The following is a 72089-nucleotide window of genomic DNA, read 5'->3' as shown; positions in this document are numbered from 1 at the left end:
ATCCATACAGCCACTAAGTTTGGGTGGTTTTTGTAACTGTAGCTTAGCCTACCTAAGCCTAGTCAACAGGCCCCCTTCTCGAGGAAGGCTTTTCTGCTTTCTGCCAGTGAGACATTTCTCTAGGTCTCTGAAGACTGGAGAGTGAATTTTCTGCTTCAGTATCTAAAGAACAAATAAACTCTTTTGCTTATGCTGGTATCCTTCGGGATTCTTTCCAAATGTGGATTAATAAACCCTATTTCATGATTCAGAAAGGGTTTATCTTGCATCTACTACAGATATAGCTGGGTATAAGGTACAGAAGATTGGGGGAAGCTAATGTAAAAAAGAGTCAGAAAAAATTTTTTTCTTGATCTTTCGTTGAGAGCAGAGAAGGGCATCCTTCAGGACTCTCTGTCTTCGTTTCCTTCTTAAAGCTTTCAGTTGTTATTAAAGAAAGAGTCTTAAAAGTTTGCCAGTAAAAGAAAAATCGGATGAAATGCCTTGACTACATAAATCATCACCCCCCAAAAATTATCCAAGATTTTAAATTTTCACAAAATGCTGTAAGAACTGTGCTACTTAGTTAAATAATACTAAGTAGAGGTTTTTTTAAAAAAAAAAAAATGTATCTAAAAGAGCTGACTGGGCAGCAAGAGGGAGGCTTCCATCACTGTCCAGATTTGGGGGTTTCCCCTGGATCCATGCTTCGTCCCACCACCATGTTCTCTCTGGGAGGCACAGCTGCTCCCTCCCCCTGAGGGGTGGGCATTTGGATGAGGGATTTTCCACAGTTCTGGATCAGACTACATCTTGGGTCCCAGAGAGGTCCCCTTCCTGTAGGTTTGTGGACAGGGAACCTGCTCCCTGTGGTCAGCATAATCTTCCCCTGGACAGCAATGAAGAGGTATTGGGCACTGACTCGGTTTCCCCAATGCTCTATAGTGCTGGAAAATGATAGCTCTAGCAGAGATTCTAGGTTTACTCTAGGAGTGCCTCCTCTTTCCCTCCTGTCCACTCCAGCCCTTGAAATTTTCCAGCTAGTTTGGAGACAAAAACAAATTCATTCTACAAAGAATGTAACTGACTCTGTTTTACACCTAAACCAGTGACTATTGAACTTAAATACCATTATTATTCTCTGAGTCTACAGTTACTCCCTTCTCCCAAAGCTTATGCACAGCCACCTGCACTGGGCAGAGGTTTCCAGAGCACAGGCGAAGTGCAAGGAGCACAGGGGCAGAAAAGCACATTAGGAAGAACCAGTGAAGTGCTGTTCCTCCACACAAACACTATCAAACTTCATAGCTGCCCCCCCAGTATATGATTATTTCCTCTTAAAAATACATAAATATACAAAAGTATAAAATGTGCATATGCCATATCAATTACCTTTCTATCCTTTACCTTGAAAGAAAGAAGGGCTTCCTGTTTTATTCAATGTCTTGGTCAGGGAACATTTAATGTGAGAAACGAAAGCCCACTTAGACCATCCTAAGCCAAGAGCTAGAGCGTGAGAGTAGGAGATCCCATTGAAAGACACAGTGGCATCCCAAATAGCCCCGGGATACCAGGGCAGTATGTGCATTCAGGCCTCATGAAAGGGCAGGTCGGGAGTTGGAAAGGTTTTTCGTCCCTTCCCATCCCCTCTTTTCCCTCCCATCTCCGGCCCCTGCATGGCGTAGTATCCACGCACATTTTCGTGCACATGAGTGTGTATGTCTCAGGTCACATACCTCTGGCCTCCTATGCCCCTGAATAATTCACTTCTCTCTCTTTGCATTCCAGCTTTCTTTGATTTTTCCAAACCATGAGGGGAAAAGCCTCTCCAGCTTGGGACCTACATCATCCCCTAGCTTTAGCACCAGCTACCAATGCCTCAGTCTCTATGTTGCTCAGATTCCAGAAAGGGGGGGGAGGGGATCAAAATATCCCTGCCCATCGTCTGGGTCAGCTTCTCTTGGTCAGATGTCTGTCCTTGCTCCACACACTGAAGGGAGGGAGGGATGAGGCCTGGCTACAGGGGCTGGGTGTAGAGGATGAGTGTGTGCGTGTGTGTGGGGGGGGTTCTCAGAGAAGAAAATGTGAGCTTGGCAGGCACCCCCAAACCAAACATCATGGTTGGTAAAAAATGTGATTGTGATTTCTATACATTAATATTCACATATAGGGGTCTTTTGGTCTAGTCACTTGCCTTATAATGATGACTGACTGAATTGTCTTCACAATTTCTAACCCATTTTATTGTTTTCTAAAATCAGAGAGAAAATGACATTGAGATTTTCTATACAACTTAACTTTTTTTTTTTTTTTTGTATCTCATTCACCGAATAATGTACTTCCTTAAAGGAATAAAAAGGCACTCTAGATGACTTCCACTAAGTAGGCAAGACAGTTTTCTTTCTAGATATGTTCATTCTATTCCAACATGACAAAATGTTTCCATTCTTTCCCCGGTCTTCCCTCGCCCATGTCATAGCACTTCTATGGCCAAACCCACACGTGGGAACAGTGTGAACCAATTGGCCTGAGCTGAGATTGTTCTGATCAAGTTTACAGACATATTTCTCTGCAAGATGCTGACATCAAGCCTCCTTATCTCCCTCCTGCCTGCCTCCAGCTATTCTGTGAATCACATTAAAGTTCTTTATCTCATGAAACACATGCAAGATCAATAGCCACCCCTTTCCCTTGTGTTTAATGTCTTTGCCACATAAAGCTAGAGGGACTCACGACCCATGGGCATATTGTCCCTCCTTATTGCCCAGACACTCAATAGCAACTCACAAGGACTTGGCCATTGAATTCAAGGTGACAGCTCTCTCAGCCTCACTGGAGTGATATTTTGCTCATGGTGTAGTCCTGTAGCACATCGACAGAGCAACCTATTTTTGAAGGATTCTTAGAGATATTTCTTTCTAGTCGTAGTTTCAGAATTAGTTGTTCTTCTTTCAAAGAACTTTTGTTGTTGCTGTTGTTTGTTTGTTTGTTTGTTTGTTTTAATGGGCAGTACCATCACTCACTGTGGTTTAACCACTGAAAAGCCTAAAGCAACTTCTATGGCTCACTTGTTGCTGTGGAGTGTACCAACATTTATAAAGCAAATGTATTTCACAGGGCCTAGTTTCCAAAGCCCCGTAGTTTCAGATTTAACCTAACTTTAAAAAATTACATATAGAAATGTTAACCTTGCAAAAGACAGGAAACTTTCCCCAGGCTAAAGTCTCTGATATAGATATAGAATTGTAACACAGCAAAATTGCTGTTAACCTACTGATTAATATGTTAAGAAAGTTGCTTTATTGTTATGTAAAAATACTAAGGAAACTGCTGTAGGAAAACACAGTATTTGCTAAGAACAAGCTTTTGCTGGTGGATCAACTTAACCTTTTGCAGATTGCATTATGGAATGTCATTTTGTTATTTCACTGATGTTACCAGCTTCTATTGTTAAACTATACTTAGTCATAACTCCACCTATGTTCTTTTTCTGTGGCTTTCTGGCCTGGAGAATAAATACTGAGACAGAACCCCAGTTCAGTGTTAATTTCCCAAAGGAGGAATGCCTCACTCTTAAGAGTTCTGGGAAGTTAACCCTTTGGGGTGTCTCACTGCTCAGAAGAAATGTGCTTTGAGTAATCCTTTGCGTCTCCATCACCCAAGGGAGAGAGGTGACAAATCCGTGTAATTTTTTCCAACAATTACAGAAATGATATTGCCACTAAAATACAGATTATTATCTCAGCAAGTGAATTCAAGTTGAACCAGATTGATAAAGTGGGAAAAGGACTAGGTTTAAGCCCAAATTCTTTCCCTCACCAGTTCCGGGATGTTGGGGTACCATCTAACTTTTCCTGACCTTTATTTACTTATCTGAAACTAATTTAAATGTCTCTAGATATTAGTATATTAGTACACTAGTTCAAATTAGTATATGAACTTAATAATCATACTAGCCTTAATTTCCAAGTTTTGATGGCTTTTAATAGCCCCTCCAAATATAGAACCAAGGCATTGCCCCCCACCCCGGCCCTTGCCCACAAGTTCCTCCCATTTCATTCTGGGAGTTTCTAAGTCCTCCTGTGTCCTCAGGACCAGTTTGTCATCCCAGTTTCCACACCGAGGCAGCTCACAGCGGGCCTGCCTCTGGGGCCTCTGTGAGAAGACTGCTTGGTCAAGGCAAAGGAATTCTTCTCTGAAGTTCTGCAGCCCGCAGGCTCTAGAAGGCTCTGAGGCCTGCGTAGAGCAGGAGTGAGGGTGGGAAGAGCTCCTCCCCAGTGCCAACACACTGTCTTCTGTGCCTCTAACCAGCCATGTGTGTCTGGGATGCCACACATTTGCAGCATTCTCTCTTATCACATGTCCCTCTTTTCTCCTCTCTGGGTTCCTAGCTACAAAATGTCCTTCTCTGACCCCAAAGGAGAAGGCATGCTCATCAGCTCTTATCGATGTCTTCTCAATGCATCCCGAGGAGTCCCCGCCCGCATTCTATAGAGTCAGGATTCAATCCACAACTGGATTATGCACCACGGGAACGATGATCCACCTGAAAGCTCTCTACGATCCCTCACAGCTAACACAGCCAGTGATTCAAAGGAATCCAGTGCTTCCTTGAGAGCACTGTACTGCCAGATGGTGCAGCGCATCCCCATCAGGAGCATTTATCTATTTCAGCGGTGAGTAGAGGGTGCCAGGGCCGGCCATGATGGGGTGGTCTCACGTTGTGGGCACTTGTGAGTCTGTTCTGCCGGTGGGTCCACCACACAGACCAGAGAGACAAGAAGTTGGGCAGTCAGCATTTTAAGCCTCGCCGTTCCTTACTCATCTTTAAGCTTTCCTCTTTCTTCTTCTTTTGTATTAGTAGTACTTTCCATTTTTCTTTTTCTTTTTGGCAGCTGGCCAGTATAGGCATTGAACCCTGGACCTTGGCGTTATCAGCAGCATGCTCTAACAGCTGAGATAGCTGGCCAGCACCCCCACCCCCATTTTTCTGTAAGCAGTAAAAGTTTACAACATATTTCTTTAAATGGTTCACTTGGAAATTAGAAGTTTCTGTGTGGCTTACCTTGAGGGCTTTCGAAATCTGTTCCCTGCTCAGAAAGTTCAAAGCTATATCATCAGTACTTTGTGAGCTGCAAATACTCTAGATTCCAAGTCAAATTAATCACTCAGCTGAGGTATCATCCTGATACTGGTTAAAGGTAGGGAGGATTGTGTTGATTTAGCAAGCTCATAGAGCCCGAGGAAGGCATATGCAATGCTGATTTAAATCTGTCCAACTGTGGAGAGGTGCTAGTGTCCTGCTGGAGATCAACTCCACTGCAGCAGCATAGACAATGCAAGCCACATCCCAGGGAGCGGGGCCTTGTGTACTTAGAGTTTATCCAGCAGATCATTGAAGGAAAATGACAAAGTCGGATTTGCATTCCAGAACAACATGCTGGGGCCTGTTGAGGAGGGATAGGGACAGAAACTGGTCAACCAATAATAACATTTTACAGAAAGTCACCTAGGAGATGATGAGAGTCTGACCCAGGCAGTCGAGGGTGCAGAAATGTGGAGTCAGGATTTGGTGACTGATCAAATGTGAGGAGTTAGGAATGTTTTTTGCTGTTGTTGTTTACTGTATTTGGAGTCAAGCTCAGTTCTATATTGAAGTCTTTCTACTCTACTGCAGTAGCTCAAATAAAATCTGTCTTGCTGCTTTTAACACGTGTCCAGTGAAAAAAATGTTCTGTTATACCGCAAACAAGCCACCCAAATGTTACAAGGTGAATGAGGAGTGAGAAGACAGAAGGTAGAACTGGAAACTCAGAGGTGGGGACCAAAGTCCAGTAAGGCTACTCAAGATTCCACGGAAGAGGTCCAAATGCCTGGGTGGTGCCTCAAAGGGCACAGAGAAGAGCCAGGTCTCTGTTTTCAAATCCAGCATTGCTGAGCTTCCTGTCTTTGCACACTGTGCGGTGTGGGTGTGTGCAGATGTAAGGTGCACATGTGCACAAGCACACAAGCAAACCAGGTACCACCTGCGCCACACAATGTGACATGGAAGTGCAGAAGACTGTGTGTGCTTCCCTTTTTCCAGAAAGCCCACCTCCTCATCTCTTTTCTGATGCATACAATTCTTTAGCAGGGAAAATATGTTGTATTACATAATTAGAATTAGAACTTACATGGTCACTCTGGGAGAGGTATGTATCTATGCATTTACATTTTTTACAGTGTCAGTGACTGCTGTTGGAGCCTTGGCTAATGGCTAATTTTCATTGGGGGAAGAGCATGGAAACAAAGAAGAAACCACAATTTTCTTTTCACCTTGAGGGGGTGAAAAGGGCACAGATTTATAAGATTAAGACACCAAATGTTAAACTTTGCCAATAATAGAACTGCTTAATTAAGGTTCTTGTGAGGAAAGGAGACTAATAAATTTAAGCTACAAAATGGAAGTTATTGAAGGAACAAAGGTATTGCACAGAACACAAGGAGTTTTGATCTTCAGGACTCAGAAAAACAGATGCCAGGACCCCAGGTTTGTGGCTGGTCCCAAAGATCTCAGCCACTAAGAGGACTCTGACATCATCATGTGACCTTTGAATCAAAATGCTATATTCCCTAAAGAAATAATCCAGGCTGTTTGGGACAAGATTCCATGCCTGAACCAACCAGCTGTGGCCAGAGTAGGGGTCCTGTGCATGGCTTTGGGGGCTCCCTCTGTGAGAAGGGCAGTGTGATCAGATCAGGGAAAGCCCAGTGCCCCAGGGCTCCCTCCACACCTGACTTACCTGCTGTGTGGCTCTTTGCCCTTCTGCCCATCTCCTCTGGATCCTTGTGATGATCACACAAGGTAGGCTAAGCAGGGACACCTTCCTGTGATGCAGTGATGCCTTCTTCAAGGTGAGGAAGACGAGCCTTACAAAGGTTAATGAACTTACCCCCTGTCACAGATAAATAAAGGGAGCAGGACTCAAACCTACATCTCCTGGGGTCCAAAACCAAGTATGTGGGTGTGGGTGTGGTGGGTGTGGGGGGAGTGACTGAATGGATAGGAATGCATGAATAATACATAAGTGGGTGTCCATATCAGAGCTGCCAGGACCGGAAAAATGTGGCCACTTGGGCCCCCAACCAAGATGTTTACAAGAAGACAGGGAGAAGGGTGGTAGGGGCCAGAATATAGATGGAGGGAGGGGAAGGGAAGATCAAGAGGGAGGCTCCTGGAATCTGCACTGTAAAAGTATCTGTAAGGCATCTGTGGCAGAGGCTATTTATTGTCCCTCTACTCCTATTCTCTCCTTCCTATGCAGTAATAATATTCTTGGTAGAATATTCAATGTAGCTAAGGCTACATTTTCAATTCAACCTCCCCTGCAACTAGCGGCCACATAATTCTGGCCTATGGAATGTGAGCACAAGTGTCATGGGCAAACTTGTGTCATGCTCTCAAAGGGCATGTTCTTTCCCCTGTCCCTTTCCTATACTCTGTTTGTTTTTGCTTTTTTTTTGTCGTTTTTGTGACTGGTAAGGGGATTGCAACCCTTGGCTTGGTGTTGCCCGCACCGCACTCAGCCAGTGAGCACACCGGCCATCCCCATATAGGATCCGAACCCGCGGCGGGAGCGCCGCACTCTCCCGAGTGAGCCACGGGGTCGGCCCTACCATTCCTATACCCTGAAATGTGGAGTTAATGCAGGAGACAACACAACCACATTGACCCATGAGATGCAAGCAACATATGGGGACAGCAGAGCCCCAAATGAAAGGAACCTGGTTTGTGATGATTGAGAAGCCTTCATACCAATCGCTGCCAACTCAGAGTCCAAGGCATGGTTTATAAGTCACATTGAAGAAGTAACAAAATGCCGTGTATCATGCATAGTATCATAGTAATAAGCAGCCTGTAAATACCAAATATTTTTATAATTGATATACAGGTGAAAAATACAAAAGGAAAAGTAGGTCTATTTGACCAGAGAATTTAATTTCTCTGTTCTTAAGATGTTTAAATGACTACATAGCAATAATAAAATTATTAATAAAGTATATTCTATCAATTGAAATGTTTAAATACTTGGAAATTTTAACACCATTTCTCTTCAAGGAATTTTTCTCTCATAGGGAAACTTGTTTCCAGGTATTTCTATTATAAATACAGCTACAGTGCCTGTAATTATATACTTTTGGCACTTGTGTGAGATTTTTCATGGACTAAATTCCTTTAAAGTAAAAATTTTAATCACTGGTCATGAACATTAAATATTTTAATCTTTTTATTGTGGAAAACTTGAAATACATACATGAATACAGAAAGTAGTATAACGAGCCCCTAGGTCCCCATTACACAGCTTCAACTACCAACTTCTGCTCAATTTTGCTTCTATGTGGCCTCGTCCACTTCCAGCCCTCCCTGTCTGAATTATCTTGAGGCAAATTCCAGACATCATATTATTTCATCCTTAAATGGTTGAATATGCATCTTGGGACTCTATTTTTAAAAACATGATCCCAATACCATTATCACATCTAAAAAAATCAATAAAAATTGTTATCAAACATGCAGTGTTTAAGTTTCCCCAATTATCTCATAAGTTTTTTTTGCAGGATCCAAATAAATTTCATACATTGATTGCAATTAGTCGATATGTCTCTTCTAACATATAGGTTACTTGGACTTTTATGGGAAGGATCAATAAGTTTCTGGTTTGTTTAAACCACTGTTACTTGGAATCTCTCTGCCACAACAGTGACATCCTCAGCTCAGAATCACTGCAGCCTCTGGTTCTTGGGGCAAGCTCATGGCTCTCATCCTGGTCCCTGGGCCTGAGCTGATCCAGAGCAATAGCAGCGGCAGAGTTGAGCATTCCATCCTGTCTTTGGCCAAGACATTTCCCAGTCCTTTCCAGGACTTGGCAGAAGGGCCAGATTCCCTCCAGGAGCAGCCCAGCCCTGGTTTACCTACAGTTCAGAATTTCCATCCCATGTTGAGAAGGAGCTGTGCAGAGAGTTCATTTGTAAAACAAAGTTACGAGGACCTAAGAGATGAACTAACTCTAACTCAGGGATCAGCAAATTTTCTGTAACGAGCCAAAAAGGAAATATTTCAGCTTTGCAGGCCATATGGCCTCTATTGCAATGATTCAGCTCTACTGTTGAGTGTGAAAGCAGTCACAGACAACATGTCAACAAATGAGTGTGGTTGTGTTCCAGTAAGTATTTTCAAATACAAATTTTAATTTCATAAAATTTTATGAAACATTATATGATATTACATATTATATCACATAATTATATACTGTTATATTGTAATATAAAATAATATAACATTTTGTGTTATGAAATATTATTCTTCTGATTTGTTTTCAACCATTTAAAAATATGAAAAACCATTTTTAACTTGCAGGCCACACGTGAACAGATAGCATAACAACTGGCCTGTAGGTCGTAGTTTGCCAATGCCTGATTTAGCCCAACTTTCTCATCTCTTTAATAAGAATTAAACTGAGGACCAGAGAGGTGAATTAATTCACCCTAAGTCACACAGCAAGTGATGGCAAAGGCCAAATTAGAACCCAATTCTTCATTCCTTAAAATGCACAAAAGAATAATTTCATATGCAAAAACAGTATACTCAAGAATCATCTGAAGGGCCAAACACAGAACCAGAGCTATACCCCACACCATATGGATACATAATGACAGCAGAGAGCCTGAGTGCAGTGCCCGTTTCCTAGTAACCACAGCCTCTCTGATGAAAGATTGCTCTGACTTGTTATTTATAACTTATTTCCCAATAGGGAGGGTGAGTGATTTGATTATATTTAGTCACAAGAGCAGGGAAATCCTGATCTCCCATTTTGAGATAGACACAAGCCTTATAGCCACAGCTGCCAGGAGATGGGAGAAAGCAAAGAAAGCTGCAAGGGACAGTGTTGTCCCTGTTACTAACAACAAGGGTCACATATAGCAATTACTGACTGGCTGACACAAATAACAGATGGCGTGAGGGGAGACGGGAAGCAAAGGGATGAATTCCTACGTATGCTCTGTGGAGGCAGTCATCACGAAGAGCCTTTCTGCACCTTGTTCATTACTCAGAGCATCTGTTAATTTTCCCTCTCTTTTGACATTGTTAGCATTACTTTGTTTCTGGCTCCTAGAATTATGTTCCAAAGAATGAATTCTGTTCCCCATGAAGGGGCTTTCTTGGTTCTATAGAAAATCAGATGATTTAAAGTCCAGGGAGAAAACACAAAGCATTACAGTGCCACAAACAGCCTATAAATAGAAGAGGGCTCATGGGACTGAGTCAAGAGATTTCAGGTGGGGTTAGGTAGAATGAACAAATTAGTCCAAAATGAGCGATGGTAAACCATAAAGGAGTCACCCAGAGACTATCTAGTGTGGTCCAACCCTGCATTTTACCTCCTCAGGCCGAGAGGGTAAGTGACTTATGTAAGATCACACAGCAGATTCACTGATCCCAGATCTTGTTACTTGCTGCCTCATGACCTTTCAGATGCCTGAGCAGCCTCTAAAACAAAGCAGAAGATACATCAAAGCAGGCAGATGGATAGGTGTGAAATGGCAACATGATGAATCAATGCAGAGCCTTCACTTCCTTCTGTCCATAAATGTAAATAGACAATTATGTGTCATTGTGCAATCATAGGAAAATAAGAATAAGGAACAAAAAGAGACCAGGGGATCACAAGTTCTAATGGTGTCATTTGAGCATGTGTATTCTATCATATCTAACTGAATTTCTTTCTTGAAACTAAATGACACTAAATTCTCTTTTTACATAAACCAGTTTAAACCAAGTTTCTGTTGCTTACAGTCAAGAGTCCCGGTTCAACCAGAAAGACAAAAAAAGACAAAATAAAATAGAAGATAAGCCCTAAAACATGACCCACCCTGTTTCCATGATCCTTTTTAGTTAACAAAGACCTTCCATTCCCCTGAGTTTTATAACAGCTCTAAGAAGTCAGCTGGGCAGGAATTATCCCTATTTTGAAAAGAAAAAGCTAAAAGTCATTGAACACTTACTATGTGCCAATGTTCCAGATGCCTTTTAGGTATTAATGAATCCTCACAGTGACCCAATGAAGTAGTTAATATTATTATCCTCATTTTACAAGAGTAGAAACTGAAGCACAGAGAGATGAAATGATTAGCCCAAGATCTCTGCCAGTAAGTTAAGTGTGGTACACACACTCTAAGGTGACACCGCCGCCACCGCCACCACCACCACCAAGTCACACTTCTATGGAACACTCTCCCCCTGACTGTGGGCAGGTCCTGTGATTTGGCTCTTACAAATGCAATATGGCAAAAATGATGGGATTTCACTTCCATGACTATGTTACTTTACATGGCAAAGGTAAAAGGGTTTTACAAACGTAATTAAAGTTTCTAATCAGTTTGACTTCAAGCAGCAGAGACTCCCTCTTTTCCGCTTGTCCTGAAGAAACGAGTTCTCTAGTCCCAAGGAAATGAGTTCTGCCAACAACTGTGGAGCTTAGAAAAGGACTCCAAGTCTAGATGAGAACTGCAGACCTGGCCAACACCTTGATGCCGCCTTGGGAAACTCTGAGTAGAGGGCCCAGCCAGGCCGTGCTGAACTCCTGACCCATAGAAACTGAGATAACAAAGGGGTGTCATTTCAAGCTGCCAAGTCTGTGGTAATTTGTGACACAGCAGTAGATAGATAACTAACAGAAGAGAAGCACAGTTTCCCACCCAGGCAGCCTGACTCCAGGACCTGTGCTATAAGTGCTGGTCGTCAGGTTCTTTCCAACACCACTTCTGATGCCAGAGGGGAGGGCTTTTTCCACACCAACCAATTCTCCGGGTCCCCGACACCAAGCAGGTGTCCTACAATTCAATTAAATTTTGACACTACCCAGTTAGCATCAGGATCCACAAGTGTAAGGGCTCAGTCCCATGAGACCGCCTTATTTCCAACACCAGTCACAAGTCTCACATCACCTGTACATCTGAACCAACTGGCTATAAATCAGGGGTCCCATGATCCCTTGATGATTTGATAATTTGCTAGAGTGACTCACAGAACTCAGGAAGCCACTTTACTTTTGTTTACCAGTTTATTATAAAGGACGCAAATAACCAGCCAGATGAAGAGATACAAGGGTGAGATCCGAAGGGTCCCAAGCGCAGGACTCCCTGTCGGGTGTACCCCTCTCCCGGCATGTGTTTGCCAACTAGGAAGTTCCCTGAGCCCTGTTTTTTAGGGGGTTCACGACAATGGGATAATTGGTTAAGTCATTGGCCACTGGTGATTAACTCTCTCTCCAGCCCCTGTCCCCTCCCCAGAGGCTGGGGAGTGAGGCTGAAAGTTCCAAACTTCTAACCAAGGCTCAGTCTTTCTGACGACCAGCCCCAACCTGAAGCTGCCTGGGGGCCACCAGGAGTCAGCTCATTACAACAAAAGATGCTCCTTCCATCCTCCTCACTCAGGAAATCCAAAGGGTTTTAGGTACTGGGGACAAAGACCGAATACATGTTTCACCTCACACGCAGGTCTTTAAGTCCTTTCTGGTGATGACTAGGGCCCACACCAGTGACTAAGTGACCAACAAAAGGCGAGGAACTGAGGGACTGAGTTGGGACCAATGCCCGTGTATTCTCATTTCAAGACTTTTGACCTCCAGCTTTGACCCAGGCTTCCACCCCTAAAGTATACAAAGGCATAGAAAACAAAACTTTAAAAAAAGAATTTTAACATAAAAGAGGCAAGAAAACATTGATCAGAGGTTAGGGGTTTTCACATAAGTCATATGCGTTACGACTGTAAGTCAGAGGAGGTGTGTGAAGTGGAGCTCAGGGACTAAGTAACTTCTCCAAGGTCACACAGCCATGGGGGAGGGGTTGGGACGTGACCCTGGCCTGATCTCCATCCACCTCCTCCTGCCCACACCACCAAAGAACAAATGGAGAGGGTACCAGCCATCCTCTAGTTTCCAGCAGGTTGGCACAATGCTTTTAGAAAGAAATATAATCAGGAAATTTCCATCTCCACAGAAAGTAGAACTAAAAGAAAATGAATAATAACTAAAGCATAAAGGATTTAACTTAATCCTAAGGAAGAGCTTTCCAGGGGTAAAGTTAATTAAACACTAACAAGATTCTGTTTAAAAAAAAAAAATCAAAAGCCTCTTAAATTCTGCTTCCAGATTTCTGTTTATGAAGCATCACATGAAAACAGCAAGAAGAAAGGCTGGGGATAATCTTGCAAGCTAGTTAAAATGCTTGCAAGCCCAGGGATTTCAAATTTGACTGTAAGACTGAATTGACTACTTACTGTAAAGATCAGTCATAGCTTTCTGGGCGACTATGACAAATGTCAATAACATTAAATTTTTACATACTAATTTCCAGGTTTAGACTACATACTAGCTTTTCTCATGATATCATTGGTATTATTTTTTGAAATTATCAACGAAGAAAGCAAATGAACTCAGGTGCAGGTTTCTGCCTGCACCTAGTGCATTTCCTTTACAGGCAAGTGATTTTAGACCCTCCCCAATCCCCACTGCCCCAGTACATGTCTGCAGAGGCTCGTCTCCCTCCCCCATGGCTCCTGAATGTACTTGCTCTTTCCTTTTGCTGCTGCAGACCACTGCTGCCTGAGACCCCATATTCAGCCCCAATCCTTTGCTACATCAGGGGCAGTCTTGAGACAGGAGTTTTAGGTGACTCATTTTTAGGGCATGAAAGTGTGGAAGAGGGCAATCCCAGCTTCCACATATTCCTTTACCTCCCCTACCCCATCCTGCCGGACCTAGCCCACGATCCCTGTTGTGGATTGAATTATGTCCCCCCAAAACTCCCTGAAGCTTGAATTGTCTCTCCCAAGTTTATGTATTGGAAACTTAGCTCCCACTGTGACTGTTAAGAGAGTGGGAACTCCCATTACAGTAATTGAAAGGTGGAGACTTGAAGAGGTCATTAGATTGTAGGACCTTGCAGTAGTGAATAGATTAAAGACGGTGGTCAGGGGCGTGTTTCTGAGGGCTTTAAAAGAAGAGGAGAGTCTGTCTTTCTCTCTATCTCTGCTCTCCTTGCTTCCACCATCTTGCAATGTGAGACCCCTGGGTCACTGTCGCCACCACCAGATGGACTTTGGACTTCCTAACCTCAGGAACTGTAAACAATAAATTTCATTGTCTTTATAAATCACCCAGTTCCATATATTTTGTTATAAGCAACAAAAATGGACTAATATGATCCCTCGATTTCAGGTTTTTTTTCTCACTCTACTTTTTACACCCAGGCCTCTTGCTCTGCATCTTTCGACAAAGACCCAAGAGAGTGGTGGTTTCCTCTGGATGTGGCTGAATTGCACTCTTGACTCGTGGTGTAGTTTAGAGACCAGCACTTTCCATCTGCAGAACCCTTGTCAGAATCTAACTGAAGAAGGAGAGAAAGGTGGGTAAGTAAAGACGGCACTTTACTGAAAAGAGTGGGACCATGAATTCCAACCAGGATAAGAGTAATAAGAGGGTCTGGGCAAGGGATGATCACAATGAGGAAACTCGACAATACGTGTTAACTCTTTAAAATGACCTCCCAACACAAAGAAATAAGAGATGTTTGAGGTGATGGATATGTTGATTAACTTGATTTGATCTTTATACAGTGTATACATATATCAAAATAGCACACAGTAAGTACTCCATAAATTATGTGTCAATTAAAAAAAATTTTTTTTAAGTCTTTAAAGTGACCATATTATTTGACTAAGCCATTCTACCTCTGGGATTAAGTCTAAATAAGCAATGGGAAGATAAATAAGGTCCAAACAAATGGAATGATGTACTATGTTCATAGACTAGAAGTCTCATATGGTAAAGATATAAAATTATCGTCATTTCACAGATTAATATACTGAGGCAGAGAGAAATTAAATAACCTGTCCAAGGCCATACAGCCAGTAAGAAGTGAAACTACGATTCAAAACTAAGAAGTTTGAGCCCAGAGTCCATGCTCTTAACCACACCACTGTCCGCCTATCCCTTGTGCTCCCAAAGTCCCTGAGACACTGTTCTCACAGCATTTTCCTCTCTCTGTGTATCTGTTTCTTCCACTAGTAAGAGCAGAAACCACATCTCATCCACCCTGATGTCTCCAAGTTCCTGGCACATAGGGAATACTCAAAATATGTTTATTGAGTATAAATAAACAGAATGGTTTATTGGTAAGTTTCTTTTCTTTTTTTAATATTCTCAATTTATTAATTAGAGAGATTTTTACCAATATGTGGAATAAATTGAGAAACATTAATGAAGAAGTCATGAAAATACAGGCTCATTGCAGAACAGGAAAAACAAAGTGATATATATTTTTTCTCATTTTTTTCTCTCTTTATTTTTTTCTTCCCCCCTCCCTCTCATTGGTAAGTTTTCTAATCATTGGAATTTATGCTTCTACCTTTACAGAATTCTCGGTAAATTAGGACACAGGCATAGCCAAAAATATACAGATTTAATAATGATTCTTAAGAAAAGTAGTTTTTTTCAGCTGCTTCCATTTCCTGGTTTGGGGTTATTAAATAATTTAAATAGCAGAGCCAGAATTTATTTTTAAAACGACTTTCTAAATAGGAAATTCCAGAACATCTCTTATTATTATATTATTTGAGAGCAAGAATCATGTCATTTCTCATTTTTTTCCTACACTGGGGGTGCCTGATAAATATTAAATACTGATACCACCATTAAAACTATAAAACTACAAAGAGAAAAACAGTATGCCTTTAAAAAAAAAAAAAAAGGAGGATTTATGATTAGATAAGGGGAATAAAGGATTAATTTATGCCTCTTGTGTTTATAATAAAAATACTAAATCTGATGGATATTTATGGGACCAATGAATGGTTAAATAATCACTAAAAATTAGTTTAAGAAACTGGTGGTAGAGCACTCCCAAACAAGACTGTGGCTAGCTAAATCTACCTCTGGGTTATTTAGTGTCTTACTATATTTCAAGGTCTTTTCTATATTATAAATAACCGATCCCTTCAGCCCTGTCCACTCTAGTCACAATAAATCCAAATAGCCTCTTTGCCTTGACCTTTTAGCATTCCCAGGATTTTATGTAACTTATGGCCAGAAATGTTTATAGAGAATTGACCTCCTGCTGAAGAGGTCCAGTTTTGATATTCAACCAAATCAGAAGAGGCAAGAAAATTTTGCTAACCAGTATTTGTAACCAGTATTTGTTTTTGATAAACACCATTATATTAGTCAGGGTTCTTCAGAGAAACAGAACCAATAGGAGATACACACACACACACACACACACACACACACACACACACACACACACACACACATACAGTCATACATCTCAATGACAGGGCTATTTTCCAAGAAGTGTGTCATTAGGTCATTTTGTCATTGTGTCAAAGTGTATTCTACAAAGGACAACAAGGAACTCTTCTGTTGTCTACATTGGCCGCTAGTTGCATGAGTGTAGGTCCTCTAATTATGTTACTAAATCTATCTGTGCCTCACTTTCCTCATCTGTTAAATGAGGATTAGAATAATAACGCCCCTACAAAATTATGAAAATTAGTTTAACAGGTAGGGATTGTGCCTGGCACTCAGCAAGCACTCTGTGAGTGTTAACTGTTATTAACTAATATTTCACTATGAGGATGGATGGGAATCATTTAAAAATGTAAGAGTTCTAAAGTGGACAACATCAGATCTAATGTGTGAAATGCTTGGCTTTCTATCTTAAAGGTCTGAGCTAACTTTGGGTCACCCCATATGTAAGCTAAGCACTATTCAACATATTTTGCACTAGGTTTACACCAGCATCACCAAAACACGTGAGTAATGCCTTGTGCTATGACATCATGATGGCTGTGATGTCACTAGGCAACAGGAATTTTTCAGCTCCATTATAACCTTATGGGACCATCTTCAAACATGTGGTTCATTGTTGACTGAAACATTATACAGTGCATGACTGGATGTATAAAAGGTACTTCAAAAAGTTCATGGAAAATGGAATTAAAAGATAATGTGGCTCTTTCCATGAACTTTTTGAAATACCCTCACACATGAATTGGCTCATGTGATTGTGAGGTCTGGTGAGTCCAAAATCTGCAGGGCAGACGAACAGGTTGGAGACCCAGGGAAGAGTTGATGTTGCAATCTTGGGTCCAAAGGCTGTCTGGAGGCAGAATTCCTTCTCACTCGGGGAACCTCAGTGTTTTCTTTTAAGGCCTTCAACTGATTGATGTCCTCCCACATTGTGGCGGATAATCTGCTTAACTCAAAGTCTACTAATTTAAATGTTAGTCATATCTAAAAAAATACCTTCACCGCAACATCTAGACTGGTGTTTAGATGGGTACCATGTAGGTACCATAGCCTAGCCAAATTGACACACAGAGTTGACTATCACAACCACTGATACTCTTTATCATGTCAGTTACTACAGCTACAATTCATTACAAGTCAATAGGAAGAGGTATAACTTTTAGATTTCTCCCTGAAACAAATCAGAACAGTTCTTTGTGCAATATTTCTGTGTACTTAACTCTCCGTCAAACACCTGCTGGCCAGGGTCTTCCTTGGCCTATATAACACCCAATAGTAGTTGATAAAGTTTTTTGATGTCAGCAGGATGGCTTTTACCCCCTTTGGCTATGTATTTCTGTTCCACAAACATTTCCAAGAAGGCCTCACAGCACAAGGAACTATCACTTTCCACCAGCATGGTATCTCTCATGGATTAAATTATCCCAGTTGCTTTGATAAAGATAAGTAATTGCAATCCCTTTGTTTGTGATTCGGATTAAACATTCATGGTGCCTATACAGTGAACAAAAATACACAAAGTATTTCACCTCTAATGAAAGTTTAATCGTGATCTGATAGCAGGGGCTTACAGTGAGCCCAGAGCAGCCATTATGTGGCGTGATCTCCTTGCTTGTCAAAAGTGGGGGTAGCACACTTCATCTGGCCCCTGGTGCCAGCCATCGTGCTTCTGCACAGCCAGACCTCTCTCTGCCACCTTAAGAGGTTCCTTCTTCCAATTTCTCACGCTATCCAAATGCACATGGAGGTCTCAGGCCAGGAACAAAACTTCCAAGAACTGGATTTAGAGGCGATAACTAGGAAAATTTCATTTCTCGACAAATGGAGGGAAATCTTTAGTTATCACAGGTAAGATGTTCTCATTATCTCATTTCTCTAGAAACAGAGGGATTTTAGGTGTTTAAGTAATCAACTTTTATGCTTACCACATGAGAGGTTTCCTTTATAGATTTACATTTAAGCTAACAAAAATAAATAAATAAATATACAAACAAACGGGGAGAGAAAAAAAAGATACAACAATCACAATACTTCCTTGAACTTGTTAAGATAAGTGAACATATATGATGTCGATGGGGGAGTGGGGCAGAGAGAGACAAAGGAAAAGGAGGAATTGCTAAAGGGACATGAAAATCAATTACATCGTATATTGATAAATTAAAACAATTTTTAAAATTATAAGTAAATAAATAAAAGCTATAAATAAATAAATAAATAGTAGTTGTCCTAAAATAAATAAATAAATAAAATGCTTCAGGTATAACTATTTTGGAATGAGACTTCCCTAGCAAGGTTGGAGTTTGAGGAGGTTTGTGTATATGAGGTTTGAATAGAGTGAGTAATTTATTTGATATTTCCTCTTTCATTTGTAGGTTGGGAATCAATAACACAACTCCTCAGGTAATTACTTTTCTCAAAGCCTATGTGTTTTTCTTTAGTTGCTTCTTCAAACAATCACATTAACAGCATAATCTGCATTTATTTTATGCACATAACGTCACTCAGGCACTGGCATTTAATGTGTGAAAACGTGAAACTAGAAAGCCTATTGAAGACTCTTTCTTGTGCTTTCTTTTTTCACAAATTTCTCTTTCTGATTTGAAGAGATACTTTTCATCATTAAGAGGACCATATGGTTATTATTTAGAAAAAAAGTAATATTAGAATGTAGAGTTCCTACACTTGTACAATAGCACTAGATTCTAATAACCAAGTGCTTCAGTATGCCTGAAAAAAAATAGTTTCAGGAGATGACTGAATTCAGGTGTTAAAAAGATATTTTAAAATCTGTTATACAATAGGAGATGAAAGATGTTTGTACCTCATGTAACCTAAAAAGGTTAGAAGGTAATGGACTTTGTATTTCAGGTATTACTTCAATCACTCATCAAACACAGCACAAAATATTAAGGTGATTTTCCTGACACTAGTATATATGATCAAGCAATTGAATTATTAATATTTTAACTGTAATGCTAAAGCATCTTGCTTGAAGTAACCTGTGATCAAAAGCCTTATTTGTGCTAAAACTCTCTTAACCAAAGTCTAAATTAGAATCAGGGAGATAATTTCTATTTTAGTCCTGGAAGTATTAAATGGAGATAGCTACCATTTAGGGGGATAGAACATTCAAAAGATAAAACAATCTTTGAAAGGAAAAAAAAAAAATGTCAAGTTATACTTTACACAAGGTGGGGGAAACCCGCTGGCACAAATGTAAAGATTTTCCATTTGATTTACAAAATGCATCTTATCCCATCAGTAGTCTGTGACTGGATGCTATGTTTCTGAGATAAGAAAGCATCTTTGCCTCTAGGAATGCAGAAAAACTAAGAAGGCAGTTTCCTTCATGTTTCACCTACCAATAGGGCAGATTTGTTTCATGACATTAGGGTAGAAGTTAAGTAAACTGGAAGAAGAGTTGATGCTAACATATTGAAATGCCATAAGAATCAATCAATCAAGAAGAGTACAAACAGATTTTTTTAAAGGTAGGAGATGGATTTTTCCAAATAAGAAAATTATTATGCTGACTTACTTGGTAATGCGAATCTAAAAGAACTAAAAAGAGGCAACCTGACTTCTTTTATTGGCCAGTTAGCAGCATAATGAGAAATACTTTGTACAGTATAGACTAGAAAGATTCGTTCAATATTTATAAAATATTGTCTTCTCAAAACAAGAGATAGTGACATTTACATTCTTCTCTAAACATAATTTCAAGTCAAGGTCTAGATAGCTTTAATTATGTTTCCATAGTTACATTTAACCTCTCCAAGTCACATAAAACTTATGAGAAACCCCTTTGACACAGACCCTGGAATTTTTCCACCCCTTTTATCACTATTTATCACAATTTTTAGACATATTTAAAAGTAAGACAACATTTTCTGAACACTGGTATTTTAAAGAGAGAGAAAGAGAAAATTTACAACAAGGTCATTACTAGCTCTGTTTGCTTTGTTTTGGGGGGGGGGCATTTTACACAGAATCATGAAGGCAACCATGTATCTGCTGATGAAATTAAAGATGAAACAGGAATAACTCAGCCCAAAGGACAAGGACATTTGCCATCAAGTAGCCTTTGTTCTATTCCCAAACCTTCTATCATCTCTTCAAAACTGGGCGGCTTTCCTATCTCCCTCACAATGGCCATGGTAAGTATAGCTTGTCAATTAAACATGAAACGAAACAGAATCTTCCCAAAACAATAAGGCTGGGGAATCTTATCTGCTGTCATGTGAGAGTATTATTGAAGATAAGACTACAGACAATTGTTATTGGTAAAAGGAGAATATAATTAAAATGACTTATTTATGGTACTTTTCAAGGACACTGGTGATGGTACAATCTTTTCTTTACTAACTCTGAGAGTCTCTCTTACCTCACTTCCTCAATTTGACACTTAAATTTGAGGGAGCGAGTGAGTTACATTCAAATAACTCACTATATAAGGTAGGATGGGACAGACCCTGTAAATGGCAGGCCGTGGAGTGCTCAAATGCATAAAACAATGTGGGTGTGTAAGAAAGGACCCTGCGCACGTGTGCAGGTGGGAGGGAAAGAGGCAGTGAACTTTCCAGGCCCAGTCCTGGGGCAAGAAGCTGATCTCAGGAGGGAAATGTTTTCTGGGACTGTCAACTAATACAGAGATTTGAAAAGAACCTGACATTTGAGAATCCAAGTGGATCTGGAAGCTACTGGTTCCAGGGACCGTTTCTTCCATTCAAGACTTGTTCAGGGAGGGGCGAGCTAGCTAAGGCAGAGACCCTGCTATGAGGCAAAACTAGGGACATCCCATTGGGTCAAATAGGCCAAAGCTGGAGGCAATGCTTGGCAAATATCCAAGGGACCAGCTGTCATGCTAAAAAAAGACATGCTTGGAAGCTGGGAATGGTGAGGCAGGGGTCGAACCAGCTGGGATGAGAGATCTCTCCAATTAAACCAACCTTCAATGTAACCCTTTAAATCATAGTGAAACTCAAGGCTTCTCGAGACAATTTCTCCACATTCACCCCACTTGCCCAACCTCCATACTATGTTCTAGGAGCTCCCAGGCCTCAGTGGTTATGTGGCCTACACATGGTAGAGCAGAAGTTAGAGCAACTATCTGCATTTTAATTGAAAAGATAATATTTTTGATGAAAAATCTTTCATAAAAATGTATTCTTGGCTTCTGTAATGACTTTCTTTGGAAAATGTCATTTTAAAATTTATACATATCTGAAAAATAGGCTACCTTTAATGTGAAAAAGAGAAAATTATGGTTCTATATTGGTATTTGCCTGTAAATAAAGAAATAGCTTCGTAAGGCACTGGTGGGGCCAGGAACAGTACAGGGGAGACATGGGTGGGAGGGAGTCTTGTCACAGCATACATTTTTATACTGTCTGGATTTTTAACCATGCAAATGTACTATTTTTTAAAAAATATATACACAAATTTAAAAAATAGAAAAAGCATTCACAGCTGTTTGCAAAGTCCTCTGGTCTTTTCCTACATTGGGAAGGCAGGAGACTCTGGGTCTGAATGCTCCCCTTTATCTATACACAAAGATGTGATGCAGTTGGAGACCTCCCCAGTGACTTTTCCAAGGTAATGCTCTCCATTTGGAAAAGGCTGGGAGACAAAAGATTCAGACCACTGTAGCCTGAAACAGAGTTGATGGAGTGAGTGTTAAGGAAGTCCCAGAAGTAGAGATAATTGATTTTTCTTCTAAAAAATGAATTTGGATTTATTCCCATTATGTGGGCCAGATGATAGTGTGTCCTTTAAATAGCAGTAGCATTAATTAAACACACCCTGGGATTTCAAGATGATGAGCCTTGGGATTCTGAATACGCGTGTTGCAGGGAGGCGGTTTGGAAGCCTGACCAATTCTAATCGCTGTTTCAGCAGTGCAGCTGCCTGGCAAATGATCGGAGCTCTTGAATCCTAATACTCACTTGAGAATGGCCTTTGTTGTCAATATGCTGGTCTCTTTTTCCTTCTCTGTCTGGAGCAGCGGTGCATAGTATCTCCTGACATGGACACACCCTGTCGCTTTGCTGGGAATCTATGCAGACAGTGGGTGTTGTGTGAAGCACCCAGCACACCTTTGCTTGCCTCACCTCTGCTGTTTCTAGCCTTTTGTTGCCCTTTTTTCAATACTACAGTTTCTTCCTTCCCCCAGCCTGAAGACTTACAGTGTGTGTGGTGGAGTAAACTCTGGCCTAGACTGCTGGCCAGGTGAGATTGGGGAGAAAGTGAGCATCGCCTCTGGGCCCTTCCACCTGCCCCGCCCAGTGGCCTTCCTTCCCTCCAGTGTCACTTCACCATCCTCCTCCACACCCAGGACCTGGCCTGGAGTGCATTCCTGTAGCCTCTTCTATCAGCAGCCAGTAAACAAACCCCTGGTGTAGCTGCAATGCCACCCAGCAATATCATAGTGAAAATGTAATTTTGAGAGACCAAAGTACTATGGGGAGACCCAAATGAATGAAGCTCTAATAGAGGGATTACAGATGGTATGTTTTGGGGAGCAGGAGGCACAGCCTGGTGCCTTCAGCATGGAGTCCTGCGCATAGATGGGCCTCAAGAGGTGTTAACTGACTAATTCACTGCCTCTGGACAATCACCTAGAGGTGTCTCAGGTTGGGAGACTGGGTACCAATGTGTGCCCCTCCAGATGCACTCTCCACCCTTCTCTGCCCTTTTCTGCCCTGCTCTCTGCCCAGGAGGCTGACCTGTAAGGACTCCATCAACAGGGTGCCCTCCTCCTCTACTTCCCATTGAGTTTGAAAGGAGACTGGAGGGAGGGCAGGGAAGGAAGTCAGGCTGCCATGGTGGGCTGGGTCCCTCTCCTCTCTCGGCAGCCCTCTCCCCAGGACCCTCTCCTCCCTGGTTCAGGTCACCACTCCTTCCCCTGCCCCTTCAGGCCAAGGGATCATAATGACTTCCCACTGTTGCTTGCCCTGGGACTGAGCATTAGCCATTTGGATGTCCCACATCCAGTCCACATCTTTGTAAATAGACCCTGTATTAAATGTTCCTCAGATTAATTCTCCTGACTTGAGAGTGCCATCTCTTCCTGCTGGGCCCCTGTCTGGTACAAGTTGAAAGGCTTGCATTGGATCCTGGCATTGCCACCTACTGTATATGTGACCTTGGGCATGCCACTTAACTGCTCTGGGTCTCAAGTCCTTTAACTGAAATGTAAGCGTCAAATTAGATTTTTTTTTTATTCACCAAATACTTATCGTGAGCCTGCTACATATCAGGCACTACACCAAATGCTGGGAAACCAGTGGTGACAGTCTCTGTTAGACTCTATGACATGATCTAGGATAGAAAGACCTTCTTCTTAGGACTCACTCATTCTAAAATCTCTTATTCTATGATGGTCCAGTAATTTATAGGGCAAGAAGAGATTTAGGGAAGGAGCTTCCAAGAGGATTATTTTACATGAAGTTAGGAGTAGGGGGAGGGAGAAGACTGGATGGGGACAGGTGGCCACCAGGAAACTCTAAGCCCAGGGTCAAGGTACAAATCAGTCAGGGTAAGAACATTAACCTATCGGGCAAGAATGGCTCAGGTCCCTGTCTTTGAATGTGTGTGTGAAATGTATGCAAGTGTGCATGCATGTGTGTGAGTGACACTCACCATCATAACAGTCAGATGTAATGCAGTGCCAGCAAAGAGAGGAGCTCATTACAAATACTGGACAGTGAGCAAAGCGAGGAGAGGAATACTGTAAATCGTGCTTCGTTGTGTTAAATAGTAATTGTTACAGTCACTTATCAGGACCATTCACCATCTGTGTCTAGTTATCAGGCAGCACAACCGCATATGCATACCATTAAATATGTGTCAGGTTAGTCTTATTATAAATTCCATTTGATATGAAAGTAAATGTTTTTAGGTCAGATGGTTGTCTTTGTCAACACTGGCCGGTGGGGCCTGGCAGGAGAAACCTGCAGCTGTCTGTCTCCAGCCCACCCCAGAGGTGCAGCTGGAGGGAGAAGCTCTCTGAACTAGAGGTGGCAACTGGCCACAGAAACAGGAACTGGGTTTGGCTTGCAAAATTTTTAAAATTTCATTTAAATTTTAAGCCTTCTTAGTCTCGATGGTCTTAATCTTTCACATTTATAAACGTCTTTTCCTCCCTTATTCCCACCAGTCTCTGGTCTTTTTCCATCTGTGTTGGGACTTTCTTCCACGTGGCACAAGATGTTCCCAAATAACACTCTACATTTATTCAACACTTAAAATTCCCAAAGCCCTTTTCTGTACTTCTCTTTAATAATAGCCATGATGTGGACCAAGCAGGGGTAACCCCCTTTCTGGATAAACAAATAAGGTCTTAGACTTGTTCAGCAATTTGCCCAAGTTCATGTGATCAGTAAGGGACAGAGCTGGGGCCTCTCAGCCCTTGAGTCAGGAGTGGTCGCTCTTCTGTGCTGTGCAACTTCGAAGTCAGGGAAACCCTTTTCATTGGTTTTCAGTCCCTCTCCTGGGGATGTTCAGGGTTGATGGCTCTCTTTGGCCATTGTACACATGAGTCTGTGACTTCCAGGGGTGACCTCTGTGCATATGCTGCGTCTCCTTGACATGCTGTTGCCCTGAGACACAGCACAGATAGTTTTTCTTCAGGTGCATTGCTGGGCCCTTGCTCACACTGAAATGCACCTGCCTCTATTTCTCTATAGAGGCAAACTTTTCTTTTGAGAGTGGGAGCAGAGATGGCCAGGAAATAAACTCCAGCCATGAAACCAGACCCTGGGCCAACATGTGGAAGAGCATTCCAGATGCATGCTTTTTCTGCGGCTTTCCTTTGTAAAAGCCATTAGGGCTTGCTCTAGGGGGTGCCCTATGCACAGCTGGGAAGGACTGTGGCTCTAGACCAATTGAGTTTCATGCTCCATTTGTCCAAATTCTTCAACTTGCTCCAAATGCCTGAATGTGATACTCAGAGGCCTCTGGGATCAGGCCCAAGGTGATTTCCCGTTTCAGCTTCTACTTCCTTGTTGCCTCTGTCCCCAGCCCCCGCCCCCCCAGACACACACACACTGTTCCGGTCACAATGAACTACTTACTCCCCTTCCCAGGACACCCTGGGTACTGACGTGTGTATTTTTGCAGATCTCTCTCTGTCCTCCCCACTGTTATAGGCAAAAGTCTGCTGTGCGGTCTGCTCCCAAGTGTGGGATGTGTGCCTCTGCCGGCACTTGGGATACTTTTAGGGATATGGCGTTAAGTAACGTGTCACACATCGTTGAGTTACCTGGTGAGAAAGTTATCCCCTTCTCTACTCTGGCGGGCCAGAGAGAAAGACTCTGGCGGGCCAGAGAGAAAGACTCAGGAGAGGGCAGTATCGTTCGCACTTCTCTAACACTTCTTACCTTCTCTTTTAATTATGAAGAGTGCAGGGCTCAGCCAGAGCTTTCACAGGCAATAGATTTTAGCTGTAATTCATAACATCATTTAATTTTCTTTTTTCTTTTTTATCCTGTACGGCAAGGGATTTTGATTTCCATTAAAGGAAGTGATACAAAGTGTCTTTTTAAAATTAAGTTTTCTAACTTACAAAAACTGGCTCAAGCTAACGAAAAATATTAATTACATAATGATTGGTACACAAAAATGATAGAAATCATAAAGATAGCATATGTGGAATGAGAGTGGGGGAGGTATTAGGAAAATGGGTACAAATCCCAGCTCTATTTTTACTAGCTGGGCGAACTAAGGCAAACAGCTTAATCTCTCTGTGCTTCCAGTTCCCTTACTGGGATAAAAGAAGGATAAAAACAGTACCTACTTCACAGAATTAAATTAATGTAATGAATGTAAAGCACTTAGCTCAGTGCCTGGTGCACAGAAAATGCTTAATAAATGTTAGATGCCATTTACTACCCTAGTCCAAATGCCACCTCTTCCATGAAGCCCTCCTGAGTGCTTCAATCGGAAGTTCTCTGTCCTCTCTGTTTTGTCATGGTACCTTGTACTTGTCTCATGGAACTTCACACATTCTGTTTTGTACAGAGTTGTGGGGTGTTAGACTTTTTACACATTCTAGAAGTGCTAGATAGGTCTTTAATTATAAACGGATTCTTTTCTTTTTTCATGTGTTTGGTTTATAAAGTCTTGTTTCCATTTTTCTAGGAAAGTCTAAAAGACCCTCTCAAATCTCAGTGTGCTGTAGAGTATCCAGGAAAACCTCAGAGATCCTGGGACAAGAGAACTGAGAATTCTTGTTTAATGTCATTTAAATCACTACTGTACTTGGACTAGAAACACAGGGTCCTATCTGTTACTTTTTTCTGGAGTGAGAGAGAAAAACCCAAAGATGGGACAGGCAGGGGTTAGAAAGTCATAGGAGCGAGAGGCACAGGAACAGATCAGTAGCCCATGGTTGACTACAAGATGGGTGGCTGGCAGTGGAAGGGAGACACAGGGACAAAAATTGGGTGGGGACAAGAAGGTGCAGGTGGGCACCCTGCACCTTCAGGATAAATTATCCCAAGTGAACCTGACCTGAACCTTTCGCCCAGGACTTTATACAATTAAAATTGTGGACTAGAGTAGTATGTAAACTTGAATGTGAAAGGGGACCAGGCCTACGTCCATGATTCACCATGAGGAGTACATTTAGGAAGAATTATCTTTGAGTGAATCATTATTTCGCTTCTTTTCAGAAGCTGCGACAGGGCCTCTTTGGAAATACAGTCCATGTCTTCAGCTGTGACTGGAAAAGAGCCTGTTTCAGGTTCCATGATCCTCTTTCTGACCTGGCTTTTGCTTTGGAAGTGGGAAAGGTAACAGAAGTTCATAATTTTTTTTTTTTTTTTTGTGACTGGTAAGGGGATCGTAACCCTTGGCTTGGTGTTGTCTGCACTGCGCTCAGCCCGTGAGCACACCGGCATCCCTATGTAGGATCTGAACCCGCGGAGGGAGTGCTGCTGCGCTCCCAGCGCCGAACTCTCCCAAGTGAGCCACGGGGCCGGCCCAGCAGTTCATAGTTTTAAAAAATCCTCACCCCATGTTCCTTATCCATGTTTCCATACTGTCCACATTCATATGAATGCATGTTTTGATTATAATCATAAGTAGAAACACATTTATAATCTAAAATGTAACCTTAAATGGTAACAGACTGTTTAAAAAGTAGGACATACTGTCTGAGCTGCAGAAAAGCCTCAAACTCCTTTTCTCCCCAGCCCCCCTGGATTCTAGTTTTCCTGCCTCTTCTCTCCAAATTCTAAGCATTCCCAAGGATTTAGAAGGCAAAAGGAGATCTAGGAACCTCTTTTTGGCTTATTTGAAATACCAATATTCATGTTGTCAATCACCAGTCACACCTAAACTTTGAGGGCTAACCCACTAGTTCTTTACCTCCTTGCAATCTAAAAGTCTGCTATGCACCAGGGATGTAGTGAAGGAAGGATGGAAGAGGACTTACAAAACCAGGCGCCAGTCTGCGGGCTCCACAAAGAAACTAGTCATTGCAGAGTCTAGCCTGGCTATGGCACCCAGCCATGGCCTGCAGGGAGGAGTGACACACATATAGTACAGAGTCCCTTCGCTAGCCCCAGGGGATGCAGTATACCAGGAAGGAAAAGGCTGCAGAGAAGAACAGATAAAAACATGCATTTCCAAGAGTTCGCTTTTGTCACATCGACTCGAGTGGGTCCCACTACAATTGTAAAGCCAGCTTCTGGCCTTCGCACCTCACTATTCAACCTCCCTGTTTCAGGGAGGTGCCCGAAGCATTCAGATGGCTGTACAAGGATCCATCATCAAATACTTGTTGTTTATCAGGAAGAGAAAAGACGGTACCTTTTGTAGGTAAGAGGACTGTGAGAAGTACTTGAAAGAGTTACCCATTTCACTGGAACCTATATATGCTAAATAATCACAATTGAAAAATTCAGGTTGCTTTAGGAAGGAAATCCTTCTCTTAAGGCCGAAATGGTTCTGTTTCTCCTGGAGAGGCCGGATTCGCTCACTGGGGAGAGCTCCTCTGGAGTTGTTCTCGCTGTTCAGTTGCAGGAATAGTGTTGACAGGTTTTATGCTCCCCTGCAGACCACCCTGTCAGCTAAAATTAAGCACCTGGTCTCAGATGGGCTTACGTGCCCATATTTGATGGGAAGCCCTAACCTAAAAATTCTAGGGGGGATCAAAAGGGATGATGAAAGACCTGATAAATGTAGGATCAATTCTGTTTAATTTAACCAGGCTGACAAGGTACGATGTTTGGCAGTTGCCTGTTTGGAAAAATCAACTCAAATTTACTTTATTCTTAGAAGTTAGCAAACCCCTATCATGTGCAAAGCCCTATGCTAGGTATGAGAGGAAATATAACTAAGTAAAAGCCATATATCTGCCCTCAGGCAGGATAAGTTATCCCCTCAAGCAGGAACCAAGTGTATAATATATTCCAAGATCATGAATTGCCAAGTTCCCTACACGCAGAGCCCAGGATGGGAATTCTCTATGCACGTGACTTACTGAGGAAGTGCTCTCAGGAGAAACCTATAAGAAAAGGAGAAGGGCAGGACAGGAAAGGAGAAGCAGCTAAGGAAGAATGTGATTTCCAGTGAAGTCAGCCTGATGCCAGGGAGAGCTCTGGATGGAAACTGCCCCACAGAGCTGCCCTGTCTTCAGATACAAGAGCTGGGCTTCTGCACCTCCACGAAGTCAGTCACTGGCTCTGGGCCATCCTTATGGAGAGGGCATAACTCCTAGTCACTTCCAGGCAAGGTAGCTCCAATGCTTTGGAGAAAGTTGAAAACTGGGATCCACTAGCCACAGTGCCAAATGGAACATGTACAATATTTGCTACATAAATATAAAGCATTTAGCACAGTACCTGGCCTGTGCAAATGTGAAATAAATGTGAATGAGTAACTGCTCTGACAGACTTGCTCCATGAAGTCTTCCTAAACCCTCCCCATCATAAGCACTCTCTCCTTCTTCTCCAGTCTCCTAGCTTTTTGTCTGATTCTCATTCTACACTGCAATAGGGTTTTGGAGTACTGGGCTCCTTGCTAACCATTTCTGTATCACCACAGAGCTACATAGATAGCAGAGTGTATTATAAACCTCTGTCATGAGTTTCTGTACAAAGACTGCAATTGTCAGTGTTAAATATTTAGAAGATAAGCAGAGTAGGGGCTGGCTGGTTAGCTTATTGGTTAGACGGTGGTGCTGATAACATCAAGCCCAGAGTTTTGTCCCTGTACTGGCCAGCTGCCGAAAATTTAAAAAAGCAAAGCAGAGAAAGGTCTACCATGCAAAGATTGGCTCCTGCTTCCTGAGAAGGTTTGACAGACTCTGAGAGGACTCAGTGTGTGTGACAGTTAAGAGCAGGGACTCAGGAGCCAGTGGCCTGAGTTCCAGCCCCTGCCCTATTGCTTTAATGATGAACAACCAGGGGCAAATCACTTCCCCTCTCCGTGTCTTACTTTGTTTGCTTCTAAAGTGGGAGTAGTGGTAGTGTCTAGCTTTGGGGTTTTTTGTGGGGATTAACTGAGGTAATTTGTGTGAAAACTTAGCACCGGGGCGCGGTGGGTGCTGGGGGAGCATGAGCTACAGACTGATGAGGGTGAGCTGCACGAGGCCTCAGCTGATGCGTAGGACATGAGGAGGTGGAAAGGACAGATGTGGACACTAAGGGCACAAGTGCATGAGCAAAGGCATCATGGTGGAATGTGTGTACGTTCAGAGGGCTGTCCATCCAGGAAGATGGTTTGCAAAATGGAAACCTGGGAGGTTAAACTGCATGGTGTGTTTGGGGTTATGCTTGAAAAGGGCCTGTTTTATTGGGTTAAAGAGTTTAGCTTGATCCCTGATGGAGTTCAGAGGAAAGGACAATATTGGGACTCAAGAGGGTGGTTGTGCACGGGTGGGAATGGCTAAGATCACCAAGAGAAATTACATCCTGTGGTGAGGATTCCAGTTGCAGTGACAGCAGAGAGGACAGGGCTCTCTAGTGATATTCTCACATTGTAGATTGATGAAGGAACCAAATAGACCCCCTCCCTGCATCCAGGAGACATAAAATTGGAGGTCCCAGCACACGGCTAGGTGACTGTTCATTCCAATGGTTTCCCACCCCTGCCTCCTGCATTGTAGTCTGTGTGAGATAAGCAAAAAGGAGCAGGAGCAAGCCCTGGCCGCTGCACTTGCTGGCATCCTGTGGGCTGCAGGAGACGCTCAGAAGGCCACCGTCTGTCTTGTCACGGAGGATACTTATGTTGCATCGACTCCTGTCTACTCCAGGGACAATTTCACTGAGCAGGTAAGTGCTCTCCTACCCGTCCTGCCAGATAAAAGGCTAATGAAGCCTGAGTGTGTACTAGACGTGTCCTGGGAATGGAGGCAGAACCCCACTGATGCTCTGTATGTGCCTGATGTGGCCAGAGGTGCCTTCTGAAGAGGCAAGTACCCAGGGCTGTAAGTTATCCAACCTGCCAAATCTGAGTCCTGCCGTGAATTTCTCCCTCTGGAATTCACCATGATCAAGAGTATCCCACACCTGAAATCAAAATAAACTGCACTTCCATGTCCACTGTCTTAAAGATAGCTGGATTCTATCCAGCAGAAAAAAAATCTGTGTATGGTTTTACTGCTAAAGGTACCATATTCATTTAAAATTGAGGAATGCAAAAGTGATGCCAGTAGCCACCCAATTTTATCATGTATGTATGTTTTACGTGGCCTTGGGTAAGATAATATGTCAGTTTTTAACAATTTGATTTTGCAATGAAACAAAAAACTCCCTTGAGCTAATAACAGTGAGTTGACATCTGTTAGGTGTAACTTTCATCTTCCTTTTCATTTTTATCTTCTGTTCCTGATTTGTAGCTCCAGCTGTTTGAATTTTTAGAGAAGGAAGCCACTGAGAAATTCATCTACGATCATTTACAATGTGTAAGTGTTTAAGTATTGAGGTACTTCCTCTATGCTGAGCTGATCTTACAGGGATCTTCTTTCTTTTATAAAGCATATTTCTAACGATGCTTGTTAAGAAAACCAGGTCATTGTCAGGGCTAAGAAAGGGCGGAAAAGAGAAAGATAAGCCTGCCTCTCCATCCTCACAACCTAGAAAGACGCCAGATCACACACAGGCCCCTCACACATGCCTCTTTTTCCTCGGCTAATCAAACCCAGAGGATAATACATTAGAGAGCATACACGAGAATTTCTTTTGTGGGAAGAAAAATTGTTAAAGCAGTTTTGCCTCATCTAATGGATTAAAAAAAAAGTAGTAAAAAACAACCAAAAAACTAAGGCCCTCATCTAAGCTGTCAAAATGACCATTCATATTTGTTCAAGTAAATGACTTCTGGCCTTAAAAGGCAGTCCCATTTCACTTCGTCCATCAGCACCTGACACACAATGTCCTCCACTGCAAAGATTCCCCCCACCCCCAGGGTGGGGCAGGGACAGTGGTGGTGGAAAATGGAAGATGCCTTTTAAAGATTCCTCTGCAGAGAAAGAAATGAGAGCTGATTTTCTCATTGGAAACCTGTGATGTGGAAGCAGAGACAATTAGCAGGATAGCCATGAAGCCATACAGCTGCAGAGTGTGTGGAGGAAGGCAATGGGATCAATGACACTGCTCCCGTCCTGTCAAAGCCTTCAGAGGCAGAAAGCTTGGACATGAGTTCTCAGTCACGCACTAGCTGTATGATCTTGGTTAACTAGTTACCGAGGCCTACCTCCCCCACTATCTCACAGGTCTGTTGTTAGCCTGTGTGACGGGCAGAAGAATGCCCCCCGCAAAGATGTCCAAATTCCATCCCCAGAACCCGTGGATATGTTACATTACATGGCAAAGGAGAATGAAGGTTGCTGATCAGCTGACATTAACATAGGGAGATGATCCTGGATTACCCAGGTGGGGCCAGTGTAATCACAAGGGTTCTTAAAGTGGAAGGGGAAGGCAGAAGAGGATGGCAGAGTGACGGGATGTGAGAGTGCCACCTGCCCTTGCTGACCTTGAAGATGGAAGAGGACGGTCATAAGTCAGGGAATGTGGGCAGGGCCTCTAGCAAATGGAAAGGACAAGGAAACAGATTCTCTCCTAGACTCTCTAAAAGGAAAGCTGTCTTGCTGACATCTTGATTTTAGTCCAGTAAAATCCATTTTGAACTTCTGACCTCCAGAACTATATGATAATAAATTTGTGTTATTTAAGCTACTAAATTTATGGTAATTAGTTATAGAAGCAGTATATAATTAATAAAACCTGTATAATAGATTTTAAATACCTGATATAAATGTTAACCTGGAAGCCTGCTTAGAGACTCTTTGTTGTAGGCAGGAGACATTTAGTGGGGTTACACAGACATAGAGGATTCATTTTTCAAATGACCCTTTCAGCGATTATCGGGGTAAATGCTTCCCTCTGTTTTCCATCTCCTCAACTCAAACCTGGGAAAGTCTAATTCCATGGGAAGGAACCCCCACACCTGCAAGAAATTCTTAAATTCTTAGCCAGGGTTGAGATGAGAGGATCAGACATAGGCTATACACAGGCTTTCCTAGTCAAAGACTAAGAGTTGAGCTGGAATAAGTAATAAAGGCCCTGGTGGTGACTTCTGGGATGATGGCAGAAAATAGGTGCCCAGGGCATTCCTGATGCAGGAGAAGATCAAAATGGGCCCACAACTACCAACACCTCATTGTCTGGTCCCAGAACCATCACTCATCTCAGAGTAGATCCCCACAGAGCAGAAGTCCTACAGCTGGCCCATCACTGAGCTGCAGACTCCACAGAGGGAGGTGCCTGCAACCAACACTGCAGATGTGAGAGAAACAGCTGCAGCCAGTGGCACCGCTGCTGCTGCCACAATGTAACTCTGCTGCTGCTGTGAACACTGCAGACACAAGGAAGAGAGTTGCAGCTGCCAGTGCTGCTGCTGCCCCCATGAAGTTACCCCACTACTACCAAGGACATTGCAAATGCCAGCAAGGCAATTGCAGCTGCCAATACCACTGCTGCCAGTGCAAGGTAACCCCACTGCCACTGCAGACACTGTAGCTGTGTGGGCACCACTGCAGACACTATAGCTGTGTGGGCCACCACTGCAAACACTGCAGCCAAGCAGGCAGCTATTGCAACCACCACTGCTGCAGTCACCACCACGACCAATACCACCAGGCAGCCGCCATCATTGTGCAAACAACCTACCATGACTGGAGCCACTCCTGCCATGCAGGCAGCATGCCAAAGCCACCTCCACAACCACTGCTGCTGCAAGGGCAACCTGCTACCACAGCATCAGCCACAGCAGCCACTGCCACTGCAAAGGTGGACAGCTGACCACCCAGCTGCATTGACACAAGGAGGGTCAGCAGAGGAGTCTAGGGAAGGAGAGTAATAGAAGAAGCAATGGTCCTACCAGATGACCAAACGTCAACGTATAGATAGTAGAAACAGGAAAAAACAAGAAAATGCAAGAGAACCAAAGAAATACAATAACTCTCAAGTACCAGACCCAATAGAACAGGAAACCTTTGAAATGACTGAAAAGGAATTCTGAGTAAAAATTTTAAGGAAACTCAATGAGATACAAAAAGGTGAGAGTTAGATGACACAAATGAACTGAGCAAAATTATCCTGGACATGAAGGAAGAAATTTACAAGGAGATAATACTATAAAAAAGAATGTAGCAGAACTCATGGAACTGAAGGAGTCATTCAACAAAATGAAAAATACAACCAAGAGCTTAAGCAGCAGACTACAGCAAGCAGAAGAAAGAATTTCTGATCTTGAAGACAGTCTTTTTAAAATAACTCAAGCAGGCAAAAAAAGGAAAAAGAATTTTAAAAAATGAAGAAAACATAAGAGATAGAGCAGACAACCTTAAGCACACAAACATCTGAATCAGGGGCTTTCCTGAAAGGGAGGAGAAAGGGAAAAGCATTGAAAACATGTTCGATGAAATAATAGTGGAAAACTTCCCAGGTTTAGGGAGAGACACAGACTTCCAGATTTAGGAGGCCCAAAGATCCCCAAACATATTCAATCCAAAAAGGTCTTCTCTGAGGCACACTGTAGTTAAACTGGCAAAACTCAAAGAAAAAGAAAGAATCCTCAAAACAGCAAAAGAAAAGCATCAAGTCAACTATAAGGGAGCCCTTATCAGACTAACAGCAGACTTCTCAACAGAAACTCTACAGGCCAGAAGAAAATGGGATGATATATTCAAAATACTAAAGAAAAAAAAAAAAACAGCCAAGACTACTATACCCAGCAAGGCTATCCTTCAGAAATGAAGGAGAAATAGTGTACTTCCCATACAAACAAAACTTACAAGAGTTCACCACCACATGAACTGCTCTACAAAAACCCTCAAGAAATCCTCAAGGAATTTTCTAGCATCCAAAAAACAATAATCACTACCACAAATACACAAGAAAGAACAAAACCTACCAGAAGAACAAAAATGCAAATGTGAAAGAGAAAGAAACTATATTTTACTACCTCCAAAAACCAACAAATACCAAAGACAAACAATAAAAGGCAAAGAAAGAAACAAAAGATATTTAAAACATCCAAATGAAAATTGATAAAATGCCAGACGTAAGACAATACCTTTTAATAGCAACCCTAAATGTAATCGAATTAAATTCCATACTCAAAAGACAGACTGGCTGATTGGATTAAAAGGCTAGACCCAACTATATGCTGTCTACAAGAGACTTAACTCACCTGTAAAAACACACACAGACTAAGAGTGAAGGGTTGGAAAAAGATATACCACACAAATAGAAATCAAGAACAAGCAGGAGTAGCTATTCTTATATCAGATAAGATAGACTTTAAACCAAAAACTATAAAAAGAGGCAATGAAGGCTACTATATAATGATAAATGGATCTATTCAGCAAGAAGACATAACAATCATAAATATATATGCACCAAATATCAGAGCACTCAGATACATAGAGCAAATGCTATTGGACCTAAGGAAAGGGATAGACCCAAATATGATAATAGTTAGGGACCCAAACATTCCTCTCTCAACACTGGACAGATTATCTAGGCAACAAATCAACAGAGAAACACAGGATTTAAACCACACTTTAGACCAACTGGACTTGGCAGATATCTACAGAACATTTCATCCAACAACCACAGTCTACACATTCTTCTCATCTGCACATGGAACATTCTCCAGGATAAACCATGTGTTAGGTCATAAATCAAGCCTTAACAAATTTTATCTTTTTTAAAAATATATTTATCTTTCTTGTTTTGGCAGCTGGCCAGAACAGGGATCTGAACCCATGACTTTCATGATATAAGGCTGTGCTTGAACCAACTGAGCTAACTGGCAAGCCAAACCTTAACAAACTTTAAAAAATTGAAATCATTTCAAGTATCATCTCAGACCACAATGGATTAAAACTAGAAATCAATAACAAGTGAAACTCTGGAAACTATACAAACACATGGAAATTAAATAACATACTCCTGAATGACATATGGGTCCAAGAAGATATTAAACAGGAAATCAAAATTTTTCTCAAAATGAGTGAAAATAAAAACCTGTGGGATGCTGCAAAAGCAATACTAAGGGGGAAGTTTATTGCAATAAGTGCTTATATCAAAAGAATAGAAGGGTTTCAAATAAACAACCTAATGATACATCTCAAAAAACAGGAAAAACAAGAACAATCCAATCCTGAAATTAGTAGATAGAAAGAAATAAAAATCAGAGCAGAACAAAATGAAATAGAAACCCAAAAAATGATACAAAAGATCATGAAACAAAAAATTGTTTTTTTAAGAAGATAAACAAAATAGACCATTAACAAGGCTAACTAAAAAAAGAAGACATAACAAATAACAAAAATCAGAAATGAAAAAGGACATATTACAATGAATACCACAGGATGCAAAGAATTATTAGAGACTATTATAAACAACTAAATGCCAACAAATATGAAAACCTGGAGGGAGTGGATAAATTTCTGGACACATACTAACTACCAAGACTGAACTACCAAGAAAAAATAGAAAACCTGAACAGACGAATAATAAGCAATGAGATTGAAGCAGTAATCAGCAGTCTCCTAACAAAGAAAAGCCCAGGACCAGATGGCTTTACTGCTGAATTCCACCAGACCTTTAAAGAGGAATCAATACCAATTCTCTTCAGACTATTCCAAAAAATTGAAATAGAGGCCATTCTCTCAATCTCATTCTATGCAGTCAGCATCACCTGATACCAAAACTAGACAAAGATACAATAAAAAAAGAAAACTATGGGCAATATCTTTGATGAACATAGGTGCAAAAATTGTCAATATAACATTAGCAAATAGAATACAGCAACACATCAAAAATATATATATACATCACAATCAAGTGTGATTCATACCAGGGATGCGAGGATGGTTCAACATACACAATTCAATAAATGTGATACACCACATCAACACAATCAAGGACAAAAACCATATGATTATCTCAATAGATGCAGAAAAAGCATTTAACAAAATTCAACATCCCTTCCTGATAAAGACTCTCAAGAAATTAGGTATAGTAGGAAAGTATCTCAACACAATAAAAGCCATATATGACAAACTCACTGCCAATATCATCCTTTAAGAATGGAAACAAGACAAGGATGCCCACTCTTACCACTTCTATTTAACATAGTATTGGGAATACTAGCCAGATCAATCAGGTGAGAGAAGGAAAGAAATAAAGGGGAAAAGGGCATCCAGATTGAAAAAGGCAAATTCAGATTGTCCCTATTTGCAGATGACATGATCCTATATATAGAAAAGCCTAAAGACTCTACAAAAAACTCTTAGACTTGATAAATGATTTCGGAAAAGTTGCAGGATACAAAATCAACACGCAAAAATCAGTAGCATTTTTATACTTCAACAAAAGAAATCAAGAAAGCTAGTCTATTTACAACAGTCACTAAAAATAAATAAATAAATAAAATGCCTAGGAATCAACTTAACTGAAGAGGTGAAAGATCTCTACATGACAACTACAAATCACTGTTGAAAGAAATTAAAGAGAACACAAAAAGATGGAAAGACATTCCATGCTCTTGGATTAGAAGAATCAACATTGTGAAAATGTCCATATTACCCAAAGTGACCTACAGATTCAATGCAATCCCCATCAAAAGACCAATGACATTCTTCACAGAAATAGAAAAAAATCCTAACATTCATATGGAACAACAAAAGACTCCGAATAGCCAAAGCAATCCCAAGCAAAAAAAAACAAAGCTGGATGCATTACACTACCTGACTTCAAATTATACTACAAAGTTATAGTAACCAAAACAGCATGATACTGGCATAAAAACAGACACATGGACCAATGGAATGGAATAGAGAACCCAGAGATCAACCCATAAACTTACAGCCAACCGATCTTCAACAAAGGCACCAAGAACATATGCTGGGGAAAAGACTGCTTCTTCAATAAGTGGTGCTGGGAAAAGTGGACATCCATATATAGAAAAATGAAACTACACCCTACTCTCAACATATACCAAAATCAACTCAAAATGAATTAAAGACTTAAATATAGGTCCTGAAACTATAAAACTTTTAAAAGAAAACAGGGGAAACACTTCAGAAAGTAGGACTGGGAAAAGACTTTATAAATATGACCTGCAAATCACAGGCAACAAAAGGAAGAATAAACAAATGGGATTATATCAAACTAAAAATCTTCTGTACAGCAAAATAAAAAATTAAGAGAGTGAAAAGACAACCTACAGAGTGGGAGAAAATACTTGCAAATCATGAATCTGACAAGGGATTAATATCCAGAATATAGCTGGGAGTTCAAGATGGCGGCGGCTGCGGCGGCTGGCGCGGAGTAGCTGAGGTGGAAAAGGTGGCCACTGGGCCTCAGGCAGCCGGGAAACTTGTGGACCTTTCTCTGGCCATCTCTTAAGGGAGGACTGCTGCTGCTGGCCGGTCGTGGGGGCTCAACGCCACTTTGCCCCCGGCAGGAGAGGCTGCCTCATTTACAGGCAACAGCTTTGAAGTGTGGAGCAGGAAAAGAACTGATTCTTAGCTGCAAAAGCGAGTCTTGAAACAGGGAACACGGCGCCAGGGCTGCTGTGGATGCAGCCAGGATCCTGGAGGCCGGGGCCGCACTGAAGGCGGCCAGCTGCCCTATCCAGGATTCGAGGTTTCAGGCCGGCATTAAAGAAGACTCCTGGGAGCGCCCGAGCGGCGCCGCGACTGAACAGCCCGAGGCGGCAGCGCCGAGAACACGGAAGGCAACAAACCAGAGACAGAGCGAGCGCCCGACCTGGCACAGCACTGTGAGTGATCCCTGGCAAAGCTCTGTTCGGGGGGTGGATGCCCACGCGGCTCCCCGCCTGCACCACCAGGCCACTCATTGCCCTGGTGCTGCCTCCATTTTCCCAGGTGCGGGCAGCTCCGCCCTGCTCGGCCATCACTGAGCCCATTTGCTTGGCCTGGCGCGGGGCTTTCTGGACCCTGCGGGCCGACCTCCTCTCCCACTCCCTCCACGGTTCTCTGGCAGGGCTGGGGGTGTGGGGCGTCCCGACCAGTTTTGGGAGGGCTAGGAAGTACGGGCGGGCCGACTGTCACTCCACCACACCCTGGACTCCGGCCCCGGTAAACTTCCTGTTACTGGGAGGCAGATACCATCTCTGCGACCACCAGTTTGGAAAAAAGCCTAACGAATTTCTGGTTGGGAATAGTGTGGTAGGAGAGTTCCCAGGTCTGCTTGAACCTGCCGGAGAGCAGGCTGCAGGCGGGCACTAGACTCGGTTTATACCGGGGGGATACAAAGGTGAACAAGACCCGAGAAAGATCTACACAGTGCTACAAAGGCACCCAGAGAGACTGGTCGTCTGTGCCTAGCAGAAACCCGGTAGACTTCCTGGGCGAGGCGGTGCTGAGCAGGGTCTTGAAGGCCCAGCTGATAGACGAGGGGTGCAGAAGACACGCCCCAACCCAGCACAGTGTGCACAGAGGGGGGAGACGTGCGGCCAGGGAGGCGGAGACTCGACAGAAACCACACACCCGGTGGGGTCGCCACTGCACGATCTAACAGCCTGGGCCAGAGCACACTGAACGGGGAGAAGTCCTGTACAGAAAGTGAAAGCTCAACAGAGATCACACACCCTGTGGTACGTGATCCACCAGCCCAGCAGAGTACAAGCTGACCAGAAAGGTGGATCCCCGGAGAAGCCCAAGACCCGAGGCAACCACACACACAAGACACTAGAGGCCAACTGAGCAGTCACGGCGGGAGCCATACCAAATTGGCAACCACAGCAACATCCTAGTTAGTCATTAGTCTTAAACCGGTGGACTGTGAAACCCCCTGCCACAATGAATAAACACCAAAAAAAAGACACCAGAAATACAAAAAATCAAGAAAGTACACCACCAAAAGTTAATAAATCTCATACTCTAGATCCTATAGAACAAGAAGCCCTTGAAATAACTGATAAGGAATTTCGAGTGATAATTCTAAGGAAACTGAATGAGATACAAGAAAACTCAGCTAGACATCATGATGAAATGAGGAAAAGTATACAGGATCTGAAAGAGGAAATATACAAGGAAATCAATGTCCTGAAAAAAAATGTAGCAGAACTTGCTGAACTGAAGAAGTTATTCAGCGAAATAAAAAACACAACGGAGAGTTTAACCAGCAGGCTTGTCGAAGTTGAAGAGAGAACCTCTGAACTTGAAGATGGGCTGTTTGAAATAACACAAGCAGACAAAAAGAAAGAAAAAAGAATCAAGGACATGGAAGAAAATCTGAGAGAGATATCAGACAACCTCAAGCGCTCAAATATCCGAGTCATGGGTATTCCAGAAGGGGAGGAAAATGGAGATTCCATTGAAAACATATTCAACAAAATAGTGGCAGAAAACTTCCCAGGTATAGGAAAAATCACAGATCTTCAGATCCAGGAAGCTCAACGATCTCCAAACGTATTCAACCCAAAAAGGCCTTCTCCAAGACATGTCATAGTCAAATTGGCAAAACTCAGAGACAAAGAGAGAATCTTAAAAGCTGCAAGAGAGAAGCGTCAAATCACCTATAAGGGAGCCCCAATCAGGTTAACATCAGACTTTTCATCACAAACCCTAAAAGCTAGAAAGGAATGGGATGATATTTTCAAAATACTAAAAGACAAAGATTGCCAGCCAAGAATACTCTACCCTGCAAGGCTATCCTTCCGAAATGAGGGGCAAATAGTATATTTCTCAGACAAACAAAAACTGCGGGAGTTCACTACCACAAGACCACCCTTACAAGAAATCCTCAAGGGAGTACTGGGTTTGGTTCCTGAAAAATAACTACCACTGCCATAAAAACCTAAGAAAAATCTAAACCCGCTAGTACAATAAAAATGGCATTCATGAAGAGAAAACAAGCTAACAAAAACACTATCTACAACCTAAGGAACCAACAAACAAAGAAACCAAACAGTAAATCAGAAAGCAAGGAACAAAAGACACCTAAGACAACCAAACAACCAATAAAATGCTAAGAATAAATCAACACCTTTCAATAACAACTCTTAATGTTAAAGGCTTAAATTCCCCAATTAAAAGACACAGACTGGCTGACTGGATCAAAAAGCAGGACCCAACTATATGCTGCCTACAAGAGACCCACCTCACCCATAAAGATTCACACAGACTAAGAGTAAAAGGATGGAAAAAGATTTACCATGCAAACAGAAAAGAAAAACGAGCTGGAGTGGCTATTCTTATATCTGACAAAATAGACTTTAAACTAAAAACCATAAAAAGAGACAATGAGGGACACTACTTAATGATAAAAGGACTGATCCATCAAGAAGACATAACAATCATAAATATGTACGCACCCAATGTTGGAGCAGCCAGATTTATAAAACAAACTCTATTAGACCTAAAGAAGGAAATAGACACTAATACCATAATAGCAGGGGACCTGAACACTCCACTGTCAATATTAGACAGATCATCTAGGCAAAGAATCAGTAGAGAAACACAAGATCTAAACAAGACTCTAGACCAATTGGAATTGGCAGATATCTACAGAACATTCCACCCAACAACCTCAGAATATTCATTCTTCTCATCAGCACATGGATCATTCTCCAAGATAGATCACATATTAGGTCACAAATCAAGTCTCAATAAATTCAAAAAAATTGGAATTATCCCATGTATCTTCTCAGACCACAATGGATTAAAACTAGAAATTAATAACAAACAAAACTCTGGAAACTATACAAACACATGGAAATTAAACAGCATTCTACTTAATGACATATGGGTCCAAGAAGAAATCAAGCAGGAAATCAAAAAGTTTATTGAAACTAATGAAAACAATGATACATCATACCAAAACCTGTGGGATACTGCAAAAGCAGTATTGAGGGGAAAATTTATTGCATTAAATGCTCACTTCAGAAGAATGGAAAGATGGCAAGTGAACAACCTAACACTTCACCTTAAAGAACTAGAAAAACAAGAACAATCCAATCCTAAAGTTAGCAGACGGAAAGAAATCATTAAGATCAGAGCAGAACTGAATGAAATTGAAAACCAAAAAACAATTCAAAAGATCAACGAATCAAAAAGTTGGTTTTTTGAAAAGATAAATAAAATTGACAAACCATTAGCATGGCTAACAAAAAAAAGAAGAGAGAAGACTCAAATAACAAAAATTAGAAATGAAAAAGGCGATATTACAACTGATTCATCTGAAATACAAGGAATCATTCGAGACTACTATAAACAACTATACGCCAACAAATTTGAAAATCTGGAGGAAATGGATAAATTTCTGGACACACACAAGCTCCCAAAACTGAACCGTGAAGACGTAGAAAATTTGAACAGACCAATAACAATAAAGGAGATTGAAGCTGTTATCAAAAGGCTCCCAACAAAGAAAAGCCCAGGACCAGATGGATTCACAGCAGAATTTTACCAAACATTCAAAGAGGAATTGACACCGATTCTTTACAAACTATTCCAAAAGATTGAAACGGACGCAAATCTCCCAAACTCATTCTATGAAGCAAACATCATCCTGATACCAAAACCAGGTAAAGATATAACCAAAAAAGAAAACTACAGGCCGATATCCTTGATGAATATAGATGCAAAAATCCTCACTAAAATAATAGCAAACAGAATACAGCAACACATACGAAAAATTATTCATCACGATCAAGTGGGATTCATCCCAGGGATGCAAGGTTGGTTCAACATACGCAAATCAATAAATGTGATACACCATATTAATAAACTCAAACACAAGGACCATATGATCATCTCTATAGGTGCTGAAAAAGCATTTGATAAAGTTCAGCACTCATTCATGACAAAGACCCTCTATAAGTTAGGTATAGAGGGAAAGTATCTCAACATAATTAAAGCCATATATGCCAAACCCACTGCCAATATCATCCTGAATGGGGAAAAGCTGAAAGCTTTTCCTTTAAGAACAGGCACTAGACAAGGATGCCCACTCTCACCACTCCTATTCAACATAGTGTTGGAAGTACTAGCCAGAGCAATCAGAGAAGAGAAGGAAATAAAGGGCATCCAGATTGGAAAAGATGAAGTCAAACTGTCCCTGTTTGCAGATGACATGATCCTATATATCGAACAGCCTAAAACCTCTACAAAAAAACTGTTGGAATTGATAAATGATTTCAGCACAGTAGCAGGATACAAAATCAACACACAAAAATCAGTAGCATTTCTTTTCTCCAATAGTGAACATGCAGAAGGAGAAATCAAGAAAGCCTGCCCATTTACAATAGCCACCAAAAAAATAAAATACTTAGGAATTGAGTTAACCAAGGAGGTGAAAAATCTATATAATGAGAACTACAAACCACTGCTGAGAGAAATTAGAGAGGATACAAGAAGATGGAAAGATATCCCATGCTCTTGGATTGGAAGAATCAACATAGTGAAAATGTCCATACTACCCAAAGTGATATACAAATTCAATGCAATCCCCATCAAAATTCCAAAGACATTTTTCTCAGAAATGGAAAAAACTATTCAGACATTTATATGGAACAATAAAAGACCACGAATAGCCAAAGCAATGCTCAGCAAAAAAAATAAAGCTGGAGGCATAACACTACCTGACTTTAAGCTATACTACAAAGCTATAATAACCAAAACAGTATGGTACTGGCATAAAAACAGACACACTGACCAATGGAATAGAATAGAGAATCCAGAAATCAACCCTCACACTTACTGCCATCTGATCTTTGACAAAGGCACCAAGCCTATTCACTGGGGAAGGGACTGCCTCTTCAGCAAGTGGTGCTGGGATAACTGGATATCGTTATGCAGGAGAATGAAACTAGATCCATACCTCTCACCATATACTAAAATCAACTCAAAATGGATTAAGGATTTAAATATACACCCTGAGACAATAAAACTTCTTAAAGAAAACATAGGGGAAACACTTCAGGAAATAGGACTGGGCACAGACTTCATGAATACGACCCCAAAAGCACGGGCAACCAAAGGAAAAATAAACAAATGGGATTATATCAAACTAAAAAGCTTCTGCACAGCAAAAGAAACAATTAAAAGAGTTAAAAGACAACCAACAGAGTGGGAGAAAATATTTGCAAAATATACATCTGACAAAGGATTAATATCCAGAATATATAAGGAACTCAAACAACTTTACAAGAAGAAAACAAGCAACCCAATTAAAAAATGGGCAAAAGAGCTAAGTAGGCATTTCTCTAAGGAAGATATCCAAATGGCCAACAGACATATGAAAAAATGCTCAACATCACTCAGCATCCGGGAAATGCAAATCAAAACCACATTGAGATACCATCTAACCCCAGTTAGGATGGCTAAAATCCAAAAGACTATGAACGATAAATGCTGGCGAGGCTGCGGAGAAAAAGGAACTCTCATACATTGTTGGTGGGACTGCAAAATGGTGCAGCCTCTATGGAAAATGGTATGGAGGTTCCTTAAACAATTGCAAATAGATCTACCATACGACCCAGCCATCCCACTGTTGGGAATATACCCAGAGGAATGGAAATCATCAAGTCGAAGGTATACCTGTTCCCCAATGTTCATCGCAGCACTCTTTACAATAGCCAAGAGTTGGAACCAGCCCAAATGCCCATCATCAGATGAGTGGATACGGAAAATGTGGTACATCTACACAATGGAATACTACTCAGCTATAAAAACGAATGAAATACTGCCATTTGCAACAACATGGATGGACCTCGAGAGAATTATATTAAGTGAAACAAGTCAGGCACAGAAAGAGAAATACCACATGTTCTCACTTATTGGTGGGAGCTAAAAATTAATATATAAATTCACACACACACATACACACATACACACACAAACGGGGAGGGGGTAAGAAGATATAACAACCACAATTATTTGAAGTTGATACAACAAACAAACAGAAAGGACATGGTTGGGGGGGAGGGGGGGAGGGAGAAGGGAGGGAGGTTTTGGTGATGGGGAGCATTAATCAGCTACAATGTATATCGACAAAATAAAATTAAAAAAAAAAAAAAAAAAAAAATATCCAGAATATAGAAGGAACTCAAGCAACTTAATAGTAAAAAAACTAAGTAACCCAATTAAAAAATGGGCAAGGGAGCTGAATAGGCATTTCTCAAAGAAAGATATACAAATGGCCAACAAACACATGAAAAAAGTGCTCAACATCACTTAGTATTAGGGAAATGCAAATCGAAACCACATTGAGATACCATCTCACTCCAGTAAGACTGGCTATTATCAAAAAGACAGAGAATAACAAGTGCTGGTGAGCATGCGGAGAAAGGAGAACCCTCTTACACCATTGGTGAGATGGTAAATTAGTGCAGCCATTATGGAAAACAGTATGGAGTCCCCTCTAACAACTACAGATAGAACTGCCATATGATCCAGCAATTCTACTGCTGGTGAGATACCCAAAGGAGTGGAAATCATCATGTCAAAGGGATACCTGCACTCCCATGTTTATTGCAGCTCTATTTACAATTGCCAAGAGTCGTAACCAACCTAAATGTCCATCATCAGATGACTAGATAAGGAAAATGTGATATATCTACACAATGGAATATTACTCTGCCATAAAAAGAATGAAATACTGCCATTTGCAGCAACATGAGAAATCATATTAAGTGAAATAAGCCAAGCACAGAAAGAGAGGTACCACATGTCCTCACTCTAAGTGGGAGCTAAAATATAAACAGATAAATTTTTTAAAAAAGAAAGATACAACAATCACAGTAATATATTGAATTTTCAAAAGGAGAGAACAGAACTGAGGTTACCAGAGGTGGGGAAGGAGGAGGTGGAGGGAGGGTAAGGGAGGAATCGGTAAAGGGGCACGAAAAACGATTACACAGTATAATGTTGAACTTTAATATAAAGCATTTATTTTTAAAAACAAAAAGATAATAAAGGCCCTAAGAAGAAGTGGATTCCACAGTACAGATGGGCTTGACACAAAAGCCACAGTGTCAAGCAGACCCAAGGTGACCATTACCTTAGTTGCACTGAAAAGGGGTGGCTCCATCTCCTAAGTGACAGGGAACCTGATGGCATATATATTCCTCTCCAGCTGGGGGGGGGCGGGTACTGCACATTGTGATCAGTGCCCCATCTAGACCTTTACCCAACCCCATTCACTCTCAGAATGTGTCCATCCCATGCCCCATTCCATTTAGGCAAAGATCTCAAGCTAGAGGCCTGAGGGTTACGTGTGGGCAGTAAACCTATTGTTATGGGTTGAATTTTGTCCCCACAAAAAGCTGTCTTGAAGTTCTAACTTCCAGAACCATCAGTGAATATGATCTTATTTGAAATTAGGGGCCTTTGCAGATGTTATTAAGCTAAAATAAGGCCATACTGGATTAGCGTGGGCCCTAGTCCAAGGACTGGTATCTTTATAAGAAGATGGAAAATTTGGATACCAACAGAGACATGCAGGGAGAACACCAAGCATAACAGAGACAGAGATTGGAACGATGCATCTACAAGCCAAGGAGCGTCAAGTGCTGCCAGCAACCACCAGCAGCTGGAAGATGTGAGGAAGGACCCTCTTCTAGGGCTTTAGAGAGAGCATGGCTTTCCCCAACACCTTGATCTTAGACTTCGAGCCTTCAGAACTGTGAGAGAATAAATTCCTGTTGTTTGAAGCCATTCAAATTTCTGCTAATTTGTTACAGCAGCCCTAGGAAGCTAATACACCTAACACATATGATCTGCAGTATTAGCCCACAAAGTGTTGTGTTTTTTTAACATTTGAGTCAGTTAATGTCAAAAACAACCAGGAAATTCCACATAAAACCCTGAATTTTGGGCTTTTAGAAAATCTGGCCACATGGGGCCCATATACTTGCATGTCTTCAATGAGCTGACGCAGGAGCAGCTACCCTCGTTAGATAAGTTGTGACAGGCTGAATGCTGACTACACCCTAATCCCAGAAACCTGCGAATATGTTACCTAACCGGTAGAAAGGAACTTTTCAGATATGATTAAGTTAAAGACGTTGAGAGGGGGAGAATATCCCGAATTATACATATGGACCTAATTAATCATAAGAGTCCTTATAAAGGAACAAGGGAGACAGTGGAATCAAAGAAAGACAGGTGACAGGGCAGCAGAGGGAGAAAAGGTGACATGATGTGGGACCATGAGCCCAGGACGAGGATGGCTTCTAGAAGCTGCAAAAGGCAAGGAAGCAGAACCTTCCCAGAGTCCCCTGGAGGAACACAAGCTTCCGGCACTTGGATTGTAGCCACTGAGACCCACGTTGAGCTTCTAACCTCCAGAACTGTAGGATAATAAATGTGTGTTGTTTTAAGCCCCCTAGTTTGTGATACTTTGTTACAGGCCATAGGAAACCAACACACACTGCTCCTCTTTGCATCAGGCCCCACTTCTTGTTTCTCCTGCACTTTGCAGGACAGTCACTTGGCGGTGGGTCCTGTCTGGCTTCTATTCTGGCCTGTAATTTGTCTTTTGCCTGAGGATCCTGCCCCTGCCCTAGCAAAGTGAACAAATTAATCCATGAAAGGAAAAATACATGCATTTTAGCAGAAACCTTCCTAATCCAATGCATTTAAAGGGGGGGATTTAACACTGGGCATCTGAAAAGCCAGCCGAGGAGCTGCTTTTCAGCAGGTAGAGAATTGACTTAAAGCTAAGATAAGACCAGCTAATGAGAGGCTCTGGATATTGGTTAGGTGGTTTCAAGTTGATCCTAGAGATCACAGGGCATCTTCAGAAAGTCCTAAGGAGAACAGTAACCTGGCCAAGAAAAGACACAGGGGAGAAGAGCCTTAAAGAGGGACAGACACTAATTTTGCTGAGGATCTAGCATGTTCCAAGAACCCAAGTAGGTACTGTGTAGTAATTATTTCATTTCACTTTTGCAACAAACCTGGGGAAAAGGTTACTTTAATCTGTGATTTCAGGTGAGGTTGAAACTGAAAGGAGTTAGTAAATAGGAGTTAGTGTAGAACTGGTTTTGACCCTAGCTTGTACTCCTCCGAAGCTATTTCTGTGCAGCCTCTCTGCTCGCCCTGAGTGTCACGGGTGGTGAGGAGGGATGAGTTAGGAGAGCTCGGTGAGGGAGCAGCCAGCCACGAGCAGCACCGAGGGTCTGGGCTAGGAACCATTCACTACCTATTAGCCATGACTGGAAGAGAATCACATGGTAGAAGTGCAGGAAAGAAAGAAGAAAGATAAGTCGAAGACCAAGGAAATGATAGTGACATTGGCATGAAACAAGGAAGGAGAATGCGTTTGAGAGTGGAAAAGACTTAGTGAAGCAGAGAGAGCGCCATGCTTTCAGCAGCTAGGAAAAAAAATTCTCTCAGACTGTAAATCCTTGAATTTCATACTCACGTGCTTTTCTTTTGCTTTTTAAACAGTTCAAAGGGGAAGGAAGCCATGGTGTCATCCTGTTTCTTTACAGTCTGATCTTCTCCAGAACATTTGAAAGGTAAATTTTACAAATATGGGCATAGTTATTTCCTATAGGATTGGATCACATAAACAGTGTACTCTTGAGTTGGGAAATATTTTCATCCCCATATTGGAAACATGAGTGCAATTTTTTTCTAGTGGATACTCTGCACTGACACGTTCTTTCCTGTCATTGGTTTGGCCACACAAATGGGCAGACAGGTGTCATAAGTCAAGTTTGAATCTGCTTTTATAGTACAGCAGCAGGTTCCTTCTTCTTGTGGCTATAAATATTGGCAGATAGTACCAAGGCTTATTTGTACAAGTTTCATAAATAAATATATTTTATTATTTAGATCCACAATAAAATATATCCTCAAATATTTATTTTGTTTCTGTGACATGCAAAGCCCTGCTCTCACCACTATGGGAAGTACAAACAAGAGAAGATGTGGCCCTGACCTTCTGTAGTTTCTAGTCTGGGAAAGACAAAAAGTATGCATAGAGATCCTGGGCAAGTCCCAGGTGGTACCCAACAAGCCAAATGATGTGTAAAGACAATGAGTCTCAGTGGATTCCAGAGAAGGAAGGGTCCCTGTCAGATAGGGTAGTCAGGCAAGGCTTCAGAGAAGAAATGGACTTTCTTCTGGCCCCTGAAAGAAAACCAAGCTTTTGAGAATCAGAGAAAAAGACAGAGGATTCTCAGAGGGAGGAATTACAAGCCCTGAGGTAGTGTTCCTGAAACTTGTCTTTTACATACCACCATCACATTTTTATGGTCTATGTGATTATTTGCTTAGCAATTTTAAAAAAATCAACACATATAAATATCAACTTCTTTCTAAACATTAGTACCCTTTCAATCATTTGCTATGCTGAAGACAAAACAAACATATTGAAATAAACACACCACTATTAACATTTTTAAATGCTCATATCTATACCACCTAAAGTGATACCATGATTTAGGAAACACTGCCCTGAGTTATATCTGATGCCACCAAGGCCCTCTGTGCTTGACAGAAGTCTTCAGGTCTTGTTCACAGAAGGGCACGACCTCTTGTCCCGTGAATAGCTTCCTTCAAGAACACATACGAGGGTACTTCAAAAAGTTCATGGAAAAATGGAATTGAAAGATAATAGGAATCTTTTCATGAACTTTTTAAAGTACCCTCCAACAACTTGCCTCCCCCTAGGTGACATCAGGAGCCACAATCCACCTTGGCCTTATATTGTCAAGGGTAAGATCCCAGCCCCTAGCCCCTGATGTAACAGTGAAGTCTGCCCTTCTGCAGCCAAGGAATGGGCTCAGCAGCCACGCCAGTGTTTTCCATTTGAATAGTCTGTTCAGCCCTGTGTTGAGCCAGCACTCTCTGGTGTGGTCATTTGTCACTCTGAGCCAAGCATCCTTTGTCACATGTAGCAAACAGCTTGTCACATATTGAGCCCAGCAGCCACCCCGAGCACACACAGGGATTCTAATGTACGAGGTGTCTCTATCTTCACCCGTCTCCCTTACCTCTTACCACTGGCTTTCCCCAACCGCATCCACTGCTTCCCTGATCACCTCTGCAGCCCCAGTCCTAGAAGCTATCCCTGTGAGAGATGGAAAGGTGCAAGTCACGTGTGCAGGACGGTGACCAGAGCCTATGTTACTGCTGCCTTGCATCAGGGCTGGAGGGAGGAAAGCTGCAGGTGCCAGGTATAGTCACTGTCCCTGATGATCATCTGCTGGTGGCTTCTCCCATTCTGCAGGCTTCAGAAGGACCTAGATGTCACCACCACTCATCTGTTACAGCCAAGTGCTGGAGGCTTCCTGTGTAGGCAGGTGGGTTGGAAGACTTTGCCTTTCTATTGTAGAATCTTAATTAGGCTTGTTTTCTAATTAAGCATTTTCTCTCCTTCCGCAAAGAGTGATCAAGTTATCTCTGAAAGACCAGGAAGATGCTACCCTGAGTTGTATTAGAATCTACCTGCCAATTTCCATAATAGTTGTCTCTAGTTTACCTCTGAGAGTCCTACATCCCTCAGATTCCAGAAACTTTAAAAAATATCTTGACAGTACCCACCAGGAATTCCTAATAACAAAGAAAAGTGTTACAAAAAAACATCTTAGCATCGTGCTTCTTAAATCACAACCATGGAAACCAACATTTGAAAGCATGTAAAGGGAGGCAGGGCAGTGAGATCAGAGTGGGGCAGGTAAGGGGCCAGGTTCAAGAAAAAAGTCAACAAACCACTGTTTTAGTGCTACCAAATGTTTAGGACGTAGGTTTTTTCAGAATTATGTACTGTATTTCATTCTTTTCAGGAAAAATGATCATTTTCATGGTCTTTAACAGAAAAAACTAAAGTCCTTATTTCATTGCTATCTAAAATGTAAATGTCTGTACAATATGCTACTAGGCGGTCCTGAACATGATTTTAACGGGAAGGGCAAGTCCAAATGTCTTCAATGGCTGTGAGAAAGGAAAGTGTCAGGAAATACTACGTGGAGTCCTGACCCGCAGTGATGTCGGCTATTTGCATTGGGGTAAGGACGCCTCTGAGGATGACAGACTCTCACAGGTACGTGTGTCCCAATTCTCAACCACACAAGTAGAATGCCAATATTTTGACATTTTTAAGTCTCTATATTAAGGCATTCGAGTCTTTGCCGACTTTTCCCTTTGCTGCCATCCTGCCCACCTCCTGCCCCCACACACAGACTCACAGAGCATTCTGAGTCTAAATGGAAAGATCCGTGTCTACCTGCTTCACATTTTATTTTACATATTTTTGTGTATAGAGTATAGGTAATACTAGTCTATGTAAATAACTTTTTTAAAACAGTATTTGGAATATATAGATAAAGAGAAAGTCCCCTTTCATCCCCAGGCAGCTATGGGCCCCCTTCTCAGAAACAAATACTGCCAGCTGTTGATGGGTGTTCTCCCAATTCTTTACTTATGCAAATGCATGCATATATTCTACACATTTCTCGAAGCTTTAAAAAAACAAAAAAAGAAAAAACAAACAAACAAAAAACCCCATTGAACAAAAAGGGGCCTTGCTTAGGAAATTCCTGTCAAAAAGCTTTCCAGCTCAGGGGGTTTATAACCTTTGACAACCAGAAAGTAAAATGTGCTGTTGAAAAGCACAAACAGAATTAAGTGAAATGTGATTCTGCAAAAACAAAGAGCAGAAAGAAGAGGAAAGCAAATATACCCACCCCAAGCCACAAATAAAAGCTGCTTCTGTGATATTTTCGCGAAAATTTTTACCCTAAAACCCAGGGAAGGCAAGGCAGATTCTGTAAAAAAAAAAAAAAAAAAAAACAAACAGCACTTCTCTGGAGTGGCCTTGAAACCAGCCAGGATGTAATTCATTATGATGGTGACAACCCCCCCCACCACCCAGGCCTCCATCCCCAACCTCCCCCAACCACCAACACAAACAATCCCCACTGCTCAGCACCTTTCCTGTCCTCCGGCTCCTGGGTCCAGCGCAGAGTACCTTTCCTGCGTGCAGGACTCCACACTTCACAAGGAACCTTCATGTCCATAACTTCATCAATCTTTCCTCCCACTCTTGTCTCCAGCTACTGTGTTATTCATGAAATCAGCGTCTCACAACACATCCGTACCATGTGTCTGATGGTATCAGGAAAACAGTGTCTGACTATAGCAGAATTGGTGTAGTTGGTGTACAAGCGTGTTTTAAAAATTTTCTTATTGTTCCTTGAGTTCGTAGTGTAGGTTCATTATAGGAAAATGAGAAGTATCAGATACACTAAAAGTCAAAGAAATAAATCCAATCCCATCACCTGGTGGTCAATCCTTTCAGGAATGCTTCTTTCTCTTTTTCTTCCTCATATGAATATGTCCTATTCTACTCTTCTGAAACCTGCTTTTCTCATTTATCACAAATATCTTTACATGTCAATGAGTATATGACCTTCATTGTATTTAATGGATGCAAAGAGTTCCGTTGAATGAATGTGAAAGACTGTACTTTGAATACACCCTGAACGGAGAATGGATTGGTTATTGTTATAAAGCTCCTAATCACTTTTTTCCAGATAATTTGTGAATTCATCTTAGAATTTGATATACATAATGAGGAAGAAAACTAAGCCAGAAATAGGGGATTTATAGATTCCATTTCACATGTTTTTCTTTTATTCAACCGTGCATGATCACATGGTACCCAACGGTCTAGCATTCCTGGATCTACCAGAGCCCAGTTATATGCCAAGACTTAGTTTGGAGAAAAACAGAAGGATACACTGGGAGCCAGGTTTCAAGGGGTGGGGGAACAAAAATGACAACAATCATTTTAGTGCTTTGTCTGTTACCACAAAGCTCTTTTATAATATTATTTCACCAGATCCTTGCTATGAACTAGAAAGATTTTAAATGATTTAAAAAAATTCTTATTTCAGTCATATAAGTAGGTAATTATTAAGCTTTACTAAATCTCTGCACCATCTCAGTTATTATTTGCTTAACGTTTTTCTTTAAATCAACTCACTTTAAAAATTTGGAACTAACCTTTTCTGCAGCAATAATATAAGCTACAGGCTCAATGTGCTAACTGCTTTTTTTTTTCTAATACATATTTAAATAGATACATATTTGTTTTTTTAAAGTTCATTCCCTGTGCCACTGACCTGCATGCCACATGCCACCAACGGGCACACGCACATTTGGAAACCTGGTGTAAAGATGAGGAAGTTCTCGTAGCATGTGGAAAACAATACTGGCCTAGAAATCCTCAGACCTGGTTGGAGGCCTTGCCCTGCCACTTGCAGGGGTGTGACTTGGACCAGTCCCTTACTGTCTCTGAGCCTGTTTTCTCATCTACAGACAAGGTGCCTCTATATGCACCTGCCCTGCAACCATAGGACTGATGTGAAAAGCAAACAAAATCATGAATGTCAAAGCCCGTTGGAAAGCCAAAGTGTCCTATACATGTACATATAAGACTTCACGATAGATGATAACAAGGAATAACATTTAACTCTTTATTCAGCTGTGTTCTTTCAGCATCTACGAATTGCAAGGCTCTGTGTCCAGATACAAAGACGAGTCATGCATGGGCCATACATGTACACACACTGATCCCTGTAGGAAGGATCTGAGCATAGGCAGTCAGTGCCAGAGAGCAATGATGTCAATGCTGCCTGCATGTTGAATCACCCGGAGAGCTTTTCAAACTATCAATGCCTGGGTCACCCCCCACTCCAGTATTAGCTTTGTGAGTGTGGGACCAGAATGGTCTAACAGGGGTCCACATTTAGAAGGCCCCACACTTGGCTTAATGCTCTGGTATCAGCATCTTGAAGTTGTTAATAATTTTTGAACAATTTATTTGGTCTGGGGACCACGTGGGCATCTGAATTTTGTAAAGCCCACAGGTGAATCTAATCTGCAGCCACGGTTAGAAGCCCGTTTTAAAGGAGGGCTTCTCAATTTCAGCACTGCTGAGATCTTGGACTGGCTAAGTCTTTGTTGTGGGGGGCTGTGCTGTGCACTGTAGGCTGTTGAGCAGAGCCCCCCGGCTTCAACCCACTAGATACAGGTAGTAAAATCCCCGCCCCTTACCGCAGTGTGACAAGCAAAATGTGTCCCCTAGGGGGCAAAATTTTCCCTGGTTGAGAACCACTGCTCTCAAGAAAGGGGGAAAAACTCTCTTTAGGCTTGGCTGATTAAATCCATGGTGTGCAGAACTGGGAAATTAGCTATTTCAACTGAACTTACAAGAAAGAGTATATCTTCTTTCAATCAGTAGCAGAAAGGTTGACTGCGTTCTGCTCCTTTTTAACATTTGGAAGGCTTTGGGAGCAAGTTTCAGGCTTTATCTTAAATTAAAATTAAACAGGTGTTTGCAAACTAGCTACTAAGTTGTTCTGAGAAAAGGGACGATATCAGAGAATATGCCAGAGAGCGAGCGAGCCAGACAGTGAAGAATTCACAAGGATCCAGCGTTACTATTCTTTCTGGATTGCATTTCTTTCTACACAAGTTGGTTCAGACCAATAGAGCTGCTAAACCATGCTCTAAAGAAAATTACCTGCAGAACCTAAAATATCCTCCAATTATAAAGTGGATGTTTGTCGAGACCTTAAAGTCAGTCAAGAGGCCAGACCACAAGGTAAAAAATAAGAGATTTCCTGCTGGGAAGAAGGCAAAATGTATGACAACAGGCCATTGTCCAAGTGCTTGTTCACGTATTGGAAGCAGGCAAAGGATGGGAATGGCCCAGGTTGGCTTTAAAATCTACATAGAAAGCAAATCTACAAGCTTCCATCTTTTTGAAAAGTGACTAATGTGGCTTTTCGTCCTTCTTTCTTGGACTCCATGTTTTCTCCCCACGGAGATACCTGTGAATCCTGCCCTCAGTGAAAATTGCCTGAAATTGTACACAAATGGCTTAAAACCCCAGGAGGTTTATGAGGTTGTCTCTGTCGTGCACTTGGAGTTTGGTTTCAGAAAACATATATTAAAGAGCAAGTACAGGATGGTGGTTAACTTTCTTACTTGAAACTCCTGAGATATATGAATATGTTAGACATGTATATAGAAAGTTGATTTTACCTGAAGGCACTTTTTTATTCTTTCTTTATCAGCTCATTATTTTGGGATAAAAGCAATCCTTACCTCATATATATTAGAGAAATAATTTTGTGCACACACATGTACACATATTCACCCATGTGTCTATTTCTCACCATCCCTGACAGATGATAATTAAGAGAAATATATGTGTGAAGCTTATTTATTCATTGTAGTGTTAATAGCCATGTGCACAGAGCACCTACGGTGCGCCAGGCTCTCTCTGAGCCATTTACAATAATATCTCATTTCATTTAATCCTCACTTCTACTCAAAGGTGTAGTCATTGTTACTTTCAGTCCAATGTCTGTTACTTGGTCATTCATTTGAGAGATGAGAAACTCCAGGCTGAGGAAGGTGTAAGAACTTGCCTGAAGCCACCAGCTAGGTAAGTGTCAGAGCCAGGGCTATGAACCCAGTTCTATCTATATTCAAAGCTCACATTCTGTCCACTGTGCCATGCTGCCTGTCATTATCTCCTTTGCTTATTTTCTGATAAAGTAGCAAATATGTATATAAATGCCAGTTCTTGGAATTATGCTCTATCATCAGTGCTTTAATAATCTATTAGAGATATATAGATTTATACTATATAATCTGTAATATCTATTATAGGTATGCTGATATTGGGCTATAGCATTTAGATGATGGCAAATCATGGCTAGATTTTTAGAATGCATGACAATTGTCTTCAATGAGCTAGACCATTACCCATTCATTTCTAGGTTAAAGCAGTTGGGAGTTTACGTTGTCACCTGCAGGCACTCGGGGCACACACTCTCACTCTCGAAAGTGTCTGCCTCCCTTCACCTCCTGGTTTGGCAAACCGCATCTGTCAGCTGTATGAATCTCCTCAGCATTAGAAGGACAAGCTCAGTGGTTCTCAGAGACGTACCAACCAGAAGACCCATCTGATCTGATTGCAATGTGCCCAGAGGTCTAATATTTTACAGTATCCTAGCGTCTTTCTGCTAGAATATTGTGAGAGCAGAACTTCTTGCAGAGCACAAGTTTGCTCAGAAAAGACCATGATGTGGTTTTAGAACAGCGCTCTGTGTATCACTGGATTCTACCTTCCTTTCTGCTCTGAGGCATGGTGAGTCCATACAAGACCCATAAGTATGCACATTGGGTGTATAAGCACTTTATGGGAGTTTAGTAGCTTCTGCCTGTGGTGGGTGTGGTAAATCTCAGTATTATGTGCATGTACTGATAATGAAAACCTAATACTGCTATAAGAAAGATTTCTGAGTTAAAAACAAAACAAAACAAACAAAAAAAACCTATGTGCTGCCTGACAGCTAGATTCTGCTGTTGAGGTGAAACCTCCTGAGTCGCTGCCTCTGTCTTTCTTAAGTCAACCTCTTCTTACTCTGTGATAAAATTGCAGAGATTGCAAAAGCACATGTCTTTCAGTTCCAATGTCACAGCCCAGTGGGTGAGATGTGAAAAAAAAAGATGGAGTTCTCATTAAATGACATGGCAAGCCCCCCAGAGCCCACCAGACTGACGGTTCCTGCAGGACACAGCTGGCTACCCACAAGATGAAGCACTATTTAGAAGCCTCCCTGTTACTTTTCTATTTGAAGGTACATGGTTGAGTGTGAGGTTCCAATACCTAAGTGAGAACATAAAGCAGTTTGAGTCTAACACCATCTGGAAAGCCTTAGGAGGTTCACATTATCTTCACACCTGCCACTGAGAAGAAAAATCAACTCTGATTTTCAGAAGGGACTGAAGCCATTTAGTTCTTGCCAGAATCACTCCCACGGCAGCCCTTGCAGCAAACACCACCATCCCAGTCGTGCCCTCTTCTCTCTTCACGTTTTCTTTTTAGAGAGTCTGATAGGAAGAAATACAACCATTAAAGTACCAAATGAAGCTCCACCCATTGCACTCTGCCACGGAGTCACTGAGGCAGCACCCCGCAAACATGAACTAATTTGTCTTTACAACATTCCTGCAAGAAGTTACATCAACTCTGTATTCCAGGTGGCAGAGATGAGAGCCAGACCATTCAGTTATGTGCGGGAACTGTCACATGGAATCAGCAAAGACAGCACAATGTTTCCAACACCTTTTCCTGTTCAAGTCTGGGGCCTTGGGACTTGCAGTATCAAACTCATTATGCAAAGGCACAGTCTAAGTACCATTGTTCTAGATGGCATTAAAAAAAAAAAAAAAAGAATTACGTGGACTCAATTCTTTGCCCTCTGGTGTGTAGAATGTGTCCATCCTTCTTCCTGTCCTTATCATTTTACGTTGCCTTAAATAATATATGCTATGAGAGGCTTGATTGCTGCAAGTAATGCTGAAACTACGGGGCTTATTACACAATGAGTGAACTTAAGGAGAAAGTATTTTATTTATAGCACCACTGTATCACAATTTAATTTCCTTTTTGCCATGGCAACATGAGGCAACATGCACAAATTCAGCATTGGTGGAATCTCACCAATAAAACACACTTAGATTCTTGCTTTTGGGAGGTAGCTGGTAAAGTGTACCTATCCAAAAACAATACAAATGCTTAAAATGGAAAATTCCAGTCCAACTGCTTATGTGGTGTGCCAAGAAAAGAAGGGGGTGTAGTATCTGGCTGGATTCAATTGGAAGGTTCTTTGTTTTGTTTTTGCAGGACTCACTTGCAACCAGGTGTGTTCTGAGCTGTAATCTTAAGGCTTGCCTCTTAGAGTTGATACCCAAAGTGCTGTGACAGTTAGGCATAGCATTTCCCTTTTCACCAGAATCTCTCAAGGCTATCAAGGCTCTGCCTACTCAGTGTGAGATCTCTGTATGGTCACACTTTGGCTGGGGGCGTGAGTTGGTTGTATTTTGACTGTTTCATTTTCTTTCTACTGGAACAAAGTCTCCAGCTTGAGTTGAGGAAAGAAAACTGTTGCATTGTTGCATGAAGTAACAATAGCGTGGTGTCAGCATCTGGCAGAGGACATGCATCCCAGTGCCAGTTGAATTTTGCCTACACTACAAATATTCTGTGAAACAATATCACATATGTGTATATTCTATTACAACTACCCAGACATAATTTGCAGGGACTTTCATTAGTTTAAAATTGGCCAGAATATCCACCTGAAGTTCAAATGGAATGACATTTTATTACCAACAGCCCTCAATGTCCTAGTTAGTTTATTTGAGTTTTCCAATCTTAATAATTTCATGTCCTGCATATCATATTTTGATTATATATAATCTTAGTACAGAAGGGTGCAATGGCAAGAAGGCCTAGGAAAGAAAGTGCTTATTTTAAAACTAATGAATGGTTACAAAGTTATTCGGAACTTGGGGCTGGATGTCTGGAACATAAACTCATGTGGCTGCTTCACTGGCACGCCCTCTCTGTTTTATTTCCGATGCAGCCAGTGGGCAAGTTTGTTTGATATGTGAGATGTTCGCTTTACACTCAGCCCAGAGGGGCTCATTTCTACAACCGCTATGAGCATGTCCTGATCGGGGTGTGAGGCTTGAGCCCTTTTTTAAACTGCCAGCTAAAGCTGAGGTCATTTCTTTTAAGCACAGTGATACAATTCTTCTGTGATAGCTAAAAGTGAAAAGCTTCAAGACAAAAGCATCTCTGACTCACCCACTCACCCGCAACTGAAGAATTTAAACTGAAGAAAACAAAGAGTTTTGAACAGAACTGTTGAGAAATCAAAATGTCAAGTCATTAGCCTTTAATACTTGGGTTTACAAAACACATGATAATTTTTCAGTGCTGGATTTTCCATGAAACAGAATTTATTACTGAACAAACAGTACAACTCTGAGGAATGAGAAAAAAAGAAACAGAATGACAACATTACAGGAAGAAATGTTAAGCTAAGGGACCCAGTAACTCTTCTTGGTGTCACGTGGCAACCATGGTTTTTTTCCATGTAGCTCATGTCTATCTCTTTAAGTAGAAAAAATTTATTTTAAAAAATTAAAAAATTATTTTAATAAATTTTGATGGAAATATTTTTAAAATATGTGCTTCCCTGCCTCCCTGCCTCCCTGCCTCTTTAAACAAAATGACTGACATTATATATAGAAATGCACTGTAATATCATGATACCTCTAGGGGCTACTAACGTGTGCAAGACCACAGCCTTTTTTTCTATGGGGCCCCCCAGAGTGGTGGTTTTGTGAATCTAATTTGTTACCTATGAGAATTCAAACCTAAATCAACAGTTGCCTGAAAAAATCAGTTAAAAAGCTGGTTAAAATAGTAAATTTAATATTATATGTAATATTAAACCAATACACTCTAAGTACATCTGCACAGTTGATCTAGATGTTAACCTATAGATAAACGTGTGTATAGGTATTCCCCTCATTTCCCCAAAGCTTTTTGCTATATCATAAATATTCTATATTTTTATATTATTTAGATTCTTTTTTCTATATTCTAAATGGTTAGTGTTGCCAGAAGTCTGACCACCTGCTGAATGAAATATTGTCCTATCTTGGGAATAGGAGCAAATACACTAACCAATGACAAAGACAGAATTAGAGTTCTCTTAATCCACCCTTACACTTACATTTCAGTTTATCTTTTTATTCTTTACCTCACATCTAAACCAAACTTGTTCCACTCTCACTGTGGGGACCACCATAACAAATTTTTTAATATCATCAATTAAGAGAAAAACTGCAGCATTGCCACTGCACCACACCATTTATAAATGCAAATTCATTCACAGTGAAGCCTTCGTTGCACATCTTACTCTATGTGCATGTCCTGCACAGCTACAATGCCACAAGAAGCCTCACAGTTGCTTTTTGATCAAGATGATGTGTCAGCATCTGTTACAATGTGGCAAAATCTGTATATTCATCTGTATTCCCCTCTCCCCTTCCAGGTGGGCAGCATGCTGAAGACTCCCAAATTACCTGTTTGGCTCTGCAACATCAATGGAAATTACAGCGTCCTTTTTTGCACAAACAGGCAGCTCTTATCAGACTGGAAAATGGAGCGTGTCTTTGATCTGCACTTTTACAGTGGCCAGCCCTTGCAGAAAAAGCCTGTGCATCTCACAGTAGGTGAGCACTGCAGACTCCAAGTGTTGTGCACTTTAATGTGCTCAAAGAGATGCGGCCGCGACGTCTAACAGCTGTGTGGATATCCATGCTAGCTCTGCAGGAAAATGACCAGGCTCAGTTTCAGAAATAAAGCCCATGCATAAATTCCACGGGCCTAAACCCAAGCACTGTAATGTGGGAATTCTAAATCTGCTTTACACAGGAGCAGAGGGCTTAGAAGTAGCACAGCAGAACAAACAACTTGCAGGTAAGAGAAAAAACAAAAGATGAAAAGTCAAATTTCCAAAAAGCCTTCTCCAGGGTCTTTTATCTTTGAGCAAGAAGTATTTAATTGGAAAAACAAAGAGAGGGGGGTTCAATTGGCCAATTCTGTCCCACAACCAAACATCAGATTATCATCCAGTGAATAAGTAACATAATGCACTGTCAAGTGCATTTCTGTTCAAATTAGTGCAAAAAACATTTTTTGATAGCCTATTATGCATGAGACACTGGGCTAGACACTAGGAAAACAGTGACAAATAAGGCACAGTCCCAGCAAATCTTTGGGAGTTTCCAGTCCAATAGGAGACGCAGACAACCAAAGAGATCATGTCATTTCAATCACAATCATACTTTTTTTTTAGGCTTTTAAAAAAAAATTGAAACATAATTGATTGATATGTACAATATGTATATGTTGATATGTGGGGTACCATGTTGAAGATCAATACCTGTGTGCAATATGTGATACTCAAATCATGATAATTAGTATATTCAATATTACGTGATGTAATCATTATTTGTGGCCCTTGACCAATTTCTTGCTAACCCTCTCTCCCACGACCACACTTTTTAAAACTCACGAGGAAGAAAGACTAACCTTAAGATGTCTTTAAACATGGGCTCCTTGGACAAGGTGTTAAAAGTGGACAGATTGGGAGTTTGTATGGGGTAGCCTTGGCTCCCTTAATTGAGCCTTGGTGATGTCTAACTCTGCATTTAGTGTCACAGGCCTAGAGTTAAGTAACATTCCATTATCATCGTACATTTGGAAAAGTGTCTTAGTGCCTATTTAATCTGTGCAGCTCCTAATTCTTTCTCTTTCATTATGAGAAATACATATTAGTTCATTTAATTTAGTGGGACATTGACAATATGTTCCTTAAAATACATTATCATTTCTACTTCAGCTTTCTTCTTTGAGGAAAGCATCAGATTTTTAATAGCTCACAAGCATTACATGCATTCTGCTCTGGGTTCTGTATTGAAAACCTTACATAATTAACCCATTAAATTCCCAGCAGTCATAAGAGGTAGATACTATATCTATTTTTTACAGAGAGGAAACCAAGGTGCCCAATAAATAGCTACTAAATGAATAAGTGAGGCTTAGCGATAGATGTTAAGTACCTTCTCAAATGTCATCTGGCTCATGAGACAAACCTAGGCTTTACACCTAGTTTTTGACTGACCCCTAAGATGTCTCACACTCCACCCAAAAACACAAGTGTACTCTTAGAAGCACTGAGAAATGATGTGCTTTCCCTTTTCCTGATTTTCCTAACAACATCTGTTGACCTATGCCTGGTTCTATGTGTCACACCATGGTGCTGGAAGGGGCATTGCATGACTTATCAATCAATATTCACATCCCAAAATACATAACCACCCAGCTTACGGCTGACTTATTTTTTATGGGGCATTTCAACAACCCATTGGCTCCAATCCCCCTCTGCTTACCCAGTTCTAGAATCACAGCTTTCTGGGCCCAGCTCCTGCCCACCCACCCTTCAGTCCTTCCGTACTGGCTTCCTCTGGAATGGCACACCAGGTGTGGTCTAAATGCTGGGTGTTTCTTCCTCAGATACTCACTCTCATCACTGGGAAAGGGACCAGCATGAAGAGAAACACAAACCAGGAAGATGGTTTTCTCCAGTGGAGATGGCAATCAGGACCAAGTGGAGAGATGCTACCATCAGCTGGAATGGGGCTGTTCCCTTTTTCTGAAGAGTAAACTAGGATGTGCAATGAAGTCTGAGGTGTCAGAACTGCTGGGATGCAAAAGCCTAATGTGGAAGGAGACCATCTCATTTCTACATTCTTTATTCATGAGCCCTACTGAAAAATACCATTAGCAGTTTTTTCATTTTTTTCTGTTATGCCCTCTGCAGTTGCTGTCAGTGTGGTAGGAGAAACATAGGCCCTTACACCAGGGTCTGCAGGGTGGCTCCTCCGTGGTTACATAGGCTGGTTCCTTCATTTTATTCAAAAGAGAAAATGAAGTTTTCTCCTTGCATGTTATTTCCAAATTAGTCTTTTCTTGGTGTGATACTCCTCAAGGACTATGGGAGCAGGCAGCTAGCTGTCACTTAGGGATGAAGTCATCAGTGATGCATCATCAGATTTTAGTCATGGCAAGCACTCAAGCCTTCTGAAGACTTCCTGGTATGGACAGCATTCCTTTCCTAGGATACACTTCACATGCCCACATTAGCAAGTTCTTGTCATTAAAATAGTCAGTGGGCTTCTTCAGGCTTGAAACAAGGCCTATTCTTGGTGGGTGGCAGCTACAGCAGTGGACACATGGGTCTGGACAGCCAAGGCGAGCAGGCAGGAGGGGACATGCTCTCAGTGCTGTGCTTGGGGCTTTGCTCCATATGCTGGGTATAAATACACAGACAAACTGAGAAAGAAGTCTGATTCTTGCATAAAATAAAATTATGTATAAAAATAAACTATCTTCTTATGTCATTGTTCAAAGGGGAAAACAATTCTTTTTAGAATATCACCTCTTTGGTCCTGTAAATGCCTACATTTTTTCTGAAAATATACAGAGTACACACATATTCTTTCTAAAAGAAGTGCATGGAAACCATCTAAGCATTTTCCTCTGCCAACTCACAGACTTACGGTTTTGTATTCACAACTAATGGTTAGTTTCCAAAGAACAACTTTTCTGCATTTCTTGTCCAAATTAATTTATTAAATGCATTTTTGTTTGGCTCAAAGAATAATGTTTTAACTTAAGGAGCAAGTAGAAGATGAAATTTCAAGGTGAATAATAAATTATGTCAAAAGAGAAAGCCAACTTGGCTTGGATTATGGATTACAGTATCTTTATCCTTGGTGTTTTCATTTGGGATATTAAATACATAAGACAAACCAGTGGATCCCTACACACCCTTATCTTCTTTGGTCTTAATCTTTGCCATATTGTGCTTTTCCTGAGGTGTGGCCTGTTTTTGTTTTATTAACACTGAGTTTGGGCCGGCCCCGTGGCTCACTCGGGAGAGTGTGGCGCTGACAGCGCCGAGGCCGTGGGTTCAGATCCTATATAGGGATGGCCGGTGTGCTCACTGGCTGAGCGTGGTGCAGACAACACCGAGGCGGGGGTTACGATCTCCTTACCGGTAGGAAAAAAAAAACCAACCAACCGAAAAAAAAAAATACTGAGTTATTTCTTATAAATGCCACTTTGAGAGTTGACTGCTGGAAAGCCTAGAGCCAAATTAGAACCCACACCAAGTGCATTAGTGAGGACACACTCAGCCACAGGTGAGAGAGCTCACTAAAAGTCTCAAATGATAAGAACATTCCTTTTAACAAGACCATTTAACAAGTCCATGACCCTCTTAGATCAATCGTGGTTAATCCTTCACAACTAAGCACAGGACACTTGATACTGGAAGAAAGTCAAGGTTTTGTAGAAGGAAGCGTGGAAAAGCTGTTGGGTACACAACCAGCAGTGTTTGGCTGGCAGTGTATTGGTCCTTACAAAAGCCATTTTTTAAATTGGCCTCATTCCTATATCCAGTTTCTGTTTCTACCCTTATTTTTCCCTTGAATTTTTCATTTGTTTATAATTTATGTTAGTTTGCTATATTTTATATGTTGCTGTAATCTGTGTTAAATTATTCCTGGAGCAAGCCTATAAATAAGTAAAGTAATGGAGGAAAGATTAAGTGCCAGTGTTTTATAGAAAAAGGTATAATAATTTTGATATATAAAGGTATTAATCACTTTGTATGTCACTGTTCAGTGAAAATACGTCTTTATTTTATCTTATAAACAGTGCACCAAGCAATACTTGAATTTTTTTTTTAAGGTGGAGACATGTTATTTAAAAGCAGCTAGAAATTTCCTGCCACTATCAGTTCTCCTTTGAAATTTCTGTATTTTGAGAAAAATGACTTTAATTGTCCTTTCAGTTTCTCAAATATAAAGCAGGAGAAAGCTATTTGCTTGAAGATGGAGATATTACTTTTTCTGAATACTTACCTAAGTTGACTGTGTCTCTAATGGAAATAGGCCCTTGAGTATATGGCATATATTTTTCTTTTTCAAATACTGACTTGGACTGGTATGTTCCTCAGAATTATTGTTTGTTCTTAGAGAAGATGCATGTGTCATTTGTCGTCTATGTTCACTGATGTCACAAGACCGGGTAGGAACGGGCCAGGAGCAGGCAGGCCTGAGGTTCCCTTCTCCTCACACTGCAGAGGAACGGGCTGGGATTGGCGTCAAACCATCCAGATTATGTGCAACCTTCAGTCACACTTGCACCTGAATTCACTTGTAAGTGTGGAACACAAACTGTGTATACATACTGTTGTCTGTTGTGATAGCCTTGTCAGGGCCTTAGAGACATAATCATTCATTTATTCAATGTTGTTTAAACATCCCCAATGTATTAGTCTGTCTCTGTTGCTTATAACAAAATTCCTGAAACTGGGTAATTTATAAAGAAAAGAAATTTTATTTCTTACATGTTTTGGAGGCTGGGAAGTCCCAAATCCAGGGAATACATCTGGTGAGGACCTTGTTGGTGGTGGTGACTCGTCACAGCAGCACAGGGTGTCACATGGTGGGAATGGCAGGAACAAGAAAGAGCTAAGCTTCTCAGCTGCTCTCCTTTCAAAGCCACAAGAACCACACTCTTTACTCTGTGAATGGATCAATCTACTCATGAGGACACAGTCCTCACAATCTAATCACCTCTTTAAGGCCCCACTTTTCAATTACCGTAATAGGGTTTCCTGCCCTCTGAACAGTTACAGTGGGGATTAAGCTTCAGTGAGTTTTGGAGGACATTCTGTCCACAGCACCCTGCATGCCATGCCCTGCTGGCTGCTAGGAAGACCCAATGAACGAAGTCAGACATGGCCTTGCCCTCTTTGGTCATGGAATCTAGGCTCTTTGAGGAGATGGCGTTAATCAAAAAGCCACTTTAATGAATACAAACTTGAAAACTGAGTTAAGTGTTCAGAGGGAAGGGATTTTTGACGTGTCAACCATACAATAAAGGACTGGAAGATCGGAAAGACATCTCTGAGGATGAGACAGTTAAGCTGCGGGAGGAAGCTGAGCAGGGATAATGAGGAAAGAGAAGAGGGCCGAGCAGGTGGGCAGCCCTGTGGGGCGTGTGCTCGAGGAGCTGGGAGGCCCATGGGGCTGGTGCGCAGAGAACAAGGTGGACAGTGGGTGGGAAGCCGCTGTGGAGGCAGGGGAGAAGCCAGCACAGGCGTCGTAGACACGGGCCATGAGAAACCGTGGAGAAGTTTCAAGTGACCTGGTAAGATTTGCATTTTGAAAAAAATGCCTCAGTATGGGAAATGGATTAGAGAGAGCCCAGCGTGGATGCACAGACGAGTTGGCGGCTCTATCAGTGGGCTCGGTAAGTGCTGGTGAGAACAGAGCAGTGGCAATGACAGCAGACTGAAGCAGACCCCTCGGGAGACGGCACTCCTGATAAAATCAGGACGAGATGATGGCGAGGGAGAGGGAGAGGAGGAGAAGAGGGAGTCCAGAAGGACTTCTAGGTTTCTGGTTTGATAACTGTTTTGGAAGGTTGTGCCTTTCCTGAATTTGGAAACACTAAAAGAACATCAGATTTGTGAAGGAGGAAATCACAAGTTCAGTCTTGGACATGAAACATTCAAGTGGAGAGGTGGACTTGTGGATTAGAAATAAGGATCAAGAACTCAGGGGAGGGCCGAGCCTGTGGCGCACTCGGGAGAGTGAGGCGCTGGGAGCGCGGCGACGCTCCCGCCACGGGTTCGGATCCTGTATAGGGATGGCCGGTGCACTCACTGGCTGAGTGCCGGTCGCAAAAAAGACAAAAGACAAAAAAAAAAAAAAAAAAAAAAGAACTCAGGGGAGAGGTTTGGACCAGAGAAAGAATTGTGTTTGGGAGTCACTGATGGTGAGTAACTTGGCAGTCTGGGAAAAAATTACCTAAGGAGAATATGAAGCAAGGAAAGAACTGGGCCTAAAACTGAGCCCTGAGAATGGCAGTGTCAGCGGTCAGGAGAGTACAGTGAGCCCGGGAAGCAGGCAGAGAAGGAGCAGCCACACATACAGGGGGAAATCCAGAATGAAGTTGTGGCTGAAAACCTTCCTTCCTCTATGCGAGGGCACGAATCCCCCCAGCAGTTATCTTGGAGGGGGAACATAGGCCCAAGGAGAGGGAGTAAGGCTCTCCCGATCCCAACCCCACCTGCTAGAGTGGGGGGCCTTGTATAGGGCCAGGGTCCACATTTGGGGAACACAGGCAAGTGGTAGAGAACTGCAAGTCATCAGAAGCCCCAGTGGCTTCTCATAGGAGAGACATGATTAGGAGAAGTAATATTTTAGGTTTTCCTGCTTGTAATTCCATTGTGTTTAAGTGTTAAACATTCCAGCCTGATATCCTCTGTGCTTTGGGGAATTAAGAGAGGGGTCTATTTCACATGGGGAGAAACTTTCTAACACCCGGAGAAGCCAGTCTTGTAACACAAAGAGTTCTCCTGAGAAGCACAGAGCAGTAGAACAGGACAGAATGACTAGCCAAGGACATTATGTGAGAGAAACAGATGACACCAGCAAAAAAGAAAGAGCCACAGGAAAATCAAACCAGATTCAAGATGAAGGCAGAAAAGCCCAGTCTCTGAGGATGCAATTCTAGGTGAGTTTGCGAGTTAAGTGAGGAATTAGGATAAATCAGTTTCTATCAGACTTGACATTTACACAGAAATGCTTACCCTGATCTCATGAAAGTAAACGGTAAATGTATTGAAGAAATATATTTTGACATGAAAACAAAAAGTACTTTTAGCGGCCAACATGGCCTATCTAAATAAAAGTTACTTTTGGGCTGAGCCCGTGGCGCACTCGGTAGAGTACGGTGCTGGAAGCGCGGCGACGCTCCTGCCGCGGGTTCGGATCCTATATAGGAATGAACGGTGCACTCACTGGCTGAGTGACCGTCACGAAAAAAAAAAAAAAAAGACAATAAATAAACAAATAAAAATAAATAAATAAAAGTTACTCTTAATCAATGACTCTTCATGTTAAAATCAACCAGAGAGCATCCAGTTTTAATGGATTCAACTAGTTATTTTCAGGATAACCAGTTTAACTTGAATTCTATTGAGTGTATTTATACCCCATCTCCTTCCAAGAAAATCCTGAGTGGCTGATAATTGGTAAACCTGGAGAACTGGGTGTCTCCCCCCCCCCCCCCCCCCCCGTGTTTAATCCAATTAAGAAAAAAAAAAAAAAAACACCATTTCACCACTGTCCACAAGGTGATGCTATGAGAGTGACTTTTTCAATCTCATCACCAAATATAATTACCGAAGTAAATGTGGGCAATTTAATCACACACACACCCTTAAATATTTATAAAACTGACATAATGGATGTTTAGTCTTTGTGATTCTTAGGACTGGTGTCACTAAGTTTGGTGGGTAGGGCTGCTCTGAGCCAGGAGTCATTCTCTCTCTTGTACTCCACTGGGGCAGAAAAACCACAAAAGGTAGCTTCAAAACAGCTTCACTGGCACTGCCACTGACCTGGTGGGGCACCACTGTCTCTTACCTGGGCTATTACAGTAGCCATCCAACTGCTCCCCTCACCTTTTCTCTTGTCCCCTCCAAATCTTTTTCTACACAGCAACCAGTTATCTTCAAAATATTCAAGTCTGATTATATTACAGTCATTCCTATCATGGACATTTCTATGCATTTAGGACAAAATGCCAAAATCTTCACGTGATCTACAGGAACCTGCTGGATGTAGCCCCTGCATCTCTTATCACTCCCCTCACCACCATGCTCCACACAAGCCAGGCCTGTGCCCACTTCAGGGCTTTGCTCCTGCTGTTCCTGAGGCTCACGACCATCTTTGTCCCTATCTGCTTCTTCAGATCTCGGCTTAAAAACCACTTCTTCAGAGGGGCCATCTCTGACACCATCCCCTATCTAAGTTAGGTCTCCCTGGTTTGCCTCGCTTAGCATCTTGCTCTTGGTTTACAATTACATACTCATGTGTATGCTTGTGTGTTAAATACCTAACTACCCACTGGACCTTCAGTTCTCAAACTATTTTATCTCAGGACCCCTTTATGTACTTAAACAAAATTTCTTTGAGGTCCTTGTTAATTTTTATCTTGGATATATGTATTACCATTTATCCTATTAGAAATTAAAACTGAAAAATTATTTAAATATTTATCTATTCCTTCACATAAAATAATGATGATAAAATCGAATACATATTAACTTAAAACAGTATTTTATAAAAAACAGTCTGTTGTGATATGTTGTTTAGGTTGAAATATATTGAGAAAAATTGGTTTCACATAGGTATTTAGTTGAAAAGGGGAGGAGAAAATTAATAACTTTGTGGCTATTCTTCTTTGATATTACACCAAAACTCTACAAATGGTAATTTCTTAAGGGTTAGTTGCAGTGTGGAAACTGAAACCATATCAATGAACTTTTCAAATGTGTTACATTAAAATCCATTGGATTTTATCTTGCCCTTTGAATTTATCTTTCCCATGCATTGCTCATTTGGAAAATATTAGTTCATTTAACTATGAAGATCATTAAATGTCATATTTTATGATGCAATTCCCCCAAAAATCACATTAGTCACTATCACCACCAATCTCATCAGGAAAGTCTTTAAGTATTGGAGTGTTGTTATTAAAGCATGCTACAGGACAGAGAATTTAAACAAATAGACTCTTCTGGAAAAATCACATTCTGGTGTTTCTTCTTGCTCCTTAGTTATCTCATCCAGTGGTTTGCAAAACTTTTAGGAGCAAAATTTGTTTTTCATATGAAATTTTATGTGGAATTATAACATGCAAAGCAGACAAAATAAAGCTGATTGAATAAAATGGAGTCAGGGGCCATGGTTCTCTCCCGCTATGTCTCCTTTCCCGCTCAGGGCGCTGTCTCAGGCACTCTCCTTGCATCTTAAAGCCCTGCAGAAACCATTTTGAAAACCACTGAACAACTCAATCTTTGTGTGTAGAATTGGTTAGATTTATTTTAGTAGCAGAAACCCAATCTAAACTAGCTTAAACAAAAAGGAAATTTGTTGACTCACGTAATTGACCAGCCTGGGGGTAGTCCTGGCTTTAAGCCCAGAAGGCCTGAGGAATTCCAGCTCAGGACTCAGGAATACTGGCTGTGGACTCAGTCTCTTCTCTCTGTTCTGCAATTGATCTCCTTTCTAAGGCAAGTGTTCCCTCCTGCTAACAAGAGGGCCACCCAAATCCTCAAGCTTTTATTCTCTTTTCTCAGTCTCATCTGCAGAAAAAGCAATTCTTCCCAGCCATACCACAAAAGGTCTGAGTCACATGCCTATGCTGGCACCAATCTCTGTGGCTGGGGAAGTGTAATGCTCTGTTTGACTAGGCTCCAGTCACCTCAGCGTTCTGGAACTGGAGGTGGATTTAGCTGGATACAAATCACATTTACTGAGAGAGCAGAGTGTACAGCTCCTCAAGGACAATCAGTGTGCTGTACAAGAAGGGTCGCTAGACACTAGGCTGACAAGGGTGTTCACTTCACCTGCCTTGAGCTCTGCGCCCTGATGAAGCTCTCCCCCTCTCCTTCCACCCCACCAGACATTTGACTTACACCCCACCATGAACACTTCTGGTCCCCGCCTTGATTTCCGGTGCCCAGTGCTTTGGGGTCACTCACAGATGATGATGATGCCCACAAGACAGAGCTGAAGCTAAGGCAAAGACTGGAGCAGGCAGCAGCCAAATGGAGCCTGGTTGTAGTAACCGAGACCCAAATCCCAAATCAGGAACAGGAATGCATGCAACAGAGTCGGAGTCACAGGAGTGCATGCAAACAGAGAGCTAGGAAACTAGCCAGATGGACTCCATGGGAGTGTTTGAAGTCTGGGTTCATAGTGCTGCCCCAAGTGGCTTGCAGACCCATTTGCTTTCACATCGCTTGCGCCTACTGTGCAAAATAAGACCACAGCTTGAGGACTTAATATCAGACTTTGTCCTTTCTAAGAAATACATTGCAGAGTGGAAAAAGGGACGTGCTCACCAGGCAGTAGCTAGGTGGCCAGACTACCCCAGTTCTTTAACCCATCAAAATTTTACACATGGATACAATTTTAGACCCAAATACAACTTTAGTCTTGAGACACTTGATGGGGGGAGGGGGGAGGGGCAGATTGCACAATCTTGTGATAGTGAAGAGAGAGAAATCTTGTGATCTTGTGGCCATAAAAATTCTCAAACTTTAAAAGGTGTTTGTATGTGTTTAAACTACCTGAAAGTATATATGAGAGTTTCAAGTTACTCCGTGTTCTTGCCAACATCTTTACCATTCTGATGGGTGTGTTGTATCACATTATAGTTTTAATTTGAACTTTTCAGTGACTAATAAAGTTGAGCACCTTTTCATATGTTAATTGGCCATTATGCTCTCTTCTTTGTGAAAGTGTCTGTTTGGGGCAAATGTCTGTTTTTCTCCTGGACTGTCTCGTCTTCTTGTTGTTGATTTGTAAAAGTGCAGATATCTTCTTTCACTCTGTGGACTTTCCACTCTGTTAACGTCACCTTTTGATAAACAGTTGTTCTTATTTCAATGTAAATTTGTGTAACCGCTTTGAAAAGCTGTTTGACAGCATCTACTAAAGCTGAACGTGTGTGTGTGTGTGTGTGTGTGTGTGTGTGTGTGTGTGTGTGTATATATATATATATATACACACTGTCACCCAGCAATTACACTCCTAGGTATAGACACCTGGCTGAAACACATATTTAAGCTCACTAAAAGAACAAGTTCAAGTATGTGTATGTCAGTACTACTCTTGAAAGCCCAAAACTGAAAACAACCAAATGTCAATCAACAATAGAATGGATAAACAAAAATAAGAATTCTGTATAATAGAATACTATACAGCAATGAGAATGAATGAACTATTGCTACATGCAACAGCATGGATGGACCTCACAAACATAATGTTGAGGGAAGGAAGCCAGACAGGAAACAGCACATGCTATATGGTTCCATTTATATATAGTTCAAAAAAAGGCAAAACTAATCTGTGGTGTCAAAGGTCAGGAGAGTGGTTACCTTTGGAGGCAGTGACTAGGAGGACTGTGAGGAGGGTTGTGAGGTGCTAGTAATGTTATATTTCTAAGTCAGGGTGCTGCTACACAGCTGTGTTCACTTTGTAAAAATTCATCAGAATTATACATTTAAAATTTATGCCAGTTTCTATATGTACATTATAGTTAATAAAAATATTTTTTCTGAAATAGGGCATTTGAGGATAGACATATGGATCAATGGAATGGAATTGTGGGTTCAGAAATAAACCCTAAAATTTATGGCCAAATGATTTTTGACAAAAAGGCCAAAACAATTTAATGGAGAAAAAATTAGCCTTTTCAAGAAATGGCGATGGGACAACAGGTTGTCCACATGCAAAAGAATGAACTTGAACCTCTACCTAACATCATACACAAAATTTAACTCAAAGTGGATCATAAACTTAAATGTAAAAGCTGAAACTCTTAGAAGAAAACACAGTAGCAAATCTCTGTGAGTTGGGGTTGGTTAGTTAATGATTTATTAGATACAATACCAAAAGCACAAGCAATAAAAAAGAAGATTGATGTCGGACTTCATCAATTAAAAACTTTTTTTTTTTAAAGATGACTGGTAAGGGAATCTTAACCCTTGACTTGTCAGCACCACACTCTCCCAAGTGAGCCACAGGCCGGCCCTCAATTAAAAACTTTTGTGCTTCAAATAATGCCATCAAGAAAAGACAACCTACAGACTCAGAAAATATTTGCAAATCATGTGTCTGATAAGAGACTTGTATCCAGAATATATAAAAAACTCATA

The 72089-nt window shown here is 41.5% G+C and overlaps 1 protein-coding gene across 1 annotated transcript; it reads left to right on the top strand.

Annotated features, from left to right (window-relative positions):
- Positions 1-18063: 18063 nt before the first annotated feature.
- Positions 18064-61935, top strand: MINDY4B (MINDY family member 4B). The gene is made up of 12 exons (XM_063090989.1): positions 18064-18176; positions 18701-18728; positions 20318-20485; positions 27002-27121; positions 28060-28151; positions 30442-30607; positions 31174-31239; positions 48274-48344; positions 50063-50135; positions 50714-50875; positions 59766-59946; positions 61793-61935. The coding sequence occupies exons 1-12, from the start codon at positions 18064-18066 to the stop codon at positions 61933-61935; spliced, it is 1383 nt and encodes a 460-aa protein (XP_062947059.1).
- Positions 61936-72089: the final 10154 nt, after the last annotated feature.

Source organism: Cynocephalus volans, chromosome 1 (genome assembly GCF_027409185.1).
Source record: "Cynocephalus volans isolate mCynVol1 chromosome 1, mCynVol1.pri, whole genome shotgun sequence".
Lineage (NCBI taxonomy): Eukaryota > Metazoa > Chordata > Mammalia > Dermoptera > Cynocephalidae > Cynocephalus > Cynocephalus volans.
Note: the sequence above shows the minus strand (reverse complement) of the source record. Positions and strands in the feature narration are given on the sequence as shown.

Excerpts from the sequence above, each read along its gene's own strand:
- MINDY4B (XM_063090989.1), top strand. The coding sequence starts at position 18,064 with ATGCACATGGAGGTCTCAGGCCAGGAACAAAACTTCCAAGAACTGGAT. Across the intron at positions 27,122-28,059 it reads TTGCTTTGGAAGTGGGAAAG|GGAGGTGCCCGAAGCATTCA; the intron begins GTAACAGAAGTT and ends TCCCTGTTTCAG. Across the intron at positions 59,947-61,792 it reads GCCTGTGCATCTCACAGTAG|ATACTCACTCTCATCACTGG; the intron begins GTGAGCACTGCA and ends TTTCTTCCTCAG.